We start from the raw sequence: 71,708 nt of genomic DNA, 5'->3' as shown, positions 1-71,708 counted from the left end.
TTTAGAAAACCATCCACAGCGGATCTTAACTGTTGGACCCCTTTGCAATTTGCATACTGGGCAAACAAGATTCAGACAGATCGATGCTGTTAATATGGCTTTGCACTATATCCACTGCAGCATCTTGAATCGCCAAAGTCCTATGCCAGGGTCCTCTCAGTTGACTTTAGTTCAGCATTGAAAATACTCATCAAGACCCGGACATTCTTCTAACCAAAATCTAAATCAGCTAGCAATTTACCCACTTTTGAGCATATTTGTAAAGTGGATCCACAAGCTTCCTAACGAGATAGGAAACAGCAGGTGAAGCTAGGAAACATTACATCAGACACCTGTAAAAGATGAGCACAGGGGCCCCCCAAGGCCTGTGTACTTTCCACCACTTCTCTTCTCTCTGTATACTCAATGAAGCTGCATCTCAAAGCGCATCCATCTGTTAAAATACTGAAATTTGCAGATTATAACAACAGTGATTGGTCTCATTCGAGACAACGATGAAAGAGCCCAAGCATACAAGGACGGAGAGGTTGAACCATAACCCAGCTCCTCGTTGGGTGCCACTGGAACAATCTAGAACTAGAACACACTTAAAACTCGTGAGAAGTAATGGTGGTAGATTTCAGGAGAAAAACCCTCCCCATCCCTACACTCCTCTCACAATACTAGACATAACACAAGTATCAATAGTAGAGAGACCTTTAGAATTTCTAGGCTCCATCATATCTCATGACCTAAAATGGTCACCTAATATCAAAATGTCATCAAAAGAAAGCACAACAGTAAGAATGCGTTCTTTCTTACCAACTCAGGAAGCTCAAACTGCCCAAGGAGCTGCTGATACGGTTCTACAGAGGAATCCTCATTGGAGTCTGTCAGTCCTGCACCTCTATAACCTGTATGGTTTGGTTCTGCAACCCAACAAGATCGACACAGACTTCAGGAGAATAATCAGAACTGCAGAAAAAACAATTGCTGCTAACCTTGCCTTCCATTGAGGACCTGTATACCGTAATCGGGTCAAAAAAAGGGCTGTGAAAATATTCTAATGACCCCTCGCGATCCCCTGGACATAAACTGTTTCAACTCTTACCTTCTAAACGTTAAAGCTACAGAGCACTGCACAACCAAGACAACTAGACATAAGAACAGTTTTTTCCCGAGATGCCATCATCTCTGTTAAACAAATAATTCCCTCGATAATGTTAAACTATTTATTATATACTTATTATATAATTACTGCACTACTTTTTTCATCATTCCTATTACCCATCTCCTCCCACTTATGACTGTATGACTATAGCCTGTGCTGACATTTTATTTTATTTTATTTTATGATTTTACATTTTATGTTTTTATTACTATTGATTGTTTCCTGATTGCTTACTAGACCTATATGACAATCATTAAGTGCTGTACCTTATGATTCTTGACAAATGTATTTTTCTTTTATGTACACTGAGAGCATATGCACCGGAGACAAATTCCTTGTGTGTCCAATCACACTTGGCCAATAAAGATTCTATTCTATTCTATTCACATCTGTCACTGTTTCCGGCTTTGTTTAGCAGTGAGGACATTTCCTTTTTTCTTCTTTAGGCAGCCTTGCCTAAGAAATTGTTGCTAAACTTGGCTGCATGTTTTTTTTTCTGCAAACAAAACCTGCATTGGTCACAAGCGCAGAGGCTTTTATTTCATGAGAGAAAAGTTGGAAAGTCTGAAAAGTGGAGAAAAGGCCCATAAGTGTTAAGAAGTTTCTATGAACTGGTTATTTCTGACATGTTTGAACACCCTCAGAGGAAACCATTTAACATTAATCATAACAGTTTGATTGCCAGCCTCCTGGAGATCCTCCACTATTACAAAGTGTTCTCCAGGCAGCAGAGATCAGTTCCCCTGGATAAAAAGGCTCCTCCACAATGGTGAATAGTTTGGTCTCCATCCCGTGACCAGCTTGGAAACTCAACTGGTAGAAATCCAACACCTTTGCATCATCCAGGAAAATCTGTAGCTGTTTTGCAGCCGTTCTCTCAATTACCTTACCCAGGAAGGATACATTCGAAACTGGGCTTCAATTGGCCAGATCCAAAGGATCTAAAGGTCTTTTTAAGAGTGGGTGGATTATTGCCTCTTTTAACTGCCCTGGAAATACTCCTTGCTCAAGGGAAAAGTTGATACATTTCAACTGGGGGTCCTGTAGCACTTCCTGACTGCCTTCCACCAGCCAGGAGGGGGAAAAGGTCGGAGGCAGAGCTAGGGGAAGCTGCACCAGGGGTGCGCGCGCACCCTGTGCCCCTGCCGCAGTATTGCCTGCCCCCGCCCCAGAATGTCCTGCCACACCAACACGATAGCCTGGCCACGCCTCTGCCACTGCTCCACCCGGGGCGTCGCACCCCACCCCCATCCCATGGACGCTACGCCACTGGCACAGGTTCAAGAGACAAGCAGTGGATCAAGTAGCAGCCAGAATCCTGTCAATATCAGTGTGGTCACACAGTCTGAACTGGTCTAAACAAGAACCAGAAGACAGACAAGGGGCCTCTAGTTCATTTACTGTATTAAATGTGGCAGGAAGGTCACGGCGGATGAGATTTTATGTGCAAAAAAGCTCGCAAAAACCTCACACCAACAAGACAGCTAGTCTCCTCTGAGTCCCAGTGAGGGCCTAAACACTCTATACCAGTGACTGGGAAGACAGAGGTCGCTCAAAAGGGGATGGAATCCCAGATGAGTATTGCCAGATCACCACTCCCGGCCCTGTGTCCGGGGTTGGTGGAACTTCATGAAGCCGGGGAGGGGGGTGAGTTAATTGAGGGTAACAGAGTCCCCTTCCTCACCCAGGTCTCTGTGACACATGCCAGGTCCATGGAAATAATGAATTGTTGAAATAATGAATTTTGCTAGATATGGACCATGTGAGACAGTTGGCAAGAGAAACATAGGAGTGTTCACTTCTTTGGGAGTTGTCTATAATTGCAATGCGTAACTTAGTTGTTAACCAGTCAAACAGGCCTGGCAAGATAGGTTAGGAATTACTTCACATCGCTGAGTGAGAAAAGTAAGGTTGGGGAGCGATAGTGAAAATGTCAGGGGCAGAGTACGGGTGTTAACACTTTTTGCTATTGCTCCCTGGTCCAACTTACATTATAAAAGAATCTGCTGCATAATTTCTGGTTTCAGGGACATCAGCAGAGCAACGAATAAAGTTGCAAGCCAGACAGGAAAATGTCCTGTCCCTTTAATCACCTGATTAAACACCTGAAGCTTTTTGTGGCATGAAGTTAAATAGCATCACCTGTTAATTGTTTGCAGATCAACAGATACTACAAAGTGCCAGATAGAGGGACTAATTTTAAAGTATGCCACCCTAGTGACAACCCTGCTATTTTCTAGGATTACTTAAGAAAGTTGCATAATATACACTGTCCCAGTCAGTAATTAACTGATATAAGCAGCTTGCTAGTACCTTAATATGTACATTTTAACCTTGTTTTGGCTCTCTCTTAGCAGTCGTCTTTGTTGATCATTTTGCATGTGTACTAAGTGGTCTAACAGACCTGGTTGTCAGAGGATATTACCTTAACAACATAGGAACTAAAAGTCACTATGACTGAATTAAAGCAAAACAATAACCACTAAACTTGCAGTACTGTATAGTAACTGAGCTTTTCCTCATGATTTACATTTACATCAGCCAATCAGAAGTTAAAAATGCATTTTAAAATATTCTAGCAATTCACAAAGTGGCTAGAGAAGAGATTAGAGATGTACAGATCACACTGACATAGAAAAACCAATTCAGAACATGAGTATAAATAACTTTCCAACTCTATATTAGAATTAAGAATGAACTGAAATCGCTAAGCTTCTCACCTCAGCCTTTGCAAAAAGGAAGAAGACTAATTGAAATCCAGATTGAAAAATTGCTGCTTCGTAGTATACTGACACCTTAAAAGGGTGTGCTGGCAAGTGAAAAATGCTTCTACAGAGTCACCAGCTTCTCACCATCTAAAGTATGATGTTCCTCTGAGCATGCAAATAATGCTTTAAGTTCAGCAGAAGTAACTATTGACAGTGATATTGTTCTTTTTTTCTTGAGGTTAATGTTAATGTTGGCAGGTTAATGTTGGCAGATGATCAACTATTTACACAAAACTTTAACAACAAAAGCTAGTTTCCACTGGCTTAAGCTGCCAAGGTGGCAGACCTGGCGAAGCTGAGAGAGGCAGAGAGGGCAACAAAAGAGGCTTTCAGGGACCTAGCAGCCGGGTCCCACTCCCAAGGTGACATCTCTTCAGATGTCATGGAGAATGTCATGGAGAATGAGAGTCTGGGTGACGGAGGGTGCCAGTCTGAGGTGGTGGAAGATGCTCCCTTAGATGGGACCCCTTCCTTAGCTGGTGGTCAGATATCCTCTCGCACTGAGGATACCCCTCGGGGAGGTGGGGGGCTCCTTGTAGTGGGTGATTCGATCATTAGGAATATAGAGAGTTGGGTTTGTGAGAGGCGTGATGACCGCATGGTGACTTGCCTGCCTGGTCTGCAGGAAGGAGTTCACCGGATATCACTAGCTTCGTCCTAGATGGAGGCTGTTAGACAGTGCTGGGGTGGAGTCAGCAGTTGTGGTCCACATTGGTACCAGTGACATTGGGAAATGTAGCCGGGAGGTTCTGGAAGCTAAATTTAGGCTGCTAGGAAAAAGGTTAAAATCCAGGACCCCCAAGGTGGCATTCTCCCAAATGCTGCACCTGTTCCCGACGCCAAGAAGGGCGAGAGCCCCAGGCAAGACAGCCGGAGATACAGGGACTCAATGCGTGTGGATGAGAGAAGGTGGAGTGTAAGGCAGAGGGTTTCAGCTTTGTCAGGAACTGGGGAACCTTTTGGGACAAGGCAGGCCTGTACAAAAGGGGCGGGCTTCATCTTAACCAAAGAGGGAAACCAGGCTGCTGGCTCTCAAAAGCGTTAAAAAGGTGGCAAGAACAGCTTTTAAACTGATCCCTTGGGGGAAAGCCGACAGGAGCTAGAGGTGACTTCGGTTCAAGAATACAGAAGAGATCCATGGGGATGCAGACAGAGAGGGAGGTTTTTCTAAATCAACCACATACAAGCTGGAGTGAGCATAGCAATGTATATAAGTGATAGGCAAGTGTCTACAAAAGGCTAGAGGAACCCAAATCACATAAATCCCAGGTTAGGGACGGAGAGAGAGTAGACAAGTGTCTCTATGCTAATAGTAGAAGCATCGACCTAGAATGGGGGGAGCTGGAGTACAGAGTTTTGAAGGAGGGACATCGATATAGTGGGCATCACAGAGACATGGTGGAATGAGGAGAACCAATTTGGGATGCTGTTATCCCTTGGTAGTTACAAGGCTCCTTACAGGAAGGATAGGACCCAAGGGCGCGTGGGAGATTGGGGTGGCCCTCTACATCAAAAGAGAGCCCATAGTGTCACATAAAATAGACAAATGCAGGGGGAGCTGATTCCTCTTCAGAAGCACTGTGGATATCAATACCAGGGGTGAAGGCCATGGTTTAACAGTAGGAATATATTATCGATCCCCCCTGACCAAAGTGCACAAGAGGATTCTGGAGATGGAAAAGAAATTAGAGAGGCCAGCAAAAGCAAAAAATGTCGCGGTAGTAATGGGAAGCGCATTTTAACTATCCCCACATAAACTGGAAAAAAATGCATGTTCAGATGCCATGAAGTAAGAAGAGTCACTGTTCCTGGATATGCTAAATGACTGTGGCTTAGAGCAGAATGGTTGTAGAACCAACCAGGGGAGAGGTGATCCTAGATCCTAATTCTATGTGGGACCCATTGGGACCTGAGTGCTGGGAAGTCAGTGTTGTTGAGCCGATAGGGAACAGCGACCACAATGCTGTCAGATTCAGTATCTCTGCATGCGAACAAGTGACAACTACTAATGTAGTTACATTCGCCTTCAGAAAGGGAAATTTCTCAAAGATGAGGGGGATGAGGTGCGCAGGAAGCTGAAAGGGAAAATCAAGAGTCAAAAAATGTCCAAAGGTGCTTGGAGGTTATTTAAAAACACAGTCTTAAAAGCTCAGGCTGGGAATATGTTCCATAGGTTAGGAAAGGCAGCCCAGTCCAAAAGAAAGCCACCATGGATTTAACAAGGGAGGTTGAGGAAATTATTAGGAAAAAAAAAAGATGTCTTTAGAAAAATGGGAAGTCCAACTTAACATGATGAAGAATACCAGAGAGAACACAAATGGTGGCTTAAAAGGAGAAGCCAAGTTAGCTAAGGGAGGCAAAAGGATTATGAGGAACGCTTATGGCTGCGTAACATCAAGACTAGAAACAAACAGTTCTTCAAGTACATCAAAAGCAGGAAGCCAGAGAGGGAAGCGGTAGGCCCGTTAGCTGATGAAGGAACACAGGGTGGGCTAAAAGACGACCGGGAGATTGCAGGCAAGCTGAATGAATTCTTAGCATCTGTCTTCACTCCAAGAGGAGGTGAGGAAAATTCCTGCACCTGAACCAAGCTTCTTAGGAGTAGGAGGTAAATCCGAGGGAACTAGCTTGAGAGATAGTGGTAGACAAAAGGGAAAGAAGTTCTGGCAGCAATACATTGATAAAACTAAATGCTACCAAATCCTCTGGCCCAGATTGCATTCATCCAAGAGTTCTTAAAGAGCTCAAGCATGGAAATTGCTGATGTTCTCACATTGAATATGCAACTTATCCCTGAGAATCAGGCTCCATCCCTGGAGACTGGAAGATGGGCCAATGTCACACCAATCTTTAAGAAAGGATCTAGAAGGGACTCCAGGAAATTACAAGGCCCAGTCAGTTTGACATCTGTTCCTGAGTAAATTAGTAGAATCTATCATTAAAGATAAAATTATTAAACATGTAGAAAAGCAAAGACCTGCTGAGGAAGAGTCAGCATGGCTTTTGTAGGAGGCAAGTCCTGTCTTACAGAACTTACTTGGTGAGTTCTTTGTGGATAATGGGGAACCAGTGGACATTGTCTACTTTGGATTTCCAAAGGCTTTTTTGACAAAGTTCCTCACCAGAGACTGCTGAGAAAATCTGAGCAATGAAGGAATAAGAGGGAAGTCCTCCCATGGATTAAAACTGGCTGAGGAACAGGAAACAAAGGTGTGGTATAAATGGGAAGTTCTCACAATGGGAGAGATGCCGGGAGTGGTGGCCCTGCTGATCCGCTTTTGGGGACCAAAATGCTCTTTAACTTCTATTCATAAAATGACCTGGAAGTAGGGGTGGGTGGTGTGGTGGCCAAGTTGGCAGATGATACCAAATTATGTAGGGTGGTGAGAACCACAAAGGATTGCGAAGAGCTCCAAGCGGACCTTGATAAATTAGGTGGAGTGGGCTAAGAAAATGGCAAATGCAGTTCAATGTAGCAAATGTAAAGTGATGCATTAGGGCAAAAAAATCCAAACTTCACATTAACACGCTTACAGGGCCAGTGCTATCAGTCACAGACCAGGAAAGCGGATTTAGGCTGCCTTAGAAGATAGTTCCATGGGAATGTCAACTCAATGCATAGCAGCTGTGAAAAAAGGCAAACTCTATGCTGGGGATCATTAGGAAAGGAGTTGATAATAAAACTGCAAAGATTATCATGCCCCTTATATATTAAGTGGTGGCGACCGCGACTTGGAGTACTGTGGTTCAGTTCTGGTCACACATCCTCAAAAAAAGGATATTGAAGAGATAGAAAAGTGCAGAGAAGGGCAACCAGGATGATTGAAGGATTGGAGCACCTTCCCTTATGAGGAGAGGCTGCAGCTTGGGACTCCCCTTTTTTAGCTCTGGAGGAGACGCCTGAGGGGGTTATGGATTGAAGTCTATAAAATTGCATGGGGTAGAAAATGTTGACAGAGATAAATTTTTCTCTTCTCACAATACTAGAACCAGGGGCATTCATTGAAAAATGCTGGGGAAGAATTCGACTCAATAAAAGGAAACACTTCTTCACGCACCTGGTGATTGGTGTTTGGAATGTGTGCTGCCACAGGAGGTGGTGATGGCCACTAACCCGGATAGCTTTAAAAGGGCTTGGACAGATTTAGGAGGAGAAGTCAATCTATGGCTACCAATCTTGATCCTCCTTGATCTGAGATTGCAAATGCCTTAGCAGACCAGGAGCTCAGGAGCAGCAGCAGCAGCAGAAGGCCATTGCTTTCACATCCTGCAAGTGAGCTCCCAAAGGCACCTGGTGGGCCACTGCGAGTAGCAGGCAGAATGGGCAAGTTGACTAGGATGGACTTGGTCTGATCCAGCAGGCTAGTTCTTATGTTCTTATTGTTCTTATTTCTTCAAGCAGTACTACCACGTGTTGAAACAATGGGGAAAATGCCTAGTAATTTTTCATGAAGTTGCTGTGGACTTTTGCAGGTTTAGGCCTACTATATTAACTTAAGAAAACAAACTTAGGAAAAGCACAAACAGTCTATATAGCATAGCTGATTGACATTAAATTCCATGACAATGGAAGTGGGCTTTGCTGCATGCATATATCACTGATGTTCTGAGATTGTGAGTTCCCAACATGTGGACTTGTGTAGGAAACAGCACAACTGAACAGAGAAAATGGCTTGTGTTGAACCAGTTAAAGATACCATGCTTGAACCTGCTGGTGCAATAGCTGCCATGGCATTGGTACCAAACTAGTGTACTTCTCTCAGTACATTTGATAAGCCTTTGGTAATGTCATGTTATGAATTTTATATTTATGTTGTAAATTGCTGAGGATTCAGCTCAAAGCTAAGAAATGTCCTGAAATGATGCAGGGTCCCAGGACTCTTTTGCTTGAATCTGATTTTTTGAAGAACAACAAGAAGAGGAGAGGAGTTTGGATTTATACCTTGCTTTTCTTAACCATAAGGAATCTCAAAATAGCTTGTAAACTCCTTTTCCTTCCTCTCTCCACAACGGACACCTTTTGTGAGGTAGGTGGGGCTGAGATATTTCCATTACTAGCCCAAGGTTACCCAGCAGGCTTCATGTGGAAGAGTGTGGAATCAAACCTGCTTCTCCAGATTACAACCCACCTGCTCTTAACCACTATGTCATGCTGGTGTAGTGGTTTGCCCAAATCAGTACTGTATGATCTATCACTATTACACACCTCATAGTTTGGATCCATGGATGATGATTGTATATGTGCATCTGTTGGGATGACTGAAAAGAGAAAGATTTATTGGGCAAAACTCTAAGTGGGGAGAGCTTGCGTCTCGGTTTCAGATTCTGAATGCCAGATAGTTCACTATCCAAAGGGGTGGTGGTGGTGGTGGTGGAGTGGCAGTCGGGGATGATGATGCAGCACTGCCTCCAAAGAGGTAGTCGGTGATGAAGGAGGCAGAGGAGAAGGAGAAACCCCTTTTTCTCCCAAGAAAGCCCATAGAGCAATAAGCCCATAGAAGACTGTGTTGCTGAAGGGAAGGTCCCAAATTCCTTTGCATACCTCCCAAAATTTTATATTGAAATTGCATACCTCCCCAAAAATTGTGCCCTCCCCCCAAATTAAGGCAGGCTGGCAGATGAGTGAGTGGGCAAGTGGGGCATGTAGCAAGCAGAGGTTGGTGGGTGGAGGCGCAGGAGGAGGAAGGGCACAGCAGTGAGCTGGGCTGCTGCAGCCTGCCGCAGACTTCAGTGGTGGGGCTGGAGGCATGTCTCTGAGCCCAACCGCCTGCTCCCCACTCAGGCTTCTGTTGCCCAATGCAGTTTCTTTCTTCTGGGGGAAGGGCGAGGGGGACAAACTGAATGTACCCCTACTTGACACTTTAAAGTGGCACCGAGGGCATCTGTCCCCTCTACTCCCCCAAAGTATGCTATTGCCTGAAACATCTCTGGTGCTTATGGGCCTCTTCTAATTGCAAGTAATGGCGCGTGGGAGAAATGTCACAGGTTCTGGGCCCCTGAGCACCCTGCTGATGAGCAAGGTAAGTCCCCTCTGTGGGCTGCTGTGTGCCACTTGCATATGGCGCAGTGGCACTGGTGCAGCTCTTCTGCCGCTTCCAATGCAACTTCAGCCACCCCCACCCCCCTTTGGACTGCATAGTTATTACAGAACTTGGCACTCCATAAGAAAGGGTTTTTGCACTGTAAGTCTTGACAGAAATTATCGAATGAAACTTTGTAGAATTTGTATTCAATGTGTGTGTTTTAAATATTAACTGCTACAAAGTAAATAGTCAGCGTAATGTGATTTGTTTTTTTTTCTATAAACAAGGTTTTTGCAAAGCAACAGACTGGTTCCAGAAACAGATTACCATAATTTCTGTTTAAAGGTGGTTTCAGCTCTGTCCCTGACAGGACAAATAATTTCCAAGAGAGACATATTCCTTTTGGATTCAGTCCCGAATTCAGATTCATTCTCTGTGAACTTGCGTTGCTTGCTAGTGATTAGGAGGTGTCCTAGAAGATTAAAAATTCTTGATTTATGAGAAGGAAGATGTGTAAAGAGATGCTTCATTTTTGTGGTATTATGGAGTTGGAGTATTACAACACTTCTGCTAGAGCAGCTGCCTTCCCTGAGGAACTGTTCCATCAGCACACAGTAGCTGAAGCTTTCCCCTGCCTCCTCATTATATCACTCTGGTTTGGGGGGTGGGGTAGCTACCTCAGCTTGAGAGGACTTCCCAGTCTCATGAATCAGCAGAGGCAACTCACCCTCATTCCCGATCTGGCCTGATGAGGTTACATGGGCTCATCAGTCACATTGGGAGTGAGGGGGCAGATTATCTCAGCTGACTCATGGGCCTGATAAGCCCTCTCAGGGGCTTTGAATCTGGCCCCTTTGGCTGCTTATGGTGAGCACCCCTGATTTAGAACTTGCTCAGCTACTTTTGATTTCTCAAATTGGATTAGTTGGAAGTGCCTTTCAACTTCTTCACTTTTTGTCAAAATTCTGCATTTTGTAGTCCCTATGTATGCTTGCCCACATCTGCACAGACTCCTGCAGAGGTAAGGGGATCTCTTGTCCATTGCTGACCATAGCATTTTTTTGTAATTTTTTGGTGGATTTGAAGGCTGTTGGAAGGTTATGTTTCTTTTATCACTTTTCCCATTCAATCAGTGATCCCTTTGACTTATGGTGAGGGAGCTACAATTTTTTCCGCAGAATCCTGCCTTCTTTTACACAGTTTTATAGCTCTTCGATTTCTGTTTGTGGAACTGCATTTGCTTGCAAGAGCCCGATCTAGGTGATTCCAGTGTCTCATCGGTAGAAGATGAGGGTTGGAGATCTGTTTGGCACCGTCTACTCAGAGTTTCTTGACTATTATGATATGCCTATTTTGTTGTGGTGGTGACTGGAGTTTTATGCTAGAAAATATTGGTCTGTATGGTTGGTTTTTCTATAGACACCTGATTTTATTTTACCTGCAGAAAGCATAAGCATTAGTATAGGCAAGTTTTTTATTTATTTTTTAAAATAATAAATTGAACTCTTTAAGAAACTCCCTCCAGTGCTTCTTTTTTCTGACAGTGGAGGTACTTCCTACTAATGACAGGGAACTGATGATGTCATTTTTTGCTTTAATTCTTCTTCCCACAATGAACACATACACAAGGTGCTGTAGCACTGAACCATGAAGGGATTTTTTTTTGGGAGCAGAGTGGGTTGCAGCAGGAGCAGAGAGAGGCAGGAAATTCCTATTAATGTAGCAGGCATGGCTTTGCTAATGGTTTTGTGGATATGACTCCCTCAGTTTTAAATTCCCTGCATATCGTGGAGGATTTTAGAGACTAAAGACCCCTAGTTTATTCCCCGTTCTACCTGTTAGGGGAGAATTGGGGACATAATGCACCATCATATTTCTCTAAACAGAGCCTTTTGGAAATCCTTTCAATTAATCAAATAAATTATTCTGATCTAGTTTATTCCTTGTTCTACCTGTTAGGAGGAATTGCGTGGACACATCATCATGTTTATAGCTAGAGCCTTTTAAAATCCCTTCAGAAGCAGTCAAATAAATTCTTCTGGGCTCCTCTGTATCCACTGCATTGCCACCATGTTCTGTTAACAAGTTATAACCTAAACAGACAATTTGTTGCTGGAAATTTAAGTGTTAGCTTACTTCTAGGACTTTTTTTTAGAGTTTTAAAAATTGCACAAGGAAAGCACAGTTGCTACTTAGTTGACATTTTCCTAGCACATGAATGGCAGTATTTTCTCATTGGGAAAATATGTTTTTTGCCCCAGCTGTTGTTTCCATTGCTGTGAATAATGTGTGATTGGCATTAATTGGTTAGTGTCTATAAAATAATTAATTGTGGTGAACAATGGCTGGACTAAATCCACATGAGGGTGTGAAAACGCCTTGCCTAATGTGGTAGTGCATAATAACACATGGAGTGAAAGTGAATGAAAAGCAGTGCCCCACACAACCTGCTCCCCCCACAACTGGCACCTATGTCCCCCCCTCTTCTTTTCCTCATCATGCACATATATGTTGACAGTGATCATGTTGCGATAATAGATGGACCAGATTAAAATGTTGTCAACCCTCTAGTTTCATCACCAACATAAAAGAGCTTTTACTAAAGAAGTATACTCCTAAAGAGATGTTTAAAATTGTATTTAGAAGCAAGAATCAGTGCTGGGTCGAAGATTTTACATTTTCTTCAAAGCAATAACTTAACTCCTACCAAAATTAACATAGCAATGAATGAAGTCCCATTGAAAGCAGTGGGAATTAAGTAGGAGTCTTGTAACACTTCGGATGATTTTATTGTGTATAAACTTTAGGTGAACTACAAAGTCCCTTACTTTTCTAAGCTGAGTAAAATTGGGTCCTCATTTTGTCTAAGCCCAGGACACATGCCAAACATACAGAGTAAAAAAAACCTATGAAATAGAGAGACATGACATGATACATTATGTAAAATCTCAAATGCAATTCTGTCTCAAATAGTCTGTTTAGAATAGTCTATGTCTAACACTAATCCAGTGTTATGCAACCTCCTTTGTTTTGGAAATTACGCTTGTTCTTGTCTGTCATGAGACTTAGTAGTGACAAACCTTTAATTTAGAGAACAAATTACAATGATTTTTAGGAGGTGTATCTTCTAAAAGATGGAGCCATGGGCAATGTGTATGCTGCACCTGCACCACCACATGGCTGCAGGCTTCTGGGTGGAAGCCTGTAGCTTCTAGAAACTAGACTCCAGCTGAGACGGTCTGGAACTTTGTGCTTTCCCAGTGCCACATGAGTTTGGAAGTTGTCTGGTTGAATGCTGGACTCTGAGCCCCAGCCTTGAACTGTGCCCCTGCACCCAAAACTCCTGGGGGCAGAGTTCAATGGACTCAACCCCGGCCCAACCTTGAACTGTGCACTCTGCCCATGAACTTGCTGTGTGGAGTTCGGGGTGAATTACACAATTAAAATCTAATGGTGGAGGGAGGCAGAGCTTTGCAAGGGACTCTAGACTTCTCTCGGTGCCTCCAGCCAGCAGTACCAAGGTATGAGCCCTGGCTTGCCTCTCTGTAGTTACACCCTTGATGTCTCCTGAATTAGAATCAATGCTTCACATGGAGATATTGTAATATTCTCTTATTCTGTCTTCTCTGCCACTATTCCCACAGTTCCTCCCATTCACCCACAGCTAAAGACACAACAATTCATCCTCTCTGCGGGCTATTACCAGTAAAAGCCAAGGTAAACCACAATTTACACAAAAAGTCAGTATTGTAGAGATGGAAAGGCAAACATTTATTGGGATAATTGAACTCCGCTGAGAACCTCCACTGACCCCACCGGTGTGTTTCAAATATATGAGCCTTAGAACCTACAAACCTTCCTTTCCTTGTTTGTGGTTGGAAGCCACAGCAGCCATGCTGTCTCCCACACCCAAGTCCATTGTGGTCATGGTGGTTGGATTATTACCAATTCCTGAGCACTCCAATGCAGGACAGGTTTGTGTGTTTGAAAGGGTGCCAGGCTTTGCCTTATTTGGGGTGTATGTGGTGGAGTTCTAAATGTCCCTTGGACCACATGGAGTCAAATCCTCCTGGAGGACCTTGACCAACATGGCTGCACCTAGCTAGGAATTTGCCACTGTACATGTCTCTGTTTGGCTTTCCTGCTGGTGATGACTCAGAGGAAGACCTCTGGGCATGGCAAGTGCCCTTTCCCCCATACTCTGCTTGTCCCAGCACACCTTTTGGAGTGAAGCACTGCATTCTGCCAACCCTCCCAAGTTCCACCTGGAGACTCACCTCTCTTTAGCTGTGCCAGGGAAGGCTCAATATGTCTCCCCATGGTCCCAGGGAGATGGCAACTTGAGTCAGCAGTCCTCAACATAATTTGCAGTTCAATAAAGTCTGTATTTTCCAACAACTGTGTCTCTGTTTGATTTTTTGCCCCAGCTGTTGTTTCCATTGCTGTGAATAATGTGTAGTTAGCGTTAATTGGTTAGTGTCTATAAAATAATTAGTGGTAGACAATGACACAGACTGTATCCACATGAGGGTGTGAAAATGTGCCCACAATGTGGTAGTATAAGCATGGGAAGAGCTCCATGCCCACTCTGCCCCATTTGTGATTCCCTGAGGTCTACTCAATGACACGTCCATGAGGGAGGGCTTTTGGGTGGCTGTGGATGGTTGCCACTGGTTCCCCATCATGTGCAGGTGCCACTGGTTCCCCATCATGATCACCTGCCAAATACAGCAGGGGCCCAGCAGCATCTCCAAGGCTGACCTCATCACATTGATGGCTACTGGTTGAAGAAGGGATGGGCCAGAGAATGAGCCACAGTGGTGTGGAAGTTACAGTGACAGACTAGGACCTGGGAGACATAGGTTCAAATCACCATGTGCTGTGGAAGCTAGCTGGGTGGACATGGGACAGCCATACAGACTCAGCTTAACCACCTTCACAAAGTTGATGTGCAGGATAAAGATGAAGGGAGAGGAATGATGCTTAAGATCACTTTGGGTCACAATGGTGTGAAAAGGTAGGATGTTCTAGAATAGAGTAAACCAAATGCAATTAATAATTGTGTAACTTGCTCTGGGAAGGCTCTTGATATTCAGGAAAGAAGACAGCTGGGAAAAGAATGTGAGAGGGAAAGGAAGGAATCTGAGACTCCCCAGAGATCAGAGGCTGAAACAGGCAGGCAGAGCCATTGCAGTGGAACAGACTCAATGTGTCTTTGAAGAGGCCGGGGAGAGCATGAGGGAAGTGGGCAACTGGATTCAGATGCTTTGTAGCCAGGAACTCTAGGAGACCTTGCTGGGAACCCTGAGGTGGCACCTTTAATGAACCTTCTAGAGATCTGCTCATGGGAAAGGGATGTATTCTCCTGGGCTATGGAGGGGTTGGTGCATCTGTGGCAGCTTGTGCAAGCAGGCATCTGGAAGGAGCTTCGCTGGACATTCCAAGGAATATGAGATATGCCAGCCACATATGCACTGCAAGAGGGGATTACTGAAATCCAATGACACATGATTGCCCACTAGAACAATGGAAGATGCTGGAATGCCTCCACTGGATATGCTTAGAGCCAGGAATGCCAAGTGGCTGGCATGGACATGAGCTCCACTGAAATACATATAACCACACATAAGGATTCTGAGTGCAAGAATGAATTTAGAGTGAGAGTTTCCTGGTCTTTAGATGGAACGTGGTACAGGAAAGCCAATTAGAGTGGAAATATAGTTTACTTCTGTCTTAAAACACTTCTTGCTCTATTCAGGGAGAGCCTACTAGGAGTTCAGTTAAGTGGTACTGCATGCCCCTACATCGAAGAGCCTACCACAGTAAGCTTGACTCCTAGTCCTACTCAAGGTCTACAGAGAGGCTAGAAGTAGTGGCCAAAGGGTGCTCCTTATTGTTGTAACTGGCTGACTTCCAGGAGCTCCTGCAGATGAGTGATTGAAGACCCCTCCGGCAAGCGTACACTCTAGTCTTCTTCCATGCCCCTCCTTCCATAGGAGGGCACTCCTTTGCATATCTTCTTCTATTCCATGTTATGATGGAACCTGTTTCTACTTCTGTCTGCTTTGCAGGACCAGTACTGAACTCACAAGATAGAAGCCTGCAATTTGAGCTGCTGAACTAGTACCAAGAGGTGTATGCGGTCTTAAACTCCGAACATCATTATATAATTGAAAACACTGCTAAGCCTTGTGTAAGGGGAACACATATTGCCACTCAGCCTAACTCTACCTTCTCACAGTGCAGTTTTTGAGAGCGATTGTAAAGTCCCTTTGTGATAATTTTTTTAGAAAGGAAAGCTTGGCATTATAAATGATGCAAACAAGTTAAGATCCATTTCCCAAGACATATAGAAATTGCTTACAAGTATTCAACAGGATGTCAGCTGTGTTTTACTCTAATAAAGAACCATTTTTGTATACGATGGAAATTCATATGTGAGGTCTTAAGCCTTTTGCAGTGGAATTACCCGAGACAAAGCTTTCTCTTCTTTCTTACTAGCCGGGCATCTATCACTTGAGGCACTTCCCAAATGTCAGCTCCCGTCACTAGTGCAGCAACCTTATGAAGTGAAATCTCTGAAAGAGGCACAGCATGTGAGAAGGTTCAAAGAGGATTCAGCCTCTCAACTTTAAAAATAAAAAAGGAGGCAAATAATTCCCACTTTATCTCAAAAAATAACCACAGTATCTATGTAGAGACAGGGCACCTCTGAATGCCTTCCCCTTGGAGCAGGGAGGTGAACCTTTGGCACTCAGATGTTATGGACTACAATTCCTCAGCCCCTGCCAGCATGGCTGTTGTGCCATGCTGGCAGGAACTGACAGAATTGTAGTCCATAACATCTGGAGTGTCAAAGGTTCGCCACCATGGGATGGATGGCATTTTTCACTACCATAATGGGATGTCTACCACAACCTAAGTCTTACAGCCCATCTTGGGGGGCAGGTAATCCTCTTGTAGAGGTGGCGCAGGGCTGTGCCAATGCATTTGCCCCTTCCACCAGCGGCCTTCTGTCCCTCAGCTCCATGGTGGTGAAACCTGGAAGACTGAGCTACTGTGGGACTGTACTGCCATCCCAATCAGACGCCGGGGTGGGGGTGGGGGAAGCTCCTGGGGGCAGAGCCAATATCAGTTGGCTCCCACACTAGGTCCCCGCTGAATTGTGCTGTGGCCCTGGTCCTGGACTTACATCACCCTTTTGGGTGGCATAAGTCTATTAAGCCTTATGGAAGGCTTTCTGGCAGCAGGTTTTTTTGGTCTTTTTTTCTCTCCATGCACCACGGGAAAGCCCTCTCAAGGCAGCGGGGCGCCATTGCACTGATGTCATCCCCAGCCACCAGGGGCTCTGGGGTTAGGTTTCCTGAGACCCAAGCAAAGTAACATTTCATCTTACAGCTTCTCAGAAATATTTTGTTATTTTAGTTCACAAATACTCTTGTCATTTTCCACAGCTTCTTTCATTTGTTCAGTTGCTGAGCTGTCATTGTTCTACACATGCTATTCAGTGCTATAAAACATACTAACCTGATATGTAAATTACCTGATGCAACAAACAAATTATCTTATTTCCACAGGAAGTGGTTTATTATTGGCAATATCAAAGATAAGGACTGAAGAGGTCTCTAAAAACTGGAGGAAAGGAGGAATGCATTTCATTGAAGCATACCCTCTTTCTTCAAGTGTGCTCTACTGTTTTGATTGCCTGATTCATACCTCTCTTAGCAGCATTTTAAAGAATTGAAACACAAATTTCAAATGTATAGAATTGAAACATAAATTGAAAAGTATAGATTTAAACTTAATGAAATAAAAATTCCATTATGCTTTTAAGATTTCAGTAACATTTGATATCTTGTAGTTTAATTGTGACTTCCATTTAACTTTTTTCAACTCTGCAGTGTCCATCAATCAGGATGTCGCTTTTAATATTAATGAATGTAGAAGTTATCTATATTATGGTTAGAAATGGAAACCAGTAGAAATATAGCAGCGATGCCTGTAAACATAGTCCGATGTATACACTCTTTGGTCCACAGTACACCAGAAAGCCATAAATCTGGATATGATGTAGCTGAAAGGGGCTAAATGTTTTCTACGCTTACTCTTTGCAGGGCAAACACTTCAAATGTGTTTCATTTTCTATTTCAATCATTAAAGATTCACCAAAGTCTTTCATCTCAGAATGTACCCTTGGAATCTGCATAATATTACCCTGGAATAGGAATAAGAATGAGATTTAAAAGAGAAGGGAGAGATTCGAGGGAGCCACAACTTATTTGACAAGGAATATGCACAGATACGTCTTCTGAAGAACCATGGTAGTGCACCTCATTTCCTCCCACTTTCGGGGCTATACATTTGCCATTACAAACTTGTATTCACTAGAGGGAAACAGGACATTCATAAAGTGGCATGAGCTGCTAGCCCAAGCAGTTGTCTTTAGCCACCCTGCAGAATGTCATTCATGGGACACCCGATCCAAGGCCACATAGAAGCTCTTTTTGTCATCCAAGCAGTGCCAGCCAATAGGGCCAATTTCACAGTCTGCACAGATCAGAAACTTTATGTTTCCAACATCCTTGGTGAAGCCAACGTTTTCAAAAGAGAACATGTCATCGACCAGCCAGTGGTCTTGCAGAACGTCTCCATCTGGATCACTGCTTGCCACCAGTGCTGTCTTCTTCTTCATGGAGGGAAGAAAAAGCTGTCAAGTAACAAGGAAATTTATTTGATACCCTGAAAATAGAAATGTGACTGACCCATAACAGTGGCCAACCTGCAGGTGGGGCTTAAATGTCTCCCCAAATGACCTCTGATTATGAAACTACCGTGTTTTCCCAAAAATAAGGCAGGGTCTTATATTAATTTTTGCTCCAAAAGATGTGTTAGGGCTTATTTTCAGGGGATGTCTTATTTTTCCCCATGATTTTGCACCCCTCACGTGACCAGATCAGCTGGTAACTAGGACTTATTTTTGGAGTAGGGCTTATATTTCAAGCATCCTCCAAAAATCATGCTGGGGCTTATTTTCGGGATAGGTCTTATGGTAAAGTGACCAGTTCCTGGAAGACATGGCAGCTTCAGGGGGCAGACTCTGCGTGACATTTCCCCTGAGCTTCCTCTCCACACTTCCTCACCAAGAACAGCCCCCAAATCTTTAGGAAAATCCCAAACCAGAGTTGGTGATCCTAACCCCTATGGAGGCATTAAGGGGTGATCCGTGATGCCCTCTGCCTACCAAAGATGTTCAAATTCATATGCAAGTGCAAACAAAAACCATCTCCTTCCTTCACTATACTGAATGTTTATATTAACCCATTCCCTAAATACCGGGAGAGTTTCTGTGGGCCGAGCTGACTTCTCTTTAGGTTCTGAATCCAAGGGGCATCATTTCCCAATGCCCACGGCATACCTCAGTGCCTGTGCTGAACGCCAGCAGGTGCTGAACCAGAGGTGGGTGACTCTCTGAACACCCGAACACTATATGGGCTCCCAGTGACCCCAAACAACGAATCCCAAGAGCTGATGGCTTCCAAGCAACCATAAGGAGCTCCACCAAGTCAGCTTCTCAAAACGAAGGGAAATCTCGCAGCAGAGAAGCCCCCTTTTCAACCTGGGAGGGGCCTTGGCGTTCCTTACCTCTCTGCGGGCGAAGGTGGCAGTTCCAGGCAGAAGCACGCGGGAGCCGCAACGCTGGCAGAGGACTGCCTTGCGGTTCCTGCCCCGAGCGCAGACAAGCTCCTCGGGTCCACCCGCGGCGGGCTCGCCCATCTCCGAACCGGGCGCCGCCATAACCGCGCAGGCGCAATTCAGTAGGGCGGGGCGATACAACAGAGTAGGCGGGGCCCTTCCCACGTGCTTCATCTGAGGTCTCTGGAACCGCGTGGCTTGTTTGTGTGTCCTCCCCCCGCCCGTGTTGTCCTGAACGCTAAAGCTCTCGTTCTTGCAGCTGCAGCGCTTTTGACACGACCGCTCCTTTGTGGGGTCGGCTCTCCTCACCTGGTCCTCTCCACAGGAAAGTGCCCCAAATTCCAGAATTGTTCTGGCTGGGTGGAGGTGCGTGTTTTGAATCCACCTGCTCTTAACCAGTACATCATGCTGGCTCTTTGGTTACCCACTCCAATAAGGACCATTGTGTATAACTTGTGGCGCTCAAGGTTAAATTCTGTGAAACTCATTTGGCAATCTTTTCAACAAGGTCTCTCTGAACACACAGGCTTTACAAGCTTTTTGAGAAGCCAGGAGGCAAGGTAACTGAAGCACCAGCATCAACAACAAAAGACTAATTTCTGACCAAGACTAGTTAACACTATCCTTAGTGAAGAGATGGTCAAGAGAATTGTGGGTCTATCTAAATGTGCATGGGTTTCTACCAGGAGAAGTACTTGCATCATCACCACCACACCAATAATTTCCAGACATCCCCATCACAGTTGCAATTAAATTTTGTAGGAGATCCACTGGAATACAAAAGGGAACTTCCTCAATTTCTACTATGCCCAAACATTCCACTTTTTTTCTGAACTCTGTACGTAAGGTGGCACATGGCTCACAGAGAGCTATTTGTTATTTATCCCCCTTAACAGACGCAAAGCTACATTACACATCTCCCACTCGCCACCTGACTTGGCAGCAGGCTCCCTCCCTAGAATGAGCAATGAGGTCATCTTGTACTGTAAGCAAGAACAAAAAGGGCAATTTCAAACTGAGTGATTAAGAAAGCCAGGAATTCAGTGTGACTATCAGGGTGACCTGCATCTGCATTATGTAATCTACATACAGTGAAAGCCACCACCCCCCCGCTCCCCGCTCAACTCTCATCAACTAGCCATGTGCTTTCCCTAAGAATTAGCAGTCTAGACATACTTTGCTTTGTAATCACATTAACAACTAAATCAGCATCTCTGGGCCCCAAATGTTGTTAGTAGTAAGGCTGCCCAGATATAAGTTCAACTGTCTGCATCAGTGAGTGATGATCTTTAATAAGCATTGCAGAAGCTGTGCTACATAATAGCTGTAGGTAATGATGTTCAGTTAGACGACCTCATTATAATTGCTTAGTCTGGTGGTTGTGCGGGGGGGGGGGGGAGACTAATGTGAGAATTGCTTTGAGCTCTTTGTTTAGAATAAATAGGAATAAGTAGGTTGAGCAAAAAAGAGGACGTGTTGGGAAAGGGAGCAAAAAAGCAGACTGCTAATTGGTGATTATGAATGAAAGCCTACACAGGCGCTTAAGAGACCTTGAAAAGGTCCTTTGAACGAATACATGTTTTTGTTATTTATCATCCTGGATTGAAGTACGACAACAGCACTGCACATATAAAACCAATTCACCTTGAGGAAAGGCAGCAACAGAAATGAAATATTCACATGTACCAGAGACGCTTTTATTAAAAAAATGTAAGAAATTAATCACAAACACTGGTGTGATAGGACAGAATTCATAAACTCAGTGTTGTTTGAAAGTGCATAATAATCTCATGCTACTGTATCCCCAAAACAAAGAATCAACAGCACCCAAGAAAATAAATACATTCACCCCTTGATATCTGATAGGCAACACAGAAAGAGGCTCAGTAGGTCAGGAAGAGAGCTCCAGGGTCATGCTGATCATTATGGCATGTAAATAAATGATGGCGCTGCATTATCCACAGGCTTAGGGGTCCATTTCAGCAACATAGGTCTCTTTGTGTGTTCCCACACCTAATGAAGACTGCAATATACACCAGAAGAGAAGCAAGAAGAAACTGAATCCTAGATGTTACTGCAGACAGTGATGTCTAGTAAACAATAAAGGATGTCCAGTTCATGCTGACGAGAAGGATTCTAAATTCTTGTTGCAACTGGATCTGGAGAGACGCTCTGCAGGAGAAGCTACGTTGGAAATATCTGTATGCCAAGTGCACACAAGCTTCCCATGTTCTTACTTTAGCACCACAGGAGTACAAGAAACAACATTGTGAAAAATCAGATGAAAAAGGAGAATGCTACGCTGACAGAGTTCATACTAGGCATGCGGACAGAGACCTGTACAGGGCATCAGGCTTCACCTCCACTACAATCCAGTGTAGTTATTCCAAACAGGATTGAAATCTTAGAGTAACTTTGCACAAAATTGTACTGCTTATCTGCAGTGCAGATTAGCAGGTGATAGTGTGGGTTTGAGAAGAGGTGTGATTTGTGGGGACAGGCTGCACTGCAAATACACTTCCAAAGTCGACTGAACAGACATTCCCTTAGAAAGCATACACTGCAGTTTCCCTACAACCTAGGCACCCATCTATTGTAGCTAAGGTCTCCAAGAACCCCCAAGGACACACTGGTCTAGACATTACTTCATTGCTCTGCTCACACTATGTTCTGTATTCAGAAGCAGTGGTAAACTAGTCCCCAGGTTTTTATTCACAAGTAGTCAAACATATTCCTTCTCTCCAGAAAATGTCAGTGGTCCAGTAAGTGGAAGAAGTAAAATGTAATATTCTTCCCAGTAGATTAATATTACAGCAGAGCCTGGTCTTTATTTCCTCCTCTGTGTTTAAATACGTGGTCAGTCCCCTTATACCAACCATTGTCTTCAATTCTTTATCCCACCATTGCGTACAAGTTTGTGTATAGAACCTGAACAAGCATCCAGAAAGGACAGTCTGCCCACTAAAAGTATCTCTACACTGCAGCATGTTTGGTACATGAAAACATTCAGCCCACTTGTGAACCCACCCCCTCAACTCCCTGCATGGACTGATGCTTTGGAGAGGACAGAGATGAATTTGTTTAACCTCAGCCATTCAGCAGGTCAGAAGGCAAAGGCATCCTTGCTGCTCTGACCTATCACTTTCCCTGGGATAGTCTAGTTGAGTGTGTAATTCCTCCATGATCAGCATAAAGTGCGTTGTGTGTGTGGGTTTTCCCCACTAGAATTAGTAGCTTTGCAGATGAGCCTGTGGGTGTGCAGCACAGGGCCAGTAGTCACTGTATCCACATCTACAAGATGTAAACTAGCTGGTGCTTTCTTTGATAGCGTCTCTGCTCCACAGAAGTGCTCTGACAAGGTCTTTCCTGACATCATTTCTCCCGCAGCACACAAACACCGGCATCACATCGCTGGGTCCCCAGTGACGTCACCACTTCCCAACTGTCAATGATGGGGTCGTAGCACTCAATACTGCTTAGCAGTGAATTACCGTCATACCTGCAAGTGACAGAGGGTTAAAGGTAAGGGCGTGTTCTGGACCATGGAACCCCTGTAGTCAAGGACTGATGAATCATATTAAACATGGCAGCAGTTCTTAGGGTAGATAGTATCCATCTTTGTAACTCATATGAACATGGAGCCCCTTTATTTTAAAGAGGTAAGTGTAAGTACATATTTTTGGTGTTTGTGGTAAGAGTAAACTACATTAACGTTCTATTTTGACAAGTTTTATGCTTCCATGCAAGGGCATGTATTCTGTAATGTGGGAATGATCATACTGTCTATTTTGGTGTGCATTGAAGCTCACATCTTGCATACAATATGAGCAGTCACTGAAATAGTCATTCTTACATTTCAAAATATATCTCTGTCTTGAGTTTGCTAGTGTGTATATTAAAATGTAAAACAAATGTAAGAAGAATTAGCCAGTTCTATGCCTATAGCACAGGACTGGACAGAAGCTGAAAAATAAAACGATCCTCTAGCTCAGGGGTCTGCAATCTGTGGCTCTCCAGATGTTCATGCTGGCAGGGGTTGATGGGATTTGTAGTCCATGAACATCTGGAGAGCCACAGGTTGCAGACCACTGCTCTAGCCCTTAGCTCCACAGGCATGTGGGAACTGCAGTCCTGTGTTTAATGAACTGGAGAGGGTCTGGGTGAGCTAATGGATATACAAATCGTGTCTAGCACCAATCTGTTCAGAATATGGGTCAGAGTCGAAACAGAATTGGGAACATGGATGGATAAGAAGACAAGCCAGCCATTCTGGATTTCCTCAGGATTCAATTTCCAACAGACTGAGTATAGGGGGCATGCATACAAATTAGTGAGATTGTATTACCATGCTTCCAGGGCTACAGCAGAGTTAAGAAAGCTCAAGATTTACTCTAGTCATTTTTTGTCAGGACCCACTTACCCTGCTATGGCATAAAGCCTTCCTCTCAGTACTGTTGCACCCACGTAACAGCGAGGGGTTGTCATGCTTGTTACAGTGGTCCAGGAGTCTGCACGAATGTTATATGCTTCCACAGATGAAAGATGTGCTGTTCCATCAAACCCTCCAACAACATAAATATGATCATTCAACAAGGCTACTCCAGCTCCTAGACAAAGAAACAAAGAAACAGAGAAACAGTCAAACCTCCAGGTAAATGAGCTAACTATCCATAATGAAGTGTATGGAATAGGCCGTTCTTAGTGGTGGCACCAAGAGCACTGTATATTCATTGGCCTGCTCACCACACAAAATTTCCCCTTGTCCTAGAACTGTTGTGCAAGGAGAAATACAAGAAAAAGACCACAGTAGCCACTTGTGTTAAGTCAGTCTTGTTGCATTCCCACTTGTGCAAGATCTTTCTGGGTTGTATAATAATAATAATAATAATAATAATAATAATAATAATAATAATAATAATAATAATAATAATAATAATAATAATAATAATAATAATAATACATTTCTGGGTTGTATAATACAAGGCAAGGAAAGCTCTAGGTGTTGCACAAAATGCTATGAAAGTGGAACTCTGCTAAGTGCAATTCAGTTTAGACTTGTATCACTGGTTACACGGAACCTCCGAGGAAAGCCCATCCTGTCCTTACTTTGCTGGCTTTCAGTTGCCTTATTCAGAGCACACTTGCACATAATTGATTATTTTCCTGAACTAAGTGTATTTCATCTGTTGATTGTTTATTGACTCCCGCCTCTGTGTCCTTTGGGTAAACCTTCCACTTTTTAATTATTTTGCTTATTTAGGTGTTAATTTTATGATAGTATGGTGCGGTTTTGATTATGAGTTTCTTTGTAGGCAATTTTGCATGTTCCCCCCCCCCCCCCCCCCATATTGTGCCCGGGTCATTTGACCTCCCCCGTCCCCGTGGGCCTATGATTCCACTCCTCTAGAAATATTACCAGAACTCTCACCTGAGCGCTTGGTGGCCATTGGAGTGACATTTGTCCAGTGCCCAGTATGGGGATCATACCGTTCCACAGAATTTAAGATGTTCAGACCATCATAACCTCCTGAAAAATCAGAGAAGCCAAGCAAATATTTTAATTTTTTTAATTACTCACAGACAGCATTCATAAAGGAAAAGATAACTGACCATTTTAGTCATCCAAGACAATTTGTCCTGCTTGTCTAAATAATGGTACAGAGAATTTAGTTGGATGGGAGAATAATGTGGCTAAATTCTAAAAAATCGGATACAAAATGAGTTACAGAAATTTAGAAAATTGTCTGACAGTGCAATCTAGAGCTGAGGCAGGTGGGGATGGTATCATTTGAGTGCTGCTCTGTTTGCTCCACAAGGCTTTCCCGCAGCGTGGGAAGCCCAAAAAAGTTTTGTTTTTTTAAGAAAAACCCTCCAACTCCCCCATAGGGGAGAATAGAGATACACCACGGTGTACAAGGGCCAAGAGGTGTTTGGAGGCCTGCTAAAGTTGGCCCTCACAGTGCAAGTGCCCCAGAGAGGGCATTTTATGCAAGCGGAAGCCTGCACCACATTAAGAGGGTGATTCGCGCACCCCCCCCCAGATTGCGCTGCCCATCTTGAAAGCAAACAAATACACTTATAATTTTCCTATATTTTGTTTACATTCATAAAAACTCACAAATATTCTAGGTGTCTCAAATTCAATGGTTTGGTGAAAAACTGTTGTTTTAATACAAGTCTTAATAGGTCTCATTTAAAAATCAATTGAAGGGCAAATTATAAGCATGTGTAGTTTGTAAAGTAAATCTTCTCAGCTGAATATCTATGGCTGTCCAAACAAAAATGGGCTTCCCTGTGGCATCTAACTGGCAGACAGTCCTGAGCCAACACAGGCAGAAGGTCCAGGCAGGCAGGCTGGGAACCAGAGTTCAGAGAAGCTGAGGAAGACCAGGTGGGTGGAGCTTCCCATGTAAGCACATTCGTTGCACCCAGGCAGAGCCAAGCTGTAGACAGGGCTTAAGTAGGATGCTCCTGCTAATGAGGCCAGGCTCCTGCAGAGAGCTCAGAGCTTTCTGAGCAGCAAATTTTTATTTATTTATTTATTCATTCATTCATTCATTCGATTTGGTAAACCGCCCTACCCCCAAAGGGCTCAATACGAGTACTTCTCCTTTTACATTGTAGATGAAGCCTCTGTCTTTGACTCCTTTATGCAGCTGGCTCGTTGCTGAGCTCATCTGAGGTTTCTGATGACGTTCCCAGCTGCACAACCTCAGGCTCTGCCTCGGCTCACAGGGAAGGGCTTGGAGCTGGCTCTGCCTTGGCTTGCGGGGAAGGGCTTGGACCTGTCTCTGCTGCCTGCATCTCCTCACAAGGAGCTAGCTCTGGATCCACAGTGTCTTTAGACTCTACATCAGACATGCTGGCTCCAAAGAGTGATTTCCCCTGTGCCCCCATTAGATGGGGCTGTAAGTTAAGGTCGCCATATTGTGAAGGCTGCTTGCTTACAATTGAGGTTCCATATAGCTTTCCCTTGCGCTCTTAGTTCTAATTCTCTTCCTCTTTAATTTGGGTGTAACACTGAACATGGAGACTGTGACACTTATAAATGTTTAATAATAACTTGGTTATTTGTCAAAATAAATTACATGAAATGCCTATTTCAAGAAACAGTTGTAATAGCAATGCTGATCTGGTAAACAAATCTATAAGAGTATGGGAAAGTACAGGTGCCTGGAGCCTAAACTGTACATAATTGAGTAAGGACTGATGTTTTATGAGAGCTCTTCTACTTAAATCCCATAAAATATTAATTGCATTTACTTCCAGTTCATGTCTATAATGGCAGATTATTATACCTGTGGTGGAATCCTGATGAGATAGGCACCATCTCTGCTATTCCAAGGTAGTGGTTTTTCCTGCTTGGGAGACACTGCAGGATAGAATGGGGTTTGCAACTATACATAGCTGCTTACAGAATCTATTTGATGGGATGTAGTCAAGGCAGTAGCATGACACTAAAACTACCTACCAAGACAGTAGATAACATTGTTAGCAACAACCAATCCAGCGCCTTCTCGAGCTGTCTGCATATCTCCTAACATACTCCATTGATCAATGTTGGGATCATATCTCTCCATACTTGTATGACGCCGGCTTCCATCAAAACCTCCAGAAACATAGATCATGTCTGTAACAATACAAAGTTAAGAATGCAGAGAGCCATTTCATCAACCAGGCTGTATTTTGACATAGTCATCTATATGGCCTTTGATATACAATACCCACATCAGTACCTAACACCTATAAGCTTGAATCTACTGGAGTGTTCCTGTGGATGGAAAGATTTCTGCCAATGGGAGAACTGGCTCCTCATCTCCCACTAGAACCCAAAATGTCCCCCCAGTGCTACTCTGTGGGGGTAGGAGGCCCTTTAGGAATAGGATTTAGGAAGCATCTGGGATTGCTGTACAAGGAATTAAACAAGAAACTCATACTCTGTCTGTGGAAAGACTTTCATCCAAAGAAAAACTTTGGTGGATCCAACCTTTAAACTAGAGCTGGACTCAGAGCTGCTGTTCTTCAGCACTTTAAGAGTGACAATTTCACAAGAGGCAAGACATTTGTGCATTCTTTCACCACATTACCTCACATGAACACTTGACATGAAATCTACTGCAATTACTACAATTACAATACAGTTTGCTAAGTGATATATAATGGAGGTGGCCGTCCTCTATGGGAATCAGAATAATTTGGTCAGAGATTCCCTACACCATTTTTTCTTACACGTTTTCCCTGACAGGAAAAATGATGTAAGAATCTGATGATTTCATGGTAGAACTGTCAACTCATTCGGTTAAGTGTTTTTCTTTTAATGAACCAATATAAATATATCACAGTATCCAGCTGGTATTCTACAACGAAACCTAATCTCTTTGAAACAGCCTGTACAACATCATTAAAATTCACGAGGATGTCTGACTAAAATTAACTGATTTATAAAACAAGAAATTCACTTCTTAGGTTCACATAATATTTGGACATAAGTAACATTGGAACGAGCATCTAATAGCTATGATTGTGCTTCCTATATCTTCCCTGCATAAAGGGATGGCTTCCTAAAAGCAGTTTGTCTCAAAACAGCAAATACAGAAGTGTTAATTTTCAGCATGAAATTAGGGTCCATCTTACTGAAGGCAGCCACATATGATTCAGGTGAGCAAGTGTAGTCATCCCCGCAGGGTCGTCGCTAAGGAAGAGGCGAGACGCGGAGGTTTCATCTGGTGGAGAGCGCCAGCAGCGGGAGCGCGGGTGTCCGTGTTCCTAGCGACTCTGCCGCGTGCTGGTTCCTGGCACCTTTTATTATGATTATAGCGGGGGCGTGTAGAAGGGCGGATCGGGGGGAAATCCGGGAGAGCGGGAGACTGAGAGATCATCATGTGATGCATGATCTCACCTGGCTGCTACGTGCGGAGAGGAGCATCAGCGTCTGGGCCTAATCCTCACCTGGGGGCAAGACCATTGTCCCTTTGTCTGGGACACCCGGTGGTTGTGAGCCAGGCAGTTCATGACCCGTGACTCATCGGGGGGTGAGGGGTGGGGGAGCGGTGCGACCAGAAGACCGTAGGAACGCCGGTGTTCCAGCACTCTACTTACGGTGCTGCTGGGTCAGCAGCTCATCCCTACAAGCAAGTAACAAACATAATGTAGAGTCATATTCAGCACCCTGAAGACAGAGGAGCTTTAGACAGTAATATGAATTTTGATCATCACTAGGAATTATGTGTGGTCCCTAAAATTATATACCGTACAAGGATGAAACTAAAAACAATTACTACTTTAAAGAAAAGTATTTTTTTCTTGTATTTGTATATACGTGTGCTTCTTTCGTCAACCTTTGCTAATTCTCTTAAGAGATCTGTTCTCCCTTCCACCACTGATCTGATTCCTAAAAGATTCTTCCAGTGAGTGTGTTTGTCAGTAGTAGCATGCTAGATTCAAATCCAGCAGAACCTTAGAGATCAGCAAGGTTTTTCAGGTATGAACTTTTGAGAGCCAAAGCTCCCTTAGTTTTGACTCTTGAAAACTAACACTCTAAAAGTCTTGCTGACCTCTAAAGTGTTACTGGTTTTGAATCTAACTGTTCTAAAAGATTCTGGCATTCTGGATGTCACACCAGCCACAATTCAGACCACTTAGTATATTCATGTGTTACTTAACACATACCTCCCAGAGTGGTGGCTCCAGCTAGACCCCTTCTAACGTTCATTGGAGCAACAGAGTACCAGATACTGTCTTCATCCGATGTATAATCTAAGCACTCCACAGAGCTGAGACGGGAACGGCCATCATAACCACCTATTACGTATATTCGATCATGCAAGGATACCGTGGCAACATAGCGTCTTTTACGAGTGATGCTCTACATGTGTTAGAAAAGAGAGAAAATGGAACCAACAAACTTTGGTAGCTCACTGATAACCGTGATTTTCTTGTCAGACACAGATGTTGATTCATTGGATCAAGATGCATTATGCCACATTGGTCTCATGTGGTAGGGGTTACTATTTGTATGTATCCAGTTTGTATATGAGACAGACTAAATTCATATCTTGACTTCCTCAGTATGCAGCATACTTTTTGAATTTCTCCACATGCATGTGTGGTAACACTGCTCATTATCCTAGTGGCCTCTAGGATAGCTGCCATCAGGTTCCTAGCAAAAGTAGGAATCCTCTGAGGGAAGCCATCTCAGGGAGATATATTGCTGGACACTTCTCAAACTATCTTCCTTCTATCCAGGCATACAGGTTGTTCTGTTAGCCATTCCTTTCCAGGCTAGCAATGCTTCTGAATAGTAAGGCTCAAGAGCAAGGTTGAATTGGTCAGAGCATTTCAAACACAGAAAGGAATTGTACTGTCGAAGACTTTCATGGCCGGAATCACTGGGGTGCTGTGTGGTTTCCGGGCTGTATGGCCGTGTTCTAGCAACAGAAAGGAATTTCTTAAGACAGAAGTCAGGCACTATAAGCCGGCAACTATGTCAAAATTTCAAAAACTCAGATAACAAGTAGACAATTGTTTCTATCATGATCTGCCCAGTTCTGGCCCAATCCTTCCACGTCTTTCCTCTCCATAGACTGCTTCTTCCCTCCCTGGGACTATCTGTTCTTAGTTTATTTTCTAGGTAAGGTCTAATCTACTCATTAGACACCTGCTGGCTTTTGCACTTCAAAGCACTGGGGAATGCGGGGTGTTTTGGCATAAGTGAAGGCCATGCTTCCTTCCCATGTGATTAGAGGGGTACCATTTCACCCTGGGGAACTGGTGAGGGGCGGTGTTATGTGACATGGAGGGGTATGAAATGCTAGGAAAAATGCTTTTTTCCTGATGCTGTTTTCAAAAAAAGAAATTGTCTAAATATGAAATCTCGTTATTGAACAGTCCAGGGCATGACAGTTCCCTCAAATGAGATGAATCTTGCAGGCATCTGATACTGAATAAAAAGTATGACTTCTATCTTCCTGTAGTGTTTTTTTAGCCTTCTTTTGTGGGTGGATATTTGTGGATCCCTTTAACAAAAATATTAGTTTGATTTTCAGACTGAGATCAATCAACAGGTATTAATGGCTGAAGGAGCATGAACTCATACAAAAAGAAATTGTACATGATGAGGCATAGCTTAGCACCAAATTTTCTAGAGGTCCTTCTGCTAGTTGGGGAGAAAGGGGGTCAAAGTGCTAGGAAACATTAGGTGCATGATACCTCCTTGTGACACCTCTTCTTTGTCCTGGAGAGTTATGGGGTCTACCACTGTGCAGGGCAGGTTAAGATCAGGTTGGGATTTGAGATAGCCAATATATCCAAAAGGGGCTTTTCCATCACATTGTGGGAAAAAGATGGTCTCAGTGGCAGGCAATGAATATTGAAGGCTTTTGACAGGCAGCAAGGAACTGGCACACATGGAGATTTGGAAAACCTCAATTAAATTTTTGGCTTGGTCTTAGAGTATAACCAAATTTCAATTTCAATAGGAATATTCTTTATTCTTCACCTGAGGATGCTTGTACAGAAGACGACATTTTTACACTGATATTGCATACATGGATCTAGTGCTTTTCATGAATTCAATTCAATCTATACCCTTATTCTCTGCAACTGTTACCAGGGAAGATATTCTTTGGGAGAGTGAGATTAAAACTACAAGGGAAAAGAGACCTGGATAGGGTGGGGAATCTGAAAGAAGAAACCTGGATAGAGGCCTGGATAGGGTGGGGAAAGGGCAAATCAGCAATTCAGCTTCTCCAGTCTAAACCTCCTCTTCCTAAAGATGATTGTGTTTTTAAAAGTAGGTGCCAGAGCACAATTTCATGCGCTAGTTTGCAATGTCTAATTAACATGTTCATTTTGGTCAAATGTCTTATTAAACTAGATGCCCAGCATTTCTTATTGTCAAGACTGTGACAAAATACTTACTGGTAGGAAACTCCACTCTTGTGTCTTCGGATCATATTTTTCCACCACATCAATAGGTGATTGCTGACTTCCAAAGCCCCCAATTACTAAGAGAACTTCATTAGCACCTGTATGAAAATGTATCACACTAACATTAACCCCATCCTGTGGGAATTTTAAGAACGAGGAGGAACCTTATCTTTCCTTTTAGAGAACTGACAACACCAGGTTAAGCGGCTTTATTCCTTATTAGACCGATGAATTCATTTCAAGACTCCGTTTAGGGAAACTTAAGCATGGTTGAGAGCTACTTAGCACTGATTCGCTACCAAAGTCCAAACCGATGTGGTACAAACGCTGGAGAGCTTTAAAAACTGTTGCTTTATGCGCCGACAGAGGCTATTAATGTCCGGGCTGGTTGGCCCCTTGTTGAGAAGGAAAAAAACCTCAACACTACCACAGTGATAAGTCACGGTTAGCGTAGCAGAGGTGGCCAACCTATGGCACCCCATATGTTCATGGACTACAATTCCCATCAGCCCCTGCCAGCATGGCCAATCGTAGTCCATGAACATCTGGAGTGCCATAGGTTGGACACCCCTGGCATATAGTCTTCAGATCTTTCTTGACGACGCTCCTGCCTGCACCTGTGCATAAGGGCTTTGTTTCCAAGTTGCTACATGGTATACTTGCCCTTGGTGAGCTCGTTTTACTATTCCCAGCTAAATGTTGCAATTAACAAGACATTTTGAATCCAGGAGGTTTCAGAACCTGAAGGCATCTCTGAATGGCAGCATGGACAAACATTTCACTGTTACATTCCAGAGCACCCTTGGAATGTTGTCTTTCTAAAAACATTTTGAATATCTCCGAGTTACCAGCTACTGTGATACTCCAGCTACCGTGATACTTACCCAAACGTGCTCTGGTTCTGGGACCCTGCATTTGGCTGCGAAGCTCAGGCCTTAAATGAAACTTCTTGGCCTCATCAACAAGGTCTCTGCACTGCAAACTACATCGAATAAAAGGCTAGGGAAGATGTACAGGCATTCATACATTAGATTATAGGATTGTTTTCAGAAATTATAAATAGATAGTACATGCATAATCTACTCAGATGACACACTGCAAGTTCCATGACTAGATTTCCCAACACATTTTTCCTGGTTAAAAGCAACTATGGGGAGCCCCACTTTGGATAAGAGTTGCCGAACAGATGATGGGTGTCCAGGGGTGCACATCCATGTCATTTTAATAACTAAAAAGCACCCCCAACACCCCAATAGTAGCCCTTTGCCCTGCTCATGCAAATATGCAAGAGACATTCAGGCAATATGTATGCTTACCCTGGCAAGATAAAATAGTAAATCAAAGATGGAGGTTTAAGTCAAGAAAATGCTGCAGAAGGAAAGAGTTACCCCCACCCCATGTTACGGCTATAATCAAAATCAAATCTCCTTATGGCTGTGTTTTCCCCCAAGAAAGTGTGTGCTTGAGATCTTCCAATTTCTCATCTTTATTGACCCTGAATCATTCAGAAGATGAATGAGATGTTTTGCCATATAAATACTGTGTGTGTTGTCTTTCTGTTTTAATGTGGACTTTTAAATATATGTTACTGTGATCTAAAATATAGACCTATAGAATAAGAATGGGCGGGGGGAGGATGGTTGAGTGAAATGTGTTATAATTGGATGACTGCTGTATCCTAAGGGGCAAAGTTGATGGTTTTGATCGGAAAGAGCGATTGCTGAGCACTGTGCTTGTGTGGGGAAAGGAGTTTGAGCGAAGTGATATAAAGTGTGAGAAAAATTTGTGTTCTGTGTGGAAGTTAAGCTGCATGGAAGTTATTGGCATAAGTAGCAAGTGAGAAAATAAGTCTGCGTAGTTAGATCTACTTAAAGAACCATCATGCTTATTTTAAGCCATTACATGTATTAACCATACAGAGATCTTAGTGCTGTTATATTTATGATCTCTATGTTTAAGAAAAGCAATTATAAGAACATAAGAACATAAGAACAAGCCAGCTGGATCAGACCAGAGTCCATCTAGTCCAGCTCTCTGCTACTCGCTGTGGCCCACCAGGTGCCTTTGGGAGCTCACATGTAGGATGTGAAAGCAATGGCCTTCTGCGGCTGTTGCTCCCGAGCACCTGGACTGTTAAGGCATTTGCAATCTCAGATCAAGAGGATCAAGATTGACGAAAGCCATAAATCGACTTTTCACTCCATAAAATCTGTCCAAGCCCCTTTTAAAGCTATCCGGGTTGGTGGCTAAATGCGCACCTCCTGTGGCAGCATATTCCAAACACCAATCACATGTTGCGTGAAGAAGTGTTTCCTTTTATTAGTCCTAATTCTTCCCCCCAGCATTTTCAATGTATGCCCCCTGGTTCTAGTATTGGGAGAAAGAGAGAAAAATTTCTCTCTGTCAACATTTTCTACCCCATGCATAATTTTGCCAGACTTCAATCCTTATCCCCCCTCAGCCGCCTCCTCTCCAAACTAAAGAGTCCCAAACGCTGCAGCCTCTCCTCATAGGGAAGGTGCTCCAGTCCCTCAATCATCCTTGTTGCCCTTCTCTGCACTTTTTCTCTCTCCTCAATATCCTTTTTGAGATGCGGCGACCAGAACCGGACACAGTATTCCAAGTGCGGTCGCACCACTGCTTTATATAAGGGCATGACAATCTTTGCAGTTTTATTATCAATTCCTTTTCTAATGATCCCCAGCATAGAGTTTGCCTTTTTTACAGCTGCCATGCATTGAGTTGACATTCCCATGGAACTATCAACTAAGACGCCTAAATCCCTTTCCTGGTCTGTGACTGATAGCACTGACCCCTGTAGCGTGTATGTGAAGTTTGGATTTTTTTCCCCTATGTGCATCACTTTACATTTTGCTACATTGAACTGCATTTATTTATTTATATTTATTTATTTTATTAGGCTTTTATACCGCCCCATCCCTGAAGGGCTCTTAGCCCATTTCTTAGCCCACTCATCTAATTTATCAAGGTCCGCTGGGAGCTCTTCGCAATCCTTTGTGGTTCTCACCACCCTACATAATTTGGTATCATCTGCAAACTTGGCCACCACGCTACCCACCCCTACTTCCAGGTCATTTATGAATAGGTTAAAGAGCACTGGTCCCAAAACGGATCCTTGGGGGACACCACTCCCGACATCTCTCCATTGTGAGAACTTCCCATTTACACCCACTCTTTGGCTGATTCCGCATGGGCCAAAAACAGCAGTGTGAAAACTGTGTGAAAATGGTGTAAAAGGGTTTAAAATGGTGTAAAAGGGTTTATACTGTTTTCACACCAGTTTCACACCGCTCTTTTTGGCCCATGTGGAATCAGCCTTTGTTTCCTGTTTCTCAACCAGTTTTTAATCCATAGGAGGACTTCCCCTCTTATTCCTTCATTGCTGAGTTTATTTTATTTTAGAGTAAAGGATCTCCTTTTAACTCATAGCCATCCCCATGTGCTGGCCATTCTGTTAATCTGCCATATACAACTAAGCTATCCTGTTCTTTGGGCCCAATGAAGAATTCTAATGCCACTGATGCACGTGTGTGCACTATGAGCACACATTCCCTTTGGGTTTGATTCTCAGTTACACACATCTTTTCCCTTCTTACCCAGCTCACCTCACTGTCAGATCAGAGAATCCCTGAAGTTTCCAAAAGCTTTTAAAGCGATCTTTAAGTTTCCCTCTCTTCACATGGACAGCAAAGGCAATCAGCATGCATTTATCTTTCCTTGGGTTTTCTCCCTCCTCCCCGCCTTTCCCTACCCAGATCACAGTAGTAGTTCCTCCTACTCCTACATTTCAGGATTAACAGAAGGGCTTCTTTTTAAAAAAAAACAGTGAAGATCTAATGTTTGAGTGGCAGACCAATTGAAATGCACAGAGCTGGTCTAGCAAAGTAACGCAAGATCAAAGACATCAGCAACAACAAAAAGCGACAAACAACCTCCCCAAATGAAGGTTGCATGGAAAAAACCAAGGAGGTGGGGAGGAGCAGGCAAAATGGCAGATTTGCCTGGATAGAAACACTTTGGAAAATATAAACAAAAAAATATGTGGAAGTCTCACGCGTAAGCAAAGATTGCACCTCTGCCACATGATACATGGTACGTCCATAAAGGGCCTAAGGCTGCCTTTGGTGGTGGCAGTGAAAATAAGGAAGGCAAGGGGGCAGTGTAACATGTATCACTTCAAAACATTACAGAGAGATAACTATATTTCTTAGATATAAAACAAAAGATCATCTGTAAAGACACAATTTTGGATTGTAGAACAGACAAGGTAAACAAAAAGGTTTTAAAAATTAAGAACTATATGTATAGAGTTATCACTGTCAGTTACAAAAAAAAGCTAAAATTATAATCCAACAGTTTTAATCAAATTACAGATACTAAAAAATGTCATCACAAAACACATACTCTGGTTATGTACTTTCTCCTAGTATATTCCGCTTGTATACAAGGGGATGTCACATAGTTGCAAGCATCATTCCTATGACCAGGTATACTTACAAATAGCATAAAATACATGTAAACCAAAACAGACTCAAATGTGTTTGACCACAAGGCCTTTCTCAGTAGTTTAAATCTTTGACATCCACACTATATACGGCTTTTATTAACCTGATGTATAATTTGGTAACCTGATGTTAACCTGATGTATATTGATTAAGTCTTTGTTGAACTGCTGTCTCATGTGGGGCCTGTGCAATTGATATCATTATTGCTTATTTTGTTGTATTACTATGTATTGTTGATGTATTATGATGTGCACCGCCCTGAGCCCTTCGAGGGAGGGTGGTATACAAATTAAATATCCTCCTCCTCCTCCTCCTCCTCCTTCTCCTCCTCCTCAATTACAAGCCTTACCAGGGCCTTAAACATCCACATCTGGATTCTGGATTTTAGTGTTCCAAATTTCACCATAAACCAGGTCAGGATCAAGTGTTACCCAATGGTGCATATAACCACATACAGTCATGGAAAAATCTGGACCACTAACATCAACATGCAATTTACTAAAAACATTTTATATGCTGGAGGAAGGTGCATATATATGTAACCAATGATTGTTGTATTGTGCTGCATAGCTTTTAATATTTATAACTTGATTGTATATTTTGGATTATAATTTTAGCCTTTTTTTGTAATTGGCAGTGATAACTCTAGACAGATTTTTTCCCACTTTTCCCCCCAAAACCTTTTTGGTTACCTAATCTGTTCTGGGTTGGAATTTTCTCCCCTCCTTTGTTTTTGTTAGTTTTTACAATGTTGGATCCTACCAGCTTTCCATTAACAGAAGCAGATCATTCTGTATCTTTCCCTATTGGGGTTCCAACTGGATAAAAGCCTTGTGGCTGCAGAAGAGAGGGGAAGCAGGCCAGATAATTCCTCCTCCCTCTCGCACCAGCGGAAAGCTGAGAGGATCTAACCCATGGCACTGGTATTGTAAGTCAGTCCTTTCACATTACAGTAGCAACATCAGAGTGAGTCCATGAAGTGCTTCAGCAAGACTGTTATCCCTACCTCAGTATCTATGACATCAGTGATATAGCGTGGGGTGAGAAGTGGCATGCGCACGTACTGTAGAAGCTCTGGCAAGGATGCTTCCCGTTCCTTCTTCGAATGCTTCACCCAGTTAATGACTGCCTCAAAGACAGGCTCTTCAGAATCCACCTAAAGAAAATGCATAGCATTGAAATAATGTTTTGCAGCTCAGATGGCTTTGATTCAGGAGGAAAGACTACTGCAGAGGCTGAGCACAGTTGGTTGAAGATGGCACCACCAAAATTTTTGAAGATGGCACTTCATGTTGAAGATGGCACCACCAAAATTTTTTCGCACTTCCACAAATTAACAACTGCCAAACAAATTAAACTGCCAAACTATCATGCAGAAAGGAACATTACCTTTCTTCACCCTTGTGTAACCTTACTCCAAGTTACTCTAATCTAAACCTGGTCAAATAAATAAGTTCAGATTGGAGTAACACTTCACAGGATAGCAACATTAGTGCTTTAATTTTTCTGTTTTGCTTAACATCCAACCTGATGGCAAGCCTGAGGAACTCAAAGTTTCTTGCTACTTCACAAAGTTTCAGTTAGTTCTAATAAAGATACTGTGCTTCTGCTGCTTTCTTCTGTTGGGCAAAGAGCGGCTTGTAAGTTTTGTCTTTTGTGGGAGAAGACACCTTTGCTCCAGCTCTCAAACCATACGTTGTTTTTATTTTTTACTCTGTTCTGAAATCCCATTGTACTGTTGCAGAAAAGAAAACAAAAAATATTTCTTTCAGAGAAAACGTTTCTTCTAAAAAACAGAATGAATCTTTTTTAAAAATTGAACCTTGCTCTGGAGTGTTCTCACAACAAAAAAACACTTCCAGGGTTGAAAATGTTTTTTTAAAAACATTAAATTCTTCTTTATTTTTATTTTGTTAGGTACAAATAGATTCTTTAAAAAGCAAAAGAATAGAAACTAACAGAACGTTTTTAAAAACCCTTTCTTCCTGTGGTTTTTTTTTTCAGGGGGTGGGTGTTCTTTCTCCATTGATTATTTTAAAATGTTGCTTTGGCAGCAGCTGCCAGCGCAGCACAAGGATCTACACTGTGTTACTGAAGTTGTGCCAATCATTTTCTGGCTGGCTCTGCCATCCTGTGGCAGCCATTTTATCGCTGCCTCTACAATGCTGTGTCAGAATTCCTAACGTGCCCCCAGGGCTCAAAAAGGCTGAGGTCCTCTCCCTTAGCTCCTTATGAAGTAAAACTTTTACCTGAATTTCATCACATTTAATGAGCTTCTCCACTTCTTCTTGACTTAAGAGTATGAACTCTTCATGTTGAACTACATCTGGGAAGTGCTTCTGGCTGAACACGTCTGCTGCCTGCATTAAATCAACACAATTGTGTGTTTCAGCGAAATCTCGGATCCCTAAACAGTTGGAAGGGTCCAGCTGACTTTCCAGGAATTCACAACATGCCTGCTTCACCCCTGTAAGGAAATGGGATGATTATTTATAGTTCAACTAGTCTAGCCAGAAGTATTTTAGAGAAATGACATCTGATTTTTAAGTAAGAAAACTAACCAAGCACTAAAAATGTAATTTTTAGAACACTAATTCTGGTAAATGTGAAGTCATGCTTTTATCTCTGTAGCTTGTAAATTAACTGAATTGTCAATATGTTTGGTATCTGCTCTGATAAATCATTCTAGAAAACAGCACAGAGTTGATAAAAATGTATTATCAATATTAAATATACATAACCTTATATAAAGGCATAAATAAAATATAGTTCTGAAAGTCCTTGCCTTCCTCCTGGATGCTCCCAGGATCAAGCCTCAAAAGCAGCCACCTTCCCTCGGGAAAAACACAGGGGGCATCTGCAGCAGGCAGTGGGGGGGCGGGGGGGGACTGGCATCAGTTGCTGCCTCCTATTCTGAAGACTTGCGCCCCCAAGTTTTTGGAGCAGCATGGTTGGATGTTTGCCAGTAATAAAGGGATATATCAGTTACTACTGTTTCCATTTGTTTCATTATTTTAGTCCTGATATACTTATAAAATTGTTGCTGTCACTAACTACACTTGAAATCCACTGAAGTTAAAAGGATGTAACTCTGATTAGGATGGCACTGTTGATTAAGTTGTTTGAGTCAATGCATGAAACTGATATTGTTCATAAGGGTTTTTGTTTGTTTGCTTGTGGATTTTATTTTGTCAGATACAATATTATGCATATTTCTGAAGAACCAGGCTATAATTTTGTGTCTGGCAAACTTAAATAAGGAAACAGTGTAATTGTTTGCAACATTTAGAATTTTTGCTACTTTTAGGTTTTTTTTAAAAAAAACCCTATCTTTAGGGGGTGGGTTGGTTTTTGGTTTTTGTTTTGCAAAGTAATTAGAAGGTTGGACTAAAATCTGGACCGAGATTTGAAGACCTGGGAAATACCAGAAAAATTGGAGGGAGGAATTTTTCAAAGGCTTTAAAATTGATTTTTCCCATGGAAAAATGGGAAATTTTTGCAAGTACCGTACTGAAAAAAACTCCTGTGAAATAGTTTCTCTTTTTGTATGACTGAAATGTTTTTCAAGGCAAACTCTTAAATCCAAGATGCATTCTTGCACCTAGAAGGCTACCTATCTTTCATGAGGGGAGCATGCAGGGCTTTCTCAATAGATGTGCTTTTTGTTGCCTTTTTGACCTAATGTGGCAATTTTTATGCTAAATAAGCTATAAATCATGTTCTAAATGTTGTGAATGGATGGTATCAAAGTCTGTCATTGGGCAAGCTGGAAGAAGTTTCTCTAGCCCCGTGGTGGTGAACTTATGGCACTCTAGATGTTCATGGACTACAATTCCCATCAGCCCCTGCAATTGTGGCCAATTGGCCACACTGGCAGGGGCTGATGGGAATTGTAGTTCATGAACATCTGGAGTGCCATAGGTTCACCACCACTGGCCGTAATAGAGAGCTTTCCTCAGCTTAATTGGATCTTTCTCTAGTGGAAGATACTTACTATAAAAGAAGGCTTCCAGCTTTGCTCAGTGGAATTGTACGATACAGAACAATGACTCTGCTCTCTAAATATTTTCACTTCATGCTCACCAGCATGTTATTACATTTTTAGGTTTGCTTCCACCACCATGGTGCCACTCCATGAGTAACTTAGTAGAACTTATGAACATTTTACTAAAGATAATGAGAATGCCTTTAGAGGTCAGCCTAGGTATGGCTCACCTGCCACTAAAACCATTAACTTCCAGCTGCCTAACTTCAAAATTTGGACCCCTCGGTGAATTAATTAAGTAAAGGCATACTAGCATTACAGAGAATAGCTGGACTGATATTTCACTGTAGTTTAAATATACTGGTTTTATTACTATGCTGTTCAATTTACCACTTTGAACTTAACTGCGCAGAAAAAAAAGGCCAATATGGTTCCAGAACATGGAAAATATCTCAATTCCTGATCTACAAAGTTATTGTTGCTGCCGTTACCTTTCAGCTGAAGAAGACAGGCTGCTGGGAGCAACTCTTGAACATTTTCTACTGTCACATGAACTGTCTCTGTATATACAAAGTCCAGTAAAATTTCCATTGTAGAGGCTGTTAGACCTTGGATATCCACATAGGGTTTGTCCTTCTCTGAAAGCTGCAAATTAGGAACAAATAAGACAATTTTTAGTTATTGGGTTATATTAACATCCTGACAATGGTCTTTATAGCTTGACCCAGAAAACTCAAGAACAGGCAATGCGGACATTTTTTAAATACCGTCTGGAGTCAGCAAATGAAACACTGGGAAAATGTCCCCTAGAATTGCTTTGCACTGAGATAATATCTGGAAAGGGCACAGGAATAATTCTTTTGCATGTTGTCAGGCCCTGAACTAGATAACCTGCTCTCGTCAGATCTCAGAAGATAAGCAGGGTTGGCCCTGGTCATTATTTGGATGGGAGACAACCAAAAATACCAGGGGAGCTACAGAGAAGCAGGCAATGGCAGACCACCTCTGAATGTTTGTTGCCTTGATAACCCTATGGGGTTGCTGTAAGGCAGCTGCAAAAAACCTTCTGTCAGGTGTCAAATGTATTTATCATAACTAACTAACCTGTACCTCTGTCTATTAAAAAAAAATCCCTATCACATTGAAATTAAGGGATGCAGCAATAGGTTAGTACGATGACAACAAAATTTTCACTCACTTAGCAATGCTCCACAATCCTTCATGTCACATTCTCTGAGTCAGGAAAAAGAATGTGTCCTTCTGCCCCATTAAATTAACACAGATTATATAGTTCTCTTCTGTGCTGATTAAGAGGTCCCTTTCCGATGGATATAGCTGAAAGAGTACATCCATCTCACCAGTGAAAAGTTCAGTGGCTGACACCATACTTTTAGCATACCAGTGAACAGTGCGCTATGAACCACACAAAGAAGAACTCTAGATGGATCTTTCCTGACAGCTGCAATGCTTCACTGGAATTTTACGCAGACTTTTTTCTTCACTGTGTGCATGTTCAGAAAATGCCACAACTGGGTCACAAAGCCTGCTGAAGTGGGTCGCAGGTGCCCACTGGTTTATGACAGCTGAACCTCTGAGGTGGTGGAGTGTAGCAAGCCGGTCAGCCAACCACCAGTCTGGAGTAAGCAAGGCTGAAGTTGCATCTATGCTTGTGTGATGGGAAAGGAGCATGGGGACCTTCTTGCCTGGCACAAAAGCAGATGCCCTCCTTTTCCTGTTTGGCAGTAGCTGAGGTGAACTCAGGCCTTGCAAAATTTGTTAAGTGGTAGTTTCTGCTGCATCAAAACCGTTTTCTATCCCCTCTTCACTTGCTTACTGATAGGAAGAGGCAGAGAGATGGAGGCTGGATGCTACAGAGGGGGCAGAAGGGAGTGGGAGATAATGAATTGCTTGGACCTTATCCCTCCCACCTGGGTTAGGGAAGTTCAACTGTTTAACTCCTCCCCTAATTTTCCCTGGGAAAACTGTTTTGCCTTCTGAATAGCTTTGGGCCCTTTCTTGATGCATCCTTGATGGCCTTTTTGGCTCTTCAGAGATTTTTTTTAATCAGGAGCTCCTTGCTTTGCTGCTTTGCATTTTTGTTTTCTTTGGCTGCCTCTTCCCTGTTTCCTTTGATGTTAACACCACCTAGCTGTCTCCCAGTGGTCAATTAATGAGGTGCATTTTAAAAGCCATATGTGAATTACACCTGCTGTGGCAGTTGCAACAAATGGCCAAAGGAATGACCAGGAGAGTTGCTGTGCACTGCTCCTCCCAGCTTCAGATGTGTTGCCTTTTTGCTTCTGCTTGCTCCAGCCTTGCTTGGGGTAACAGCAGCTCCCAGGCTGTGTGTATGCGAGGGCGCGTTTGTGCTTGAAGATCAAGTTATCTGTGACTCATTGCTGTTCAATCCTGCAAAGAAAGAGCCAAGACAGACTGGGGGCTATGGGGTTCTGCATGGTGCCTATCCAGGAAGATGATGGACATTTAGCATCTGTTAGTCATGAAACTTACACTCCATTTCATTTTTTAAAGTTAACCAAGTCTGCTCTGTTGCTTCATGAACTACAGGCAAAGTTAGGTTTTTTAAGTTGTCATGTTGTGGGTGGGGTTTGTGATCAGTGCAGTAGCTATGGGGGAAGAACAGAACAATCTTTTGTACTTTCTTCTCACGTGGGTCCATATTATTTTTTGATCCGAGAAGGATCTCTTTGATGTGCTGCCCAAGCCTGTATATCATAAGCTTAAAACGCCAACTTAATTCCCTCCCTTTCACCCACCACTGACAGAGACAAAATGTTCCTCTGGATGAGATATATTAGTCTGAGCTAAAGATCAGAAGAAAGAAGAAGGCGATTGATTTTTTAAAAACAGATTCATTTTTCAAAAGGAGAAATCTGCCATTGAAGTTAAAATTGAATATTGGAAGGGGATTCTTTTATTCTAAAACAGAATTATAAAATAAAGGAGCTTTGGGTTTGTAATCTGAATCTTACAGCTAAATAGGTAGCAACCCAAGTAAACCCAAACCTCTTCTCCATGTTTTGCTTTTTAGCTTCTACTTCAGAGAAGAAATTATTGGGGTAGAAGGGGTTAGGAACCTCGCACTGTAGGTTCAGGTGTGGAATGGGCCAAACCCACCCTTTCTGCTTCTGTGCATTTTCTCTGAAGTAAATCTCACTTAATTCAATCGTGTTTACTTCAAGGTAATCCAATGCCCATTTATCTGGGAGTCAGCCATGTTGCATACAAAGACTTCTGAGCAGACATGCATAAGATTATACATTCTGATAGGGGTGTGGAAAAGATGCATTAATTCTTAGTGCTGGTTTTTTAAATTAAATTTTAACAGCCAAAGGAATATGTGGTAGCCATCAATGTTCAGCAAGATCCATTTGCTGTGTCTTTAAGTCTCTACCTATGTTATATTTTTACCATAAGAGGTAGCTAATATGTCTGGCTGGCTGGCTGGGAATTATAGAGACACAATATAATTGGCAGCATAAAGAGAACCTAACAAATTAAGTTTGATTTCTGCCTGCTAAAGGGAATGAAGCACTGTTCCTTCCTTTGCACAACTGCTGACAAGCAAGATTCAACCTTATTTTAATAGACCAGGTGTGTCAGTCTTGACTACTGCACAGACAGTGATGAGTTGGGAGTCTGTTATTGTGGACTGGATTAAGAAGACCCAAGTACTCTTATAATCTGCTTTGATGAGCCAATATACACCTTTGCAGGAGTGTGCTAAGAAACCCTTGATATAAGAATCTGGATTCAATCTACAGGAGCAGTTCTGACAAATTCCATTAGGCAAAATATTCAGGAAGCGTGTTTTCTACTTGGTGCAGCCAAGAAAAAGAACAGGACAAGAAGACTCCTTCCTAACATCTTCCAGCATTTTGACATATCAGGCTAGCTCATTCCGATCATATAAGACTGCCAGCATCAAAGTGGACAGCTGTATGTTTACCTATCTGTCACCGTCAGCTCTGTTTGTGGCCTCTGATTCCCTTAGAATCCCTCATACAGAGATCTTGAATAGGAAGTTATGGGACCTTTCTCCCTATTTAGTATCTTAAGGCTTAAGAATAAGAGATCATGCTTCAGAAGAGCAGTTGTACTGTGTTTGGCCACACATTTTAGCTCTTAACTTATAAGAATCAGGTTATCAAGGTACAATGTATTAAGCTTGCCAGGGCCATACAGGGCTCACAAGGTTTGACACATATCGGGAACACAGAATTAAAGTTAAGTTAGAAGAAGAAGAAGAGTTTGGATTTATACCTGGTCTTTCTCCCTGTAAGGAGACTCAGAGGTGCTTACAAACGCCTTTCTCTTCCTCTCCCCACAACAGACACCTTGTGAGGTAGGTGGGGCTGAGAGAGTTCCAAAGAACTGTGACTAGCCCAAGGTCCCCCAACAGGAATGTAGGAGTGGGGAAACAAATCCGATTCACTATATAAGAGGTCACTGCTCATGTGGAGGAGTGGGGAATCAAACTCAGTTCTCCAGATTAGAGTCAACCTGCTCTTAACCACTACAACATGCTGGCTCCCTAGTTGCAACATTCATAAACACAAAGACTTAGTTACTACCTGCACAAGATATCTGCATTAGAAAAAATATTACCACACAATTCATTCTAAAATTCTGCAACAACTGAACAGCAAATCATTATAAAATCAAATGCCATGAAGTATTGTCAGAAGTGACTAAATACTAAATGGACCCTCATACAAATCTGCAATTGGTTGACTGCATTAAGTGCATGAAAGAACATATCACAAAAACCCATGGTGGTGAAAAGTGCTGCCAAGTCGCACCCAACTTATGGAAACCCTGTAGGGTTTTCAAGGCAAGACCCTTACTCAGAGGTGGTTTGCCATTGCTTGCCTCTGGGTAGCAGCCCGGCATTCCTAGCTTCTGAGATACTGGACTAGCCTGGGTCATCCATGCTAGGCTAAGGGAAAAAAAACAGCCATGGAAAAACAGCACAAATGGAGAAAACTGACAAAGTTATCATATATAACTCAGCTGACAGAGCCAATGTTGTTAGCGATCAATTCTTGGCCACTGTACAAAATCAGGGGCTGATTAAAGGTTTTATACACAAGTTCATGGGTCCATGATAGCTGTCTTGTGTTGTACTTGTCTTGAACTAGTAGTGATACGACACAGATAAAACATTAGCACACAACAGTTAACATTATCTACACTGTCTTATATGCATTCCCACTAGATTTGACTGACGGGTTAAAGACCACATGGAAGTGTCACATTCACATGTTGAAACTTTAATTTAGTTGGTTATGCCGTCTCAACAAATGTATCAACAGTTATTTACATTTTACAGTGCTATTCTATGCAAGCTTACTCAGAAGCAAGTAGTTTCTAATAGCATGCATTAAAAACACTGTGGTGCATCTTGCCTACCTCACTGGTGAACATTGCACAGAAGTAGTCACTGCAAGCAGCTAATACAATACGATGGGCTGGAAAGTCTTTCTGTTCCACACGCAAAGTCACATCACAGAGGGTGTTACTTTTTCGAAGAGAATTCATTGCATTGAGAATGGACTTGGCATGAGAATTAGTCATTATATCTTTAGGAGCCATAGTGAGTTACTGCAGCCAGGAAGTGTTGAGAAAGCAAATTCAGACAATCAGTAGCCTGTAAAGAGAAGAATCTGCTTCACTGAAGACATCTAGGAGCCATGAGGCAGAGACTGCCAAAGGCCAAAATGAAGGATCACTGGCTCTTACTGAAGATTTTTCACCTGTTCTTCCATCTTTCCTACCAGCTGGCCAACCCCATCCTGGCCACAGTGCTGCAGCCACCCAGCTCCGCCATTCCCAGGAGGACTTTCTGATGGCATAAGGAGCCAAAAAAAAAGAGAGAGAAAGGTGCTGCTGGAAAGTCCTATGTAGGGCTCTCATAGACTTAAGCCACCAAAAAGGTGTAAGTCCAGGAGCCAGGCGCCCTCGTGTCCAGTGGTGAAGTGGGGGTGGAAGCCAACTAGTGCTGACTCCTCCCTGGCCCACCCCCTCCCTGGCCCATCCCTGCAATGGCAGCGGAAAGGATGCAGGGATGTTGGGACGCTACAACATCCCTGTAATGCAAGTCATGGTCATTGGTCTATGCTGCAGATGGGGGATGAGACTAAAAGACAATAATTTGCCATTAAGACATTTTACAATCAGAGTGAGATTTGAATGGTGAATTTCCCAACACTGTCTTGCCCATCAGATTTTAACAAAAATGTCAAGTCTCCCTTCAGATTTACAGTTAAGTAATCCCATCTAACTTTCACATCAAGAATCTTATTAAAAGAAATACACAAGCCAAGTAAATACATTAAACATAAGCCAGTGGGCATCTAAACAAAATGATTCACCTTTTCCTAGGAAGAGGATAATAATGGGAACTTCTAAACAAAACCATGAACTTTTGTAAACATGAAGAATATTACAAACTGTGTGATTTTAATGCATAAAAACATTACAATGGCAATTGCTAACAGCTAAATCCTAAATATATTTAATCAGAAGCCCTCCTGAGTTTGAGAGGGCTTCCTTCAAATAACCAGGGCTGTATGCATGAGGCCTGGTAAAAGAAGCAGGATTCCTGCCAGCCAGCTATTCATTGGGGGAAGTAGGAGAGGAAGTTAATTTATAATTATGAACAGGACTTCCGACTTCTCTCAAGTTTGTCGAAATTGCAACTGGAACACAAGTTTCATTCAATGCTTAGTTGTAGCTCTGCTTAGCAGCCACCATGTTTCAAAAACAGTGTGTGTGAGGCCCATCCCTACACTAAAAACTGAAACTTGATATAAACTGGGAAAGTTGTGAAGTTCAACCAAAGGCATCCTGGGAATCTCTCATATGCGAAGGCACTGTAGGCAGACTCTTGGAACGAGCTCTGGCGCAGTGTACTGGATGCATGATTTTTGCACAGCAACCTAGCACAGGCATTTCTGATTACACAGTTATGGCTTTCAGATACCTCCATGTGCGTCATGAAGCTCTATGCCTGAAATCTACTATTTTGTGCTATACAGGAACCTCAAGGCCATAGATATATGAATTCTGCATGAAATCTATGAACAGAGATATGAGCTGTGATTAGATGATAGAATTTTTGGTGTATGGGACCAACATCTCCCTTACCTGACAGTGGGCTGGCACAAGATGAGGTACAACTACTCGTACCACCACTGCACAACACAGCACTGTGTTGCTCCGGCTTGGGTTTAAGGTGGGTGCAAAGCATGCTGCTTATGAAGCCTGATCTAGATCCCACTGATACAATGCAGGACAAGTTACCCTTTGCTGTTGTCTGTGGAACAGAGGTGGCATTAGATGTCAATCCCCCTATGCCACTGCCACCCCAAACTGAAAGCTGTAAAGGCACTGTTATGGACATTTCCCAGAGCCTGTCCTCTCAGGGTCTACTGTGCACTGCGGTGATATTCAGAGAAGGTACCCCACAACGTGTCATTGCCTTTGAAACAGCAGTGGCACACCCCCTTCTGACTAGGGTCTGCTACTGAACCCCACTGGGGCAATTTACAGGGAATTCTTCGTACAGCTAAAATTCCCGAGTCTTAGCACTTCTAATTCAGACACACACACATCAGGCAGCGAGAAACCCCAAGGGCTAGTGCAAAACCACCTGGGCTGGGCAGCAAGTCTAAGTCACTTTTCACTCTGGGCACCTAAACCTTTAGATTATCAAATGAGAACTATCACGGGAACTCCGGTCCCTCTGAGAAAAGATGGGCACCACGAGGCAGATCCTACACCCTCACCCAGCTCATATCCCGGACCAATGCTTCAGGCGCATGTAGATAATGGGCCATGGGACGGCAGGTCAGCAGATCTATTTCCCTCGGGAGTATTCAGCACCCAAGACTAGGCAGCCCTTGGTCCGAAGCTCACCGCCGCACCCTCCCCGGGAGGGGAGAGACTCCCGGCTGCACAGGCCTCCTCGGCTCCTTTTTCCTCTGCATCGGGCACACGCTGATGACGTCACTATGAACACTAAACCATAGAGTGCAGTAGCCAGGCGGAAAGGTTAGAGCGACACCCTGGCTGACGAAGGCAGCTTTCGAGAACAATTGAATCCCGCATTTGTGATGCTTTGCAGGCGTACGGAAGCGGCGTTCATCCTCCACACTTTTTGTTTTAATATTAAAAGCTCTGTAGCGCTTTGCATCTGGTTGCAACCTCACTTCAGTCTCAAGGCGGTGAAGAGGAGTGCTTCAGGGCACTGGGCTAATAGATTCAGCTTAGTGTTGGATACTTAGCAACGGAGAGCAAAACATAAATACTGAACAACAATTGAATATTTTTATTTTATTTTAATCAAGGGGATTAAAAGGTGCTTAACTTTGGATTTTGCCCAGTTGCATGACAATTACTTGATGAATATGACTGTTCCAACCTTGTACATGAGAGTTGACCACTCTCAGCTAGAGCACAGCACAATTAGGGTTTAGTCTCTTTGCCTGCTACATCAGACAACAGGAAAACTGAACAGTGTGGCTGGAATGATTTTCCTTTCTGTTTTGGTGCCAAGCAACAGAGGTGGAACTTAATGGGCTCTTGGGAGCGAGGGGGGTGAGGGGGAAAGCTAAGAAACATCAGAAGGGGAGGTAAAATAACAACATGAGGCAGGTGTGGCAGGGAATTCAACAAATTACCAACCATAAACCAAACAATGACATTTCTGTGGATGGGGATTCTTCTCTGGCGGAGGAGCTAAATCACTTTTTTGCCCGCTTTGAAACAGGTCTATCAGAAGGAGATGACACACAGCCACCAGGTGATTGCAGCTCACACCTCACTGTGGAGGAACATGAGGTGAGGCAAGTTTTGAGGGCTGTGAATCCAAGGAAGGCTGCTGGACCGGATGGTATTCCCGGTCGGGTGTTAAAGGAATGCGCTAACCAACTGGCTGGTGTTTTTACTGGGATCTTTAATCGATCTTTATCCCAGTCCACCATTCCATCTTGTTTGAAAGCTTCCACCATTGTTCCACTACCAAAGAGATTTCCTGCTGACAATCTTCAGGATTATAGACCAGTGGCACTTTCGCTATCGTCATGAAGTGTTTTGAAGAAACTGGTCGCAGGCATATTAGTTCTTGCCTTCCAGATACATTTGATAAGCATCAGTTCGCATATCGGACTAATAGATCTACGGAGGACGCATACATTGCCATTAGCCTCCACACAGCTTTGACGCATCCTGGAACAGCAGGGGAATTGTAATGCGAATGCTCTTTCGCGGACTTTGGTTCCGCATTTAATACAATCTCGCCACAAAGACTGGTGACAAAACTTGTGGATCTTGGACTCTCACATTCAATCTGTTTGTGGATTAAGGACTTCTTGTCTGGGCGTTCCCAGAGGGTTAGACTGAGAAATCGGGTTTCCTCGAGTTCTTACTCTAAATATGGGAACGCATACAGGGCTGTGTGTTGAGAGCTTTGCTGTTCACCAACATACATATGATTGTACTCCTGTCTATCATGAAGTAACACCATTATCAAATTTGCTGATGACACAACGGTGGTGGGGGCTCATCTCTGGAGGGGTGGAGTCTGCCTATCGGAATGAAATTAGGACCTACTGCTCTCATGGTGCAGGGAAAATAACCTGGTTCTTAACACTAACAAGACAAAAGGAGCTCATAGTGGACTATAGAAGGAATAGCTCAGAAATTCAGCCCATGACTATAAATGGAGATCAAAGTGGAGCCCGGGTGGGCTGATTTTAAATTCCTGAAGCGTTATGATTAAAGAGGATTTGATACCAGAATTACAGACTACCGCGTGATTGGTTAAGAAAGCCCAGCAAAAGACTGTACTTTCACCAAGGAGACTTTTAAAAGGAAGCAACAACTAGATGGAAAACTTCTGGTGTCCTTTTACCGCTGTGCTATGGGGAAGCGTCCTAACCTACTGCATCTGTGTATGGTTGCATAGTTGCACTTTTGTGATGGCCCGAATAGGAAGGCGCTCCAAAGGGTGATCAATACTGCACAAAGGATTATCGGCTGCCCTCTCCCCTCCTTGGAAGAAATCTATAATGCCCGAAGTCTAAATAAAGCCCAAAATATTCTAAGGGACCCGTCTCATCCAGCACACTCTCTTTTTAAACTGCTACCATCTGGCAGACGATACAGGGCCCTCAGAACTAGGACAAAGAGGCTTAGAGACAGCTTCTACTCTAGAGCTGTGGCTATGCTAAACTCCGCTGCTTCATATTGATGTATTTGGGGCTATGTAGGGATGGGTGGAGGATGATGATGTATGAGTCTGAAATTGCATGAGTCTGAAATTGTATGAGTCTGAAATTGTGTGCATCGAGGAATGCTGCTGTAAATTTCGTTGTGCGTGCACAATGACAATAAAATGCTTATGCTTATGCTTATGCTTATGCTTATGCTTATGCTTATGCTTATGCTTATGCTTAAAACTAAGCAACATCGTGCCTCACGTGCTAGGGAAGGGAGAGTGGTGGGAGGACAGCTAAGAAACATCATGCTGGAAAGGAAAGAAGGAGAGTGGGATGTGGGGATAAAGCTAAGAAACATCACAGCTGGAAGGAAACAGGACTGCAAGGTTGCTGGGTTGAGCCTCAACCTGGCAGCTTTGAGAACCCCAACATTTTCATTCAGGTGGGAAGGAAGGGGAAATAGGAAAAAACCCCTGACCCGCCAGCCTTGGGGCACCCTGCATCCTCACTTGGGGAGAAGGGAGGGTGGAAGAAAGAGGACAAAGGAAGAGAACTCATGTCACAGGGTGCAAGACTACCAGGTTGAGCCTCGACCTGGTGGCCTTGGAATGCCCCAACATCTTCGCTGGGTGGGGAGGGGAGGGATAGGAAGGGAAAGAATGCAGCTGCAAGGTCACTGATAACCCCACCTGCAATACAATGCACTCAGCCACAACTTTGCATAGCAAGTTCCACCCAAACACTGATTGGTTCCCCACCTTGGGACATGGACAACATATACCCCACTAAACTTTCCCTTCTCACTAGACTTAACAGACTTTTCTCTGTGATACACCTCTGAAGATGCCAGTCACAGACTCAAAGTCACACAATGAGTTTCCACAGTAGAGTGGGGATACAAACTTTGATGTCACAGATTCTAGTCTGAAACCCTAACCACTACATCACACTAGCTTTAATGGGGTGAATGCTCTTGGACAGTAGCAAGCAACTGGGCTTAGGTGAGTCATACAAGCAATGGCATATCTTGGAGGAAAATAGAGGGGGCAGACAACCTAGGTGCCATTCGCCTGGGTTGCATGGGGGGTACATTTGGGCCACCCACCTATGTCGCCTCCCTCTTCAAAAATAAAGACTTACATAAATAAAAAACAAAATTATTTTGGGTTATTAGAATACACTAATTGAGCAATATAAAGTCTATGTACACATTCTTAGAATTCATCCACACAGAATATATCCCTACTAATTCATGCTCTCTCGTTGCTTAGTTATATTAAAATCCAGTTCTGAAAAGATCTAGTTACCAGTACGTCCTCATAGAAGAGCACCTTGACTGCAGCATGCCTCTTTATTCCACCATAGAAAAGTCTTGCTTCTGCAAAGGGACTATAATTATATTTCTGATGTACAGGATGAAACAGTAGAGTAGGGTCTAATTTAAGCAGCTTTGTCAGTTCTGGTAGCACCTGTCACAGACTATTTTCTTGTTTTCCACTCAGAAGATGAACTGCATCCTTAAGACATTATGGTTAAGCAGTGCTGCATGTGATTCTGCTAAAGGCTTGGTATTTGCAAATTGTTTGTGTGAGTGCATAATAGTGGTTATGCTTCCTTGATTGGCTGTCCCTTGGTAGGCCTGACTAAAGTGATTTTAGTGGTCAGATGCTCCCCAGAGGCCTAGTTCAAACGCTCCCAAACTTGGCGATTGTAGGAGTGGTAAGCTTTTTATTCAAGACTGGGGAAAGTGCTTGCTGTTTGCCGCAGATACTGACTGGCTCATTACCAAATGAGATTTCTTCACCTGCTACTTCTTGCAATTTCCGGTAGATGGTGGTAGCATATAACCAATCCCTAATATTGTTGGAGGAAAATCATTCCAGCCATAGCAGTATTGAGTTGTAGCAAAAATAAATGTAAGTCTTGTGGTAACTTAAGTAACTAATAAAATTTTTATTTTAGCACAAGCTTTTATTAACTAGAGCCCAGTTCTTCTGATGTCTGCAAAGGTTATGCTAAAATAAAAATTTAGATTTTAAGGTACCACAAGATTCCTATTTGTTTTCATTTGAAGTAAGAATTCAGATATAAAACATTTTGATAAAACAACATCCTAATGGCATCTTAAAGCCAAACAACGGGAGATTCCCCACGGTCAATTTATTGCGTGATACTCATGTGAAAAAACACAGTTAAGGAAGGACTCCCCACCGCTTAAGTGCGGATTAATCCCGGTTCTGGCACGCGCTCCCCCCTTATCCCGCGTCTTTTCAGAAGGTGCATTGAAGTGCACCTTTTTTCCCCCAATTACACTCCAAAGCTGGATTGGTGGGGAGAAACAGGAGACAGACTCAGTTTATTCTTCCGGGCCTTCAAACTTTCCAGCCAATCAGAGCGCAGTGGGCTGGAGATAGGTTTTACTGAAATGTTTTAAATGTTTTAAATTTATTGTATTCATGTATTTTGGATTAGTATCTTTGTTATTTAAATTATATTAGCCACCTTGAACAGACTCTAGAGAGTCAGGGAACAAATAACCTAGATGAATAAATACTCTTCCCATGGAACTTAGTTGCATTTTCTAGCAGGCTTTGTCTCATTAACATATCATCCTAAAGCTAAACTGTTTCTCTAAGAGCCAGATTATATGTTATATTTTTAAGAGTCTGGTCTGGGAAACCTGGAGTCAATTGCTTCTCTTCACAGTAACATGGCAGCTGCAGTACTTTAAAATAAAGGTGAGCCCAACTGAGCAGGGGAATTATGCCATAAAGAAAGATGGGCTCTTGTCTTCCCCTTTGTGCCTTTTCCTAACCTGAAAGGCTCTTGCCCTGCCCCCTTTTGTACCATTTTATGTTGGGGAAAGGCAAGATAATTGCAATTCCCAACTCACTGCAATTTCCAGCTCAATCAGTAGGCTTGCCATTTTCCAGGGAGTGACTGGCAGGGACGTAGGTATAGATTTTTAGGGGTGGGGGGTTGGGGTGGGACCACCCCCACCCACCTCTGGGGGCGTGGCCACGCTCCCCAAGCCCCGGCCTGGCCTTGGTACTTATAAAAGCAGCTCTCTGAGGCCGGGGACGGCAGATTCCCCTGCCCTGCCCTCCCCCACCCCCCACCAGCTGGGCTCCCAGCAGGCAGCCCCTTCTGCCCTCCACTCTGGGCAGAGGTGTAGCTAGGGAAAATGGAGCCCAGTGCAAAATCTGAGTTTTGCACACTCCCCCCCCCCCCACCATGGGTGGCCGCTGTAATGCTGGAATCCACCCCCAAACAGCATCACTTTCAACGGTGTTTCAACTAGAGCCCAAATTCTCCTTTTAAATCCACCTTAAAGGGAGAATCTGGGGTCCCCAGTTAAAACAACATTGAAAGTAATGCTGTTTTGGGGTGGATTCTGCCCCACCCTGGAACAGCATCACTTTCAATGTTTAAACTGGGGACCTCAGATTCTCCCTTTAAATCCATGCCGAAGTGGAAACTTGGGGGGTGCCTGCTGTCAGGGGTGCAATTGTTAAGATAGCAGCACCAAACTTTCAGGGTATCTTTAGGAGATTCTCCTAATGATACCACCCAGGTTTGGTGAAGTTTGATTCAGGGGGTCCAAAGTTATGGATTCTCAAAGGTGTAGTCCCCATATTTTATAGCTCCCATTGGAAACAATGGGGGATGGGGCACCCAGCACGAGGGGAAGTCCATAACATTCGACCCCCTGGACCAAACTTCACAAAACCTGGGTGGTATCAGTAAGTGACTCTCCTGATGGTACCCCCCAGGTTTGGTGAAGTTTGGTGTAGGGGGTCCAAAGTTATAGACTCTCCAAGGTGTAGCCCCATCTTCTATTAGCTCCCATTGGAAACAATGGGGGATGGGGCACACCCTTTGGGAGTCCATAACTTTGGACCCACTAAACCAAACCTCACCAAACCTGGGTAGTATCATCAGGAGAGTCTCCTAAAACATCCCTGAAATTTTGGTGCTGCTAGCCTAAAAATCGGCCCCCCTGCAGGCCACAAACCAAAAAACACTTAAAATATTTTTAAAAACCACAAACGGGGGGCGGAACTTCGGACATGTAATGGGGGCGGTTGAACCCAAGAACCCCCCCCCCTTACCTACGTCCTTGGTGACTGGAGATCTCCTTATAGCTGGCCTCCAGTTGCCCTGGAGAAAATGGTTACTTTGAAAAGTGGACCCTGTGACATTACACCTCACTGAGGTCCCACCCCAGAGTTCACTCCCAACATCTCCAGGAATGTCCCAATTCAGAGCTGGCGACCCCATCTATCAGGCTCTCCTTTCATTTTAAACCATCTCTGCAGCTGCTGTGTGGGACTTTTTGTCTGGACGTTCCCAGAGGGTTAGATTGGGCAATCAGGTTTCTTCAGTTCTCACTCTCAATGTAGGAACGCCACAGGGTTGTGTGTTGAGTCCTTTATTGTATGCCCTCTATACGTATGATTTTACCCCTGGCTATCATGGTAACACCATTGTTAAATTTGCAGATGATACAACAGTGGTGGGGTTATCTCTGGAGGGGATGAGTCTGCCTACCGGGGTGAGATGGACCGGTTGCTCTTGTGGTGCAGGGACAATAATTTGGTCCTAAATACCAATAAGACAAAGGAGCTGATAATAGACGATAGAAAGAACAAGTCGGTAATTCAGCCCTTGGTTGTAAATGGGGATCAAGTAGAGCGGGTGGCTAGTTTTAAGTTCCTGGGTGTTATGATTAGAGAGGATTTGACCTGGGGCGTTCATACTGCTGTGGTGGTTAAGAAGGCCCAGCAGAGGTTGTATTATTTGAGACTCTTGAGAAAACAACAATTGCATGAAAAACTGCTGGTGACCTTCTACCGCTGTGCTATAGAGAGTGTCCTGACATACTACATCTGTGCATGGTTTGCCAGTTTTAGAAGTGGCAGATCAGGCGCTCCATAGGGTGATTACTACTGCCCAGAGAATTATTGGATGCCCTCTCCCCTCTTTAGAAGAACTTTATAACTCCCGCTGCTTAAAAAAAGTTCGGTATATCCTGAAGGATCCTTCTCACCCTGCTTTTTCCTTTTTTGAACTATTACCATCTGGCAGACGATACAGGATTATGAAGACCAGGACAACTAGACTCAGAGACAGCTTTTATCCTAGAGCTGTGGCTATGATTAACTCCATGGCGATGTGTTGATGTGGTGGTGGCTGCATAGAGATGGATGTGTAGGGATGGCTGTAAGTTGGGGGTGTGTGGATTGCAGCCCCCCGATGCCTAGTGTGGATTGCAGAGATGTCCATTGGGGGATGTTTTGTATTTTTGTATTTTCACTGTTTTGTATTTTCATTGTGTGGACACAAGGCACAATGTGTGTGCACAATGACATTAAAGTTATTCTATTCTAAGTTCAGGGGACCTGGATCTGAAACTTTTAAAAATGTCATGTAGTTTTGCTCGAAGTCAAATCTCTCACTCAGCTACAACTGTTGTGTAGTTTATTCCTGAACACCAAAGGTTATAATGGGTTAAATATCAAGGCAGGGAAGAGGATGTGTGTCTCCACAGCATGCCTGAAGCAAGTGGGAGTGTGACTCAGAACAGATTCTATATTTACCTCATAGGTACCTTCCATCTGGTGATCTACCAAACACTCTCAGGCTGAGGCTTAAGCTAATCTCTGGCCTGTAAGCTATGTAAGCATGACTGGTGATGGGGTAGAGTGGCATGGGTGTCAGTTATCTCACATTCACTAAACTCACGTACTACCCAAATAGAGGATAGTGGCATGTTACTAAATGAGGGGTTCCTGCCAAAATGGAAAAGGCTCTCAAGGTCCCTTTTGCACATCCAACATTAAATCAAGTAATAAATATCCAAAACAAACGAGATGGCATGGTGTGCTAAAGTCCATCCCCTGCTCCAGTTTGGCTAAGGGCAGAGTTTGTACACACAAGCTTTGGCTGCAGTTAGCATGACATTTCCCTTTTATGTTGAAACAAAGGAGATTTTTTTTTTTGCTCCCGTTTAGAAGAAAAAGCCCCAGAATCCCCACAAGCTTGCTTGGAAGGAGCAGCACCCCATCATATGGAAGCTTCCAAATGTGGGAGAATGTTATATTCCACACAAGGAAAACTCTGTGAAAACAGGCCTGGTAAATAACATTCCACTAAGCATCTAGTAAAGGGACAGGTCACAGGTCACTTTTTTTCTCCATGTGGTTGAAAACACTAAATCAAACTGATGTTAAATGAACATCTTGAGGAACCAGTTTAATAATTGGCAACATATACATTACCAGAAGGGCATAGAAAAGAACTACAAAGAAAGCATTTATAGATTGCTGGGAAATGTATAAACTCAGCATTAAAAACAGTTTTTAAGAGGTTTTCTGAACGACACATCAACTCTGGACCCATTTCAATTTGGGTTCCAACCTGGCCACAAGACAGAGATAGAGCTGATCACCCTCACAGATAATCTCCAGAGACAACTGGACCAAGGAAGGTCAGTGTTGGTGTTATTACTTGAGCTGATGACAGTATTTGACATAGTTGATTACAAACTGTTGATTCACCACCTTGTCAGTATGTGTGGGACAGTCTTGTGATGACTAATCTCATTTCTCTAAGGTCAGGGGCAATGGGTAGTCCAACGGGAGAAGATGTCATCATGGCACTTGTTAGTGTGCAGCGTCCCTCAAGGGGCTATTCTCTCCTGATGTTATTTAACACCCATGTGTGTCCTCTTGCCCAGCTAGTCCAGGGCTAGGTTGTCATTTGAATGCAGATGACTTCCAGCGATATATGTTAATGGATGGTCAGCTGGCCCAATGATGCCCCAATGTCATTGGCCAGTTGGTTGGAGGCTGTAGTGAAATGGTTGAAGCAGAGTTGTCTGAAATTAAATCTATTAAAGATGGAGGTTCTGTGGCTCAGCCAGGGAGATTTGGGGTCGGGATGCCAGCTTCCCATTCCTGATAGTGTATAATTGATACCTACAGAAATGATTAAATACACAGGGAGCGGGAACAGAGAGTGAGCTCATAAAATGGCACTGAGGAGGGAGTTTGGGGACAGCAGAGAGGCATGGAACACATCTTAAAGAGATAGCACAGCAGGTGAAGCCATTTTAAAAACGTTTCAGCCTAACTAATAATTTTTAAAGGGGATTCGCTGAAAACATTTTGAGGCTGCAAAATAAATGTTTTGGGAACCAAAGGGGGGGGGGGGAATGCAAAACTCCATGGAGGAAACACTTTATTTCCTGCTTCAAAACATTTAAAAAGGTTGGTCCGGAAAGGGCCATGGATAAACATGTGGTAAAAGTGATTGCAGCAAACCAAAGTAATATGTCAGTGTGAAAGGTTCGTTATACAACTCCTGCTCTAAAATATAAAAAGTGATCCTTAAACTGAAACTAAATCATTCCCTGTATCTGTGACCATCAGCAACCCTTCACTAATTTTTGAAAGGTCGCTGAGCCCTTCTAGATTTGCACTGGGTTGAGAGATTTTATTTTCCATGTTCTGCCAATACAAATACTTTCAACAGACCTGCTACAGTGTTTGTTTAAGTTCTGTACGTAGAAATCGTCAAATAATAGTTTATTAGGCCGGGTTATTTGACTCTGCTTATTTGATTAGTTGATCCGACACTGAAGTGGACTTTGGTTATTTAGGAACTCCTCCCATTTCTTTAATCTTTTTCCAGCATGATATTTCTAATTAATCAAAGCTACTAGATTTGTTTTTCAGTCTCGTCATTGGACTTGAGGATTCATTCTTTAGTTAGTATTTAGAAAGAGGACTGACATTTTTAAAAAGTGGAGATTGATAGCAAGTTTAATACCGTTTTGATCCCAACTTTTGTTATGAAAAAGTGGTATACAAGTTGAACAAATAAATAGTGCTAAAACAGTGCTCCCATATATAGTGAGGAAAAATAGAAACTGTGAGGAAAAAGAGAGAATATGTGGTCTTTTGCTGTCAAGTCACAACCAACTTATTGCAGTCAAGAGAAGAAATGTTCAGAGGAGGCTTGCCATTGCCTGTCTCCATGTCACAGTCCTAGTATTCCTTGGAGGTCTCCCATCCAAATACTAGCCAGGGCCGCCGCCCCTCCCCCCAATAGTTTCTGAGACCTGATGAGATCAGGCTGACTTGGGAATATGCAGGTCAGGACATAATATGTACCTCAGTGTATATTATATATTTACACATTTAGCTTATTGCTTATTTTTTTTACGAGCCCAAGGAAGACCTTCAGCAGCTACAACCTATGCAGAAGAACAGATGGAATAAAGAAGCCCTGCATTATTAATTTCTCACTTTTCTTTATTTACTGGGCACTGTTAGTATGTAATTGTAACTGTTTTGAGTTCTTTTCTTGAAAGGCATTGAGGATTTTGTATAATTAAGTTGTGATACACACACACACACACATCCACTATGATTTATCTCTGATATAAAATTGTTGTGTTTAAATTAAAGGCTTGCTAATTTGTTGAAGCAGTTTCATATTTGATTGACCTGCCACAGGGTGCTGTCATTTTATTAAATTTTAATTTTTTGTAGGTCTCCAATGGAAATTGATGTTGCCAAGGAAGAACAGGATACAAACGGACAAGACAGATCTTTCTACAAACTTAAAAAAGGCCCTAGGTTAGTAGAAAAATTTGAAATCTTAAAAAGAAACATTGGGGGTTAAAAAAAACCCCAAATGATAAAAGAAGCTTCTATTGCTTTAAGAAATCAGTTTCCTCAGTGGCTGTTGCTAGGCAGCCACAGATTTAAGGCTTAGTTCAGTCAGCTAATGGAAGTAGGAGGGGATGGGCCCTTTCCAGCCGATTTTACCATTTGAGGGAGAACTCATTTGGACCATTCAAGCAAAGCCTTCTATAGGTAAAATTGGCAGCTGTCCATTCATGTGCATTCGCAGTGCTGGTTCCCAACTTGAATAGTCTTCCTGAGTTGGTCAGGAGAACCTTCACACTGTCATTCTGCAGAATGTGCAAAACAGTAATGTTTAAGAGGGATTTATGTTAACAAAAGAGAACTGTAGTAGAACTACAAGAACAGCCCAGGGTGACTTTTTAAAAAATAGAATCGAATAAAATGTGACCTACTTTTACTGCATTATGACATATGAGGAGAAATGCCTTCAACGAGAACGAGGTCCATTGACAGAGGGCAGAGCAGCCCCCACACACACTGGAATGATGGGAGGGAGGTTTCAGCCATGCTGGCAGAAGTGTTAAAAGGTGAAACTTCCCTTTGTTCTGGGGGTCAAACACTTTGCCCAGATACCATGACTCGGAGTGGGGCAAGGGAGTGTGTTTGCTTTGTCTGAAGGTAACTAGCAGGATGTAACTCAGATATATTTTCTTTTATTTCCTTAGAAATGTTTTCCATTACTATGATGACTATTTCCATGTATGTGGACTAGTCTAGTTTAATCTTTATAAATAAAGCTTCTTTCCTATTTAAGAAAGCAGATTGTGCCTGAATTCCCACCCGCACGCCAAGACTACTCATACACATTAAGAGTGGAGCTAAGGTAATTGGAAGCTCTGCCTTTGTACTTGCTCAGAGGCAGCCTTAACAGTGTACCCCAAGGAACTGGTTAACGATAGCCTGGATTTTATATATTGAGATGGTGGGACAAGAAGAAACATGCCTTTTATATGCAGGCAAGCATGCAACACGCATGTGAGAACACACTGATCCAGTATGGGAATGTGACAGGGCCTTGTCTTATAACATGTGTGGAGAAATGCCCTCTACCCTGTGATATTTCAACTAATGGAACTACACTCAGAGTGTGTGTGTGTGTGTGTGTGTGTGTGTATTTGAGGGGAGAATCCTGGTGTGGAAACAGCCTTTATCATGAATCTTTGACACTTACTTGCTGTACCATTCTGGCTATGTACTAAATTTAGAGACAGCTCTTCTACGATCTATTTGTTTAAATTGTGTGCTTTGAATCTATCAAACAATTACTTGCTAACTTGACCCTAGTTATTTTATTTATTGACCTGACACGAAAGTGAACTTCAATCACTTGGAAATTCTTCCCATTTCCATTCCATTCTTGCAGCTTAATGTTCCTAACCAATCAAAACCATCCAGTTTTTATGTCAAAAGTGGTTTAGACTCTTTTAGTCATTACTCCAGAATCTAGATGACCTGCCCAGGTAGGTGTCGTTGGTGAGTATGTAGAAGCTACAGATGTGTGCAGAAATTGTATTCATGTGTGGGTTCACTTTTTTTTGTTAATTTTTTTCTGTTCAGATTCTTTAATACATGTTTGGGTTCATTATGGTATATGGGTATTTACTACCTTTATGGTATATGGGTATTTGTTTACATATCAAATTGAGATGAAATTCTCAGAAATAAAAGCATCTTCCAAAGAAGCCTTCCATCCCAAAATTTCAAGAAAACTGAATAGGAATGGAAAGATGCAACATATTTCTGAAACCAGCTCCCAATAGGAAAGGGATTGTAACCTTCACTATAATTGTGAAATTATAGAAAGAGAGGATTTTTTTCTATAATTCATTACTTAATTTTGTGCCAAGAGTGAACCAGGGCTTAGATCAGGAGTTTGCTTTCAGTGCTAGAGATAATACTTTGAAGACCAAGCACTTCTGAGAAAGCAGAGCACCTTTTCCTCACCACTAAATAATTGCAGGCAGCTGCCTCTCTACAGAGTCAATAATTCAGGACTAGGTTGTCTCAAATATGAGAGCTGAGCCTACAATCCCTTTCTTTCTCTGCTCTTAACTTTGTTCCTGCAACCCCTTAGCCAGCTTCTAGCCACATACAAAATAAAGATGCATTTCTTAAAACAATTCACCAGAACATTAGAAGAAAACAGTTTTGGTACTTTAAATGTTGATTTTGGACTATCGGTACACTGAGTTGTGTATCACTTCTACTTCATTTTCTTAAAAGCTTACACTGCAATCCTGGCTGGCTTCCTGAATTTGAGTGGGTTCGAACCAGAAGCATTTAACAGTAAAGGCATCCAGTTTCTATTTAATATTTGATCTTCTGGAACTGAGGTTCAAAAGTGAAACTAATCAATGTAGTTTCTTTGTTTACCTCAATAACTTATGTGTTTTGCAATTATAAAGAAAAGAGGTGTGTATGTCACTATAATCTTTATAGCTTCAATTGAGAAGGGTGTGATGTCTTTCTCTGTGTGAATTTGAGTGGGCTTTTTTCCTTTGTTCACTTGCTGGTGGATGTATGAGAGGAGTCTTGAGGGTCTTTTCTATTTTGGTTGTGAAAAGTCCTTGCTTAACAAACTTCCCCTTCCTGTGTATGATCATCTATTACACCTCTAATATTAGAAGGATCTGTGACAAACATAACATCAGAAACTGAGGCTAGGGCTCTCAAAACTGGCTAACAGCATCAGGATGATTGATCCCCCCGACCCCCATGCTATTTCCAATAGAACAGGGGTAGGGAACCTGCGGCTCTCCAGATGTTCAGGAACTGCAATTCCCATCAGCCCCTACCAGTATGGCCAATTGGCCATGCTGGTAGGGGCTGATGGGAATTGTAGTTCCTGAACATCTGGAGAGCCGCAGGTTCCCTACCCCTGCAATAGAAGCTAAGATTGCTTGTCTGTTATACACATAACCCGTTAGAAAAAAAATCAGAGAATCTTCCAAATTTTCTCAAAGTGTGACTTTCCCTCTCCCTTCACAGGGAAAGCATTTGCTTTTGAGTCTTCTCACTCCTCCACACCTTCCTCCACCCTCATAACAGCCGTTTCTCCCACTCTTCCAGCCACCACTTCAGAAGGATCGAAAAGGCTGGGGTTTTTTTTCATGCTGAGGGTTTATTGCTGAAGTGATAAACACCTGAAATTGACATGAAACTTACATGGTCCAGCAAATTAACTTACATGAATGAAGGAGTCTACTTAAGCTGAGGAGGTAGGGAACCTGCTTCTGTCAGCATGGCCAATTGGCCATGCCAGAGGCTGATGGGAATTGTAGTTCCTGAACATCTGAGAGCCAGAGGTTCTACCCCTGGCCTAGCTGTAATTATCTAGATTAGGTCTCCGTGGCTCTCCAGATAGTTCAGGAACTACAATTCCCATCCCAGCCTCTGTCAGCATGGCCAATTGGCCATGCTGACAGAAGCGTGAAACCTGGACCCTAATTTATTCTGAAGCACCTGATCTAATTAACTAGGCTCAGGGGTAGGGAACCTGCGGCTCTCAGATGTTCAGGAACTACAATTTCCATCAGCCCCTACCAGCATGGGAATTGGCCACGTAGTTCCGGTAGGAACTGATAGGCTCTGGAGAGCTGCAGGATTCCAACTAGACCAGGGGTAGGGAACCTCTTGGCTCTCCAGATGTTCAGGAACTACAATTCCCATCAGCCCCTACCAGCATGGCCAATTGGCCATGCTGGTGAGGAGCTGATGGAGGTATTCTGGCTACCCCTGAACTAGACCAAAGATGGCACAAAAAAGAAGAAAAGGTGACAATCTCCCCAGATGGAGGTTGCATTGAAAAGACAATTGAGAGAAGGGGGTGCTGCAGGTTTGAAAGTTGCCCCACTAAAAGAAGACATACATAGAATTTTCAGCATTGTTCCTAAAGAATCCTCCCTACCTTTGCCTCCCTATCTCTTCTCTGTAGGTATGCCAACCATTTCTTTGTAGCTAATAGCTGATTCCACAATCTCAGCTACCTTTGCTTCCACTGCCATGTATGCTATTTTGTCCTGCTTGTTCACAAGGAAATCCTCTCCCACATATGCAAGCCAGTTTACAGTTATCCTGGTGGGTGCAATTTTAATGGTCATACAAGATCAATGAGATGACTCAGATGGAATCCACTATGGGTTCACTCACACCTCAACCATCTAGGCAAGTTCAACTGCTAGGCCAGCACCACCAACAGTAATTGACATGTTTTTGTTGAACCTAGCCACACCTTTGTTGAGGGGCCATTGCTCAGTGGCAGAGTATCTGTTCTGCATGCAGAAGATCCCAAGTTCTATATTGTAAGCTGCCTTGAGTTCTAAAAGGTAAACAAGTGTTTAATAAATTATTTAAAGAAATAAATAAAATCCCTAGCATCTCCAGTTGAAGGAAATCTAGTAGTATGTGAAAGATCCTGGAGAGTTGCCATCCATAACAGTAGGCAATACCAACAGCCTGATTCAGTATAAGGCAGGCTAAAGAGTTAATGTGTTCACTACTGACAGTACACTGCCATCAACTGTGTCCATTTCCAAATTCCCAACTAGCAGAGAACTAATTTTATGGTTAAATTTTTTTATTTGCTTTTCCTTTTAAGAGTTTGGAATCATTAGGACTATTTATTGTTATTTGCATGTAGAGGTTTCACTCATGTCAAATAAAAGATGAAAAATCATTTCATATATGTGAGTGTAGCAGTCTTTTGCTGAGATCAGTTGATGTACAGTATCAAACATAAATGGGAAAAAAATAGCATCTATTTCCTACTAATGAGATTAGTGCAAACCTGATAATCCGATTCAGGCTGTACAAATCTTCAAACAATATATTTCAGATGGATGAAAAAGAAGTGATTTTATTTGCAGAATTTGCTTTGTGGCCTCAACAATAATGGAGAGCTTGTTTGGAAGTCTATTAGTCCTGTTGTGCTTCCTGATTGCAGAACCAGTTGAGTGTGTTAATGGTAAGTTAATTGCTTCAAAACGGCTTAGATTTCCATCAGTTTGGTGGTATGTGGTGGAAGAAATCAAATCCAAGTTTTACATATCAGAGAGTCATCCACACTGTAGCTGTGGAGGAACCAGATGGTTATTAAATGTGCATTTGACTTCTGCATTCCAGATGCGTACATATTCGGATTGCAGCAATGAATATTCTGTGTATATAGTAAATAGAAGGCATTATGGGGGTCAGTGCAAGCTGTACAATTCACACAGCTGACTCCCAAGTATTAGTGTTTTTAGACAGAGAAGGGGAACTGTGATAACATAAAGAAGGCATGTAAGACTGAGAGGACAGTGAATCCTGAAGACCTAAATATCAGTAGAGAGCATGCAGTTGAATTCCAGGATGGGATTGCTTTTTATAAAATGATAAATCAGTGAGCAGGTTTCTAGTCCTCACGGCCATTTTGGAAAAAAAAATCAATTATGAGTTTCATCATCAGGAACTTGACTGAACCTTGCTTGGGTTTAAACTGGTGCCAGCCCTCATGTTCTAAGTTCTGGGCTGGCCAAGGCTCCACTTATACTCAAGTACTTCACTCCCAGCCCTTTCTCACATGTCCTCTTAATTTGCCCTTCTTCCTTGCTCCTCTTTTTGGGCCTGTTATTTCTCTTGATTTCCCTATGGCTCTCTTCCCACTGCTCAGTAATGGCTCTCCTACTTTCTTGATGCACCCTGTAAATTCACTAGACTAGAACATGAGAAGATCCCTGCTGGACTAGACAATTAATTTATCTGTCAACTATCCTGCACTTTATTGTGTTCACTGGAACAGTTTCCTCTTCCTCTCTCCCTGGTCCTAGCCTTCTCTAGCCTTGAATTATTCCCAGAGTTTTGGGGGTGTTTTGGATCATTTTGGATATATTTTGGCTTGGGTATATTTGGATGCACACCCTTATCTGTACCCTAGAAAGCTGTTGCTGGGCAGAATAGACAGAACAAGGGTAGTCTGATCACTGTCTCGCTCAGTGTAAAGCCATTTAATATGTACTTGATCTTTTCTACAGAGGGTGCAACTGAAGAAAAAATACCATCTAAATTCTGCAATATCTACCAACATGTTGCCACTGTTGCTGGAACAGGCGGCTCTAAAACCATGTCCTTCTGGCATCTGAATTGTCCATTTGAAGGTAAAGAGAAAAATGTCAGTAGCTTCAATGTTACTCTGCCCACATATTCTCTTAGAAAGGTAAAAACAAGGATCTTTGAGTGGTGTCTCCAATCTCCTGCCATTTTTTTGCACCAAAATGAAATACGTCTTTACAAAAACCTGTGCTCTGTTCTCATTGAACCATTTATATGTGAAAAGAAAATGTCTTTACTCAAGATACACCAGGAGAAGATCACATTTCTTTTAATCAGTTCTAACTAAATAAAAATACAGGCTTAATACTGATTTTGGAGCTGACCTATATGTGAGTGTGGGAGAGGGTGAACTATTCAAAATAATCTTTGGCATTTGCAGGGAGCATTTAATGGATGAGGAAAGGGTTAAATGTCCCGTTTTTGCCCTAGCTGCTGTCTCCTGCAAAGGCTTCCCCACATGTCCCCTGCATTTTCCTTAATAGGTAAGCATAGGAATGAATATGTAGCTTTTGTTCACATCCTGTGCCTGGATATATTTCTTGTTGTTTTGACTGTAGTAGTCTCTTGAGGTCTTTCATTACAAAAACTGGTTCCACACTAGAATCAAATATTTTAGTTGCATGGATTTTTTAAAATCAATTTTTACAAGGTAGGGAACTTTGGAATCAGGGAACACAGAGTGTGTTTCACAATCAAAACTGTTCATTTTCTTCTTGAAGCCAATGAAATCAGCTTTCCCTTTGGCTCTTTTTACATAAATGCTGAATCAATACTAAGCTGCATTAGATACCAAAGGAATGAGAACAGTTCAGTAGAATATATGTCTTGGAGAAGGTCCTAAGTTCAGTTCCAGGCATCCCCAGCTCAAGTAACTAAGGCGGGAGGATTGGGGCCAGTCTCTGCCTGAGACCTTGGAGAGCTGCTGCCGTGATGGATTCTTCTATAATCAGCATTTTTTGCCTGGAGTATTTGAACAATGTCATTACTGATGCATTCATTGGAATCCAGACAACACTGATTCCAGATTTTTGCATTCCCACACTTTTCCCTATTGTCATCCATTTTTAAAATTCAAGTTTGATTTGTCATAGATGTTTTAGTTGGCAACATGATTACAGCTTTCAGGTGTAGAGGAAGTTGCATTGTCTCACCTGGGCTGCTTCCAAAGAGAAGTGTGGGAAAGCTATCCCTTCTGCGCCAACAGTAGTGAGCAAGACTGAGACCTGCAGGGACAGTCTGGAGGAATGATTTTCTAATGTGGCTCGTAAGAGCATAGAATCCAGCCTGTCACTCTGAGTCTACCCCAGTCCCCACCCCAAAGTTTTGATGAAACTGACATGGTGGAAAAAGTCTTGTCAATTTTACTAGCCTTTTTTTGGGAGGAGGAGCAGTATTATAGTGCGCACAAGTGCTAGTGTATATGCTCTGCAATATTTATGTTTACAGTGCCCACTTTGTGGAATAGGGGCAACAGAAAAGCCCTGTGTTCAAGGGAAAGGGGTGGATTGCATGAATACCAACTAGGGTGGAGGCAGTAGGGAAGCTAGTGTCAGATGAGCAAGCTAACCTAATCCTTGCCATGGCTCTGCCATGTGCTGAACACAGCATGTGAGCTCTTCCTAGAGATCAGAATATAGTTGCCTTGTCTTCTTTTACTGCTATGGCATTCACTCTGCCACTGGGACACCTGCTCTTTCCATCTGGGTAGGGAAGCTGTACTATTTTTAATATATCCAGTATGATAAAATCTCTGTCACATCAACACATGGGGCTAGATAATATGCAATTGCAGCCGAATGGGACGAGCACCATCGTGGTACTAACAACAAACATTGATATTCATTAGTTTTACTGAAGAGTTATGAAACCAGTGAATATAAATGTGGCCACCACCAATAATGCAAGCACATTGGGGGTCATAGGGGTAGGTTATGTGCAGCAGCTACTGTCATTCATATCCAGCCTGCTTAACTAGCATGCATTTGAGTGCCCACGGACTATGATTGACTGAAGTCAGGTGTACTCTTTTATCCATATCATCTACTCTGTTCATGGTGATGATATTTTCAGATAGTGGCCATGATGCTAATTGCAAATGTAACATGTCTCCAGATCTATCTACTTATCAGTCATCAATATATCTAATTCTCAGCCTAAACTTTGCTGTCTGCGCTGACTTGGGGACAAATGGGAGGAGGTGATGGGGTCTCAGGTTGCATCTGGACTCCATGCACATTTAGGCAGGACCTGAAGGGGAGGCTGGGTGAAAAGCCACTGCTTTTGCCTGCTTGCCTTCTGCCTGGCCGTCTGGCTGCCTTGGTCTGGGTTGTCCTCCCCTTGATGTGCCTCCAAACTTTGTGGCCACGTCCCTCCTTGTGCCCACCTGCCAGCCTGCTGCCTCCAGCCCACACTCCTGGGCCCATCTGAATCGCATGGAAAAGCATCCTTGCCCCATGGATGACCCCAAAAGAGGAGGAGGAGGTGAGCAGCTGGGTGGCAAGCCAGGGCTGCTCAGGTCAGGTCATGCTGGATTGGTTTAGGGCAGTGATGGCAAACCTTTTCGAGACCGAGTGCCCAAACTGCAACCCCAAACCCACTTTTTTATCGCAAAGTGCCAACGCGGCAATTTAACCTGAATACTGAGGTTTTAGTTTAGACAAAACGGTTGGCTCCAAGGCGTGCATTACTCGGGAGTAAGCTTGGTGGTAGTTGGTGGCTTTGCTTTGAAGCAACCGTGCAACTTTTCGAATGAGTGAATCATGACCCTAGGAGGGTTTACTCAGAAGTAAGCCCCATTGCCAGCAAACCAAGCTTACTCCCAGGTAAAGGATCACACTTTAGTTCTTGGCATGAAGATCAGTGGCATTTAACAGTGCTTACAGGGTTACCTACACTGCTTCCCCAAAACTAGGTCTTAGATTTAATGCTAATAATCGAGCCCAATGGCCCAGGCCAGCCTAGATGTGTGTGTGTGGGGGGGCTCTGTTTGCCGTGCCCACAGAGAGGGCTCTGAGTGCCACCTCTGGCACCCGTGCCATAGGTTCGCCACCACTGGTTTAGGGGAACTCTGTGCCTGGATGTGTTTTGAACTGAGTTCCAGTCCCCCGGCCTCCCCCCAAAGGACTGCTGCGGGAAGAGGAGGGTGGGCGAAGAGCCACTGCTTTTGCTTTCATTGCACATGGCGGAGGTGGCCATGGGGAGGAGGCAGGTGAGTCAGACCATACAGAAGGGAGGGGATGAACTGGGCAGGACGCAGCCCAGACCCACCACCAGACCCAGCTGGGGAAAGTCAGAAGACTGCCTTCTGGAGAGCTGTTGCAACTCTAGGATATCTACAGGTTCCATCAGGAGGTTGGCAACTGGAGGTCACTCTGGGGGCATAAGAGTCTGGGCAGGGGGGGCATGATTTGAGTTCTTGCCCTGGTTGCCATGCCCTTGTTTATCTCACCTGTTCTCCAAGGAACTCAAGATTAACAGACATGTTTCCTCCTTCATTTTATCCTCACAACAATCCTGTGAAACAGATTAGGCTGAAGGACTGGCCTAAGACCACTTTTTTAGCTTTGTGCTAGAGTAAGGTTTTTAATCCTGACCTCCCCAATCCTAGTTATGGATCCAGAAATGCTAAAACAGAAATGTAGATGGTCTAAACACTGTGCACAACTGCGTGCAGTATCTAGGGCTTCCCCCCTCTATCTTACAGTATCCAGAAATCACTCCACATTGTCTTCATGCTTCTGCTTGCACAAGGATCATTGAGAAAATCTCCTGGTAGATCCAAGCCACTACTCCACACTGGCTGAAGAGTTCATGTATTTAACTAACATAGCTTTGTGTGTCATTGAAATCCTTCTAATATATTTGCATTACCAGCGGACCTAGATATAGGACACAAGAAGGAACCTGTATTTTTAAATTAGAAGTAGGCAGTGTTCATTACTCAAAACTCTGCTTTGTTTGGAACAGTATCAAGATGAGAAAATTCTTGAACTTGGAGTAGCTAACACTACCATGTTATCTCTTTCCAGGCCATTATTCTCTTGGAGATGTGGCTAAAAGAGGTTCTGGACAACCTTTGACTTGGGCTTTGATGGTAAAGGATGAGGGTAATGGTCTTCTGAAACATCCTCACGGTTTCAGGTACTTTATGGAAGACATTATATAATTGTGTATAAAAACTGCTTTTACTTATTGAACTTAATAAAATGAATTTAGAATCAATCCCTGCTCCAAAGTGTACGCTGAAAATCAAAACTGGTAGAAAACTACAAAATAATAAATGCTAATAAATGCTGTGAGCTACAAGTAGATATTTTGAGCAAGTGGGTATTGTAGGGTCACCTGTCCCCAGCTAGTGATGGGAGAAAAAAAATTAAAAAGGGCCACCACTTGCAGGAGCAACCACAAGTGACATCATACCCCTCCAGGTTGAATTCTGGCCATTTCTAGAGAGGTGTGACATCACTTCCAGGAAAAACCTGTATGGCTACCCACACATCCTTCCTAAGTCTTCTGCTTGTTGCCAATAATCTAATATTGAAATTCTGTAATGAAGTTCCCAACACTGGCATGTATCCAGCCATGCAGCTCTACTGATGGAACAACATTTCCTTTTGCAGAAAGATGCAGTGGTTTTGGTTTTCTGCCTCCCAAAATTTAAGGTGATTCATTGGGTTGCTGCAAGAGAGGGAAGCAGGAAAGTCCTACTCTGCAAAGTTTTCACATGGCAGGGCACAGGTTGCTGTCAATTGTCTTCTTGTCTCAAGACTCCTAAACAATGCTCTTAAGCCTTCACTCGTGTTTTCCAAATAAGATGAGCAGCAAACCTCAAGCTGTTTTCCTTTCTCTACCATATCTAGTTTGTCCCGTGTTCTACCTGTAAATGTATATAATTTCCACAAACTATGAAAAAAAATCTTCAGTTCTGACAGTTACTCACCATTGTTTCTAATAATTTATTTCGATGTTTTGGATTTTTTAGGGAACTCTGGAAACAGAGAAACCATGAGGCAAGGGATCAAGTTAAGATATTTGAAATTGTGTGCTTAAATGGATATAAAGTTCTAGGAAATGTAGTTATTAAGGGCTCCAATCAGCATCCTGATCTCCATCGTTATAGGCAAGTCAAGAACACTATTTTCTTCTCTTGATACACTATAAACTGTAAAATGGTAATAGATACCTGTTATATTTTTAATTTTTTATGTTGACTGTTGGTAAGAAAACAGGTCTGAAGGAAAAAACAACTACACCCATGGTTAGGTCTTTAAAAAGCTTAGTAGTATTTTGAGATTCATAAACCAGGAGACACAGTGTAAACCCACATGGCACACTTGTTGGGAAATATGTGTGATGCTTTAGATAGCGCATAGTAACTAGCATGTGCCTAAGAACTGCATGAGAAAATGAGATCAGTGGGTGAAGACAATGGAGGTCAATGGTAAAGGGCTTGAGAGAGAGAATGAGAACCATTTTATTTATTTATTCATTATATAATTGCTGTTTAAAAATGGTGGGTGTAATCATATTTGGAGCTGCCTTTCCATAGACTTCAGCTGTGGCTCATGAGGCTTTTGCGCAAGCCTTTAGTGGCTCTTCTGACCAATGTTCCTCAATGTGGTACCTGTTCGTTTCAGAAAAGTGTGCAAGACCATTGTCCTACAGGGCTTGTGGTTGACAGGTAGTTCCCACCATGTAACAGCTGCTGCTGCAGAAATTAGAGAATGAGTAAGCTGTGAATCTCCATGAGCTGCAGATCCCATGCTGGGTATAAAAGGAAAATGTCTGTCCTCTCCACATCCTTCCTCATAGCTGCTAGGCTCTCATCTTAGCATCCAGGCAGCTGCTGGGAGGTGATCAAATTGGCCACAGAGAAGAGAGAGTACAATCTGTACCACCATGGAACGAGTTATTGTTATTATTATTGGGATGTTAATGTTGAATTGTGGTTTTATATTGATATTAATTATTATATTATGTATATTGTGTATGCATTGCGTATATACTGTCATGTTATAAGCTGCCCTAAGCCCAGTTTTGCCAGGGGAGTGCGGAATATAAATTAAAAAATGATTATGATGTTGCACAGAAAAAATAAAATGTCTTGCAGATGTTATAAAAAGAACAGTTTTGTTCCGTAGCGCAGAAAATTAAAGCCAGCAAAAATGGTTCTTTTTCCCTGTCATTTTCTGCCGCTTCAGAGATCTCTGTAGCCCCCGCTGTTCGCTGAAGGTTTTTCATGAATGTTTCCTCTGCTTGCATCGTAGGCACCTGCCATTTCACTGTTTAAAGTGAATGCATAAACTATGGCCCCTTCCGCACATGCAAAATAATGCATTTTCAAACCACTTTCACAACTGTTTGCAAGTGAATTTTGCTATTCCGCACAGCTTCAAGAGCACTGAAAGCAGTTTGAAAGTGCATTATTCTGCATGTGCGGAATGAGCCTTAGTTTTGCCCAGTGATTCCAAGAACATGTCATTTTTTCAATTTTTTTTTGTATTCAATGAGTTGTTTCTGAAGCTATGAATATGAGAATCGCAGACGTTTCCAGAGCTCCGCACAGCAAGTGGGAAATGTCTTTA

General features: G+C 42.9%; 3 protein-coding genes across 9 annotated transcripts in view; 1 reads left to right on the top strand and 2 right to left on the bottom strand.

The window, feature by feature from the left end:
• Window positions 1-17,501: 17,501 nt before the first annotated feature.
• RABIF (RAB interacting factor) lies at window positions 17,502-19,751 on the bottom strand. The gene is made up of 2 exons (XM_048495765.1): window positions 19,584-19,751; window positions 17,502-18,648 (listed from the first exon to the last, which is right to left on the bottom strand). The coding sequence occupies exons 1-2, from the start codon at window positions 19,734-19,736 to the stop codon at window positions 18,403-18,405; spliced, it is 399 nt and encodes a 132-aa protein (XP_048351722.1). The 5' UTR covers window positions 19,737-19,751; the 3' UTR covers window positions 17,502-18,402.
• A 1,566-nt stretch (window positions 19,752-21,317) lies between these two features.
• KLHL12 (kelch like family member 12) lies at window positions 21,318-48,108 on the bottom strand. Of its 7 annotated transcripts, none has more exons than XM_048498235.1 (13): window positions 47,885-48,091; window positions 47,244-47,412; window positions 45,507-45,744; window positions 40,565-40,718; window positions 38,338-38,555; window positions 37,095-37,244; window positions 32,447-32,561; window positions 31,554-31,660; window positions 29,304-29,499; window positions 27,106-27,264; window positions 25,063-25,161; window positions 24,055-24,241; window positions 21,318-23,133 (listed from the first exon to the last, which is right to left on the bottom strand). In XM_048498235.1, exons 3-13 carry the CDS (start codon window positions 45,687-45,689, stop codon window positions 23,007-23,009), a joined length of 1,695 nt encoding a protein of 564 aa, XP_048354192.1. In that variant the 5' UTR covers window positions 45,690-45,744; window positions 47,244-47,412; window positions 47,885-48,091; the 3' UTR covers window positions 21,318-23,006. The 7 variants fall into 7 exon arrangements, with proteins under 7 accessions (XP_048354192.1, XP_048354196.1, XP_048354195.1 ...); XM_048498239.1 differs by having other exon boundaries at window positions 45,507-45,698; XM_048498238.1 differs by having other exon boundaries at window positions 48,015-48,034.
• A 19,469-nt stretch (window positions 48,109-67,577) lies between these two features.
• The window catches only part of LOC125433383 (oviduct-specific glycoprotein-like), a 20,428-nt gene continuing 16,297 nt past the window's right edge, over window positions 67,578-71,708 (top strand). The window contains exons 1-3 of the mRNA XM_048497886.1: window positions 67,578-67,605; window positions 68,246-68,332; window positions 69,153-69,264. Coding sequence (XP_048353843.1) covers window positions 67,578-67,605; window positions 68,246-68,332; window positions 69,153-69,264 — 227 coding nt within the window. The remainder of the gene's footprint in view (window positions 67,606-68,245; window positions 68,333-69,152; window positions 69,265-71,708) is intronic.

This window comes from Sphaerodactylus townsendi, linkage group LG05, assembly GCF_021028975.2.
Source record: "Sphaerodactylus townsendi isolate TG3544 linkage group LG05, MPM_Stown_v2.3, whole genome shotgun sequence".
In the NCBI taxonomy this organism is placed as follows: Eukaryota; Metazoa; Chordata; class Lepidosauria; order Squamata; family Sphaerodactylidae; genus Sphaerodactylus; species Sphaerodactylus townsendi.
This window is presented reverse-complemented; position numbering and strand designations above follow the sequence as displayed.

Coding starts and splice junctions, on each gene's coding strand:
- RABIF (XM_048495765.1), bottom strand. CDS start 19,736: ATGGCGGCGCCCGGTTCGGAGATGGGCGAGCCCGCCGCGGGTGGACCC. Junction 18,649..19,583: donor CCACCTTCGCCCGCAGAGAG/GTAAGGAACGCC, acceptor GTTACTTGACAG/CTTTTTCTTCCCTCCATGAA.
- KLHL12 (XM_048498236.1), bottom strand. CDS start 45,689: ATGGCTCCTAAAGATATAATGACTAATTCTCATGCCAAGTCCATTCTC. Junction 37,245..38,337: donor TTAAATGTGATGAAATTCAG/GTAAAAGTTTTA, acceptor CATTTTCTTTAG/GTGGATTCTGAAGAGCCTGT. Junction 27,265..29,303: donor TGGAGCCACCACTCTGGGAG/GTATGTGTTAAG, acceptor GTATTGTTACAG/ACATGATCTATGTTTCTGGA.